This window comes from Clarias gariepinus, chromosome 18 (genome assembly GCF_024256425.1).
Source record: "Clarias gariepinus isolate MV-2021 ecotype Netherlands chromosome 18, CGAR_prim_01v2, whole genome shotgun sequence".
In the NCBI taxonomy this organism is placed as follows: domain Eukaryota; kingdom Metazoa; phylum Chordata; class Actinopteri; order Siluriformes; family Clariidae; genus Clarias; species Clarias gariepinus.
In genome coordinates this window covers 2,346,950-2,419,038 of record NC_071117.1, presented here as the reverse complement: position 1 = coordinate 2,419,038, position 72,089 = coordinate 2,346,950, and the positions used below count along the sequence as shown (strand labels likewise).

The window sequence follows — 72,089 nt, the reverse complement described above, 5'->3', positions numbered from 1 at the left end:
GGGAGGGGTGTCAGCCAGTCCCCATCCATTAGAACATGACAAGCCAAAATAGTGGCTACGTACATTCCGAGGGTGCTAGGGCATAAGCCTGAGTAACTTCTTGCAGAACTCCAGCACTAAAACAATTCGGCAGTGGACTGAGTCTACATGTTCCGCCATGCACCACTTTCAAATACCCTTTCCTTGAGGGCATAAATTTTTCTAGTGCATTGAAGGTACCAGGGCTCCCAACTCCATATGCCCTGAAGTGTAAATCGCCTTGAGGAACACAAAATCGTCCTGCAATCATGGGCCAAAATGTACATCACCCTGAGGGACAGGGACTCGCCCTGTGCTCAAAGCAGAACTCATGCGCTAGCTCATTCAAGCGCCGCAAGCACAGTCTGCCCTGGTGATTATGTACAAGACTACCGTAGTGTTGTCCACCCACACTAGGACATGGTAGCCTCAACTGCTGGAGGCAAAATAAAACCATCATTCGAGTTAATTGATGTGCCACGCGAGAAGATGGCCCCTCCAGCTCCCTTCAGGCTGGAAGGTCATTCAAGACCGCAACCCAGCCCGTGAGGGAAAACGTCTGTCGTTAGCATCTGCGACGACAAAAAGATGCACATAGAGTGGAACCAAAGTCAAAAACTGGGGTCTGAACCACATAGAAAGGGTACGAAGCCCTTGGCGGGTAGCCCTTATTTGCCTCTGGGGATTGGCCCTGAGTATAATCTCCTTGCTTTTAGCCACAACTGAAACAATCTTATGTGCAAAAGCCCAAAAGTTTCACCGTGGACACAGCTGCCACGAGACATAAAAATACCTGAAAGTGATGAACAGTCAACTTTCTGGCCTAGCTTGGTTTCCTTCAGGGTGTTGGAATTGGGGTTGGTATTAGCTGTTCAGCATCCTTAACATGCCAAGGAAAAAACGAAAAACTAACATTTCTTGGAGACCGGTGTTGTCCGAAACACAAGTGGTGGCGGAGCAGGAACACCGACCTCCTGGAAGTGCCAGGTAGAAAACTTCATCCCTGAGAGGAATTCTACGTGCCCCTCCCCAGGGGGAGCCACCCCCACGGTCCTGGACGACCTCAGGACTTCTTTTTTGTGAAGGAGACAGTACGTAGGTCCGACTTCTTTAAGGCTGATTGCAAAGCGTGGCGCGCCGCACCCCAGTCTTACGAGGGGGTGCCCAGCTCATAACGCTCTATTCCTGCGCTTAGCGCCTTGCGCGAGTCAGGCTCGGTCGAAGCTAGTTGACCGACAGTCCCGACCCTAGAGCATGGCGGGGAAGGACTTTCCCCAGAGGCTTGTTCATGTGATTTCGCCTCCCGAACCTAGTGGCGACGCTGTTAACAGCCTGCAAAACCACCATGGTGTGCAGTAGAGCACCAGCCGGATCAGCTGCCTGAAGCTCTTCCCCACCAGGGAAGATGTCAGTCTACACGGCTTGGTGGGGAGTGTATGCTTCTTTTCAGGGAGGATGATGTCCCAGGAGAAATAGCCCAAGCATCTCTTCTAACTGGAACATTATCATATAACCACGCCTTCGCATCAACAACATTCGAATAATTCGAAGATAATGGCACGAAAACACGGGATGAATAAGGCTATTCCATGAAAGAGTTAACTCGTCATGAAGGTTGCCAAAAAAGAAGGGAGAGAGAGAGAGTGCCGTTTATCCGAGGCTCCTCCCCCCGGCCACCCGACAGCATTCTGTCGTTTTTTTTTGTTTGTTTTTTTCGAGCGCTTGGGGAAATCCCGCTTCCATGGCCAAATACGAAACGCGATCGCTCAATCGCATGCGTTACTTACCTGCGGAAGCGAGAGTAAGTCTTTCCTATCCATTCACAAGAAGCTCCGGAGCGCGCTTGAGAAGTGGACAGAAAACTTCCTGATCGGGCAAGGACGCGAGAGAAAGGGGGATTCCCGTCTCATGCACGTCTGCCAGATTGCACTGTTTAACCCAGGAATGCACCAAAACAACGGTGTGGAAGTCGCGCTCCGAAAGAGCGGAAGCATGGATCTCCTAACAAACTTCACCATATCGGTGAGTTAATATTTTAAAATTCGCTTGCACACATCACACGCAACCACAATATTCCGTCCTTTGAAGACAAAAAGATCTGAGGAATGTTTCTGGGTTCACTCCTATTTATAACCTGCAGGTGCGCTTCATCAGATGATGTCACCTGACCGAGGTTATATATGCCAAAATTTGACGTGTTTGACACACATGCTTCACAACCGGCAACACAAAAAGATGTTCCCATAGCGTTTTCACGCAGCATCGAGAGTAGCCTTTGAAAGCGAACTCTTGATTCAGTCATGCAATTTTAATTGAAGACATACAGTCACTACTTCATATTATTTACATACAGTATCACCTCGGCAAATAAATTAAATGGCGCTATTTCGTATTGCAAAACACATTCTCCTATAGGAAATAATGTAAATGCATATAATCTGTTCCAGCCACCCAAACATGTTACTAATATCCAACACTATCATATTTTTGCATATAAAGATTTTGATTGTTTTCATATGCAAAAATAAAATTAAAATGCTTCTTCCAGTCACCAAACGCATCCCAAACAGATTACTCTGGGCCTCCAGCTGCCATGAATATGCAATACATTCACTCACGCACCCATCTTCTATACTGTTTTATCCTGTATTCAGGGTCGCGGGGACCTGGAGCCTATTCCAGGAGGCTTAGGGCATGGAGCAGAGTACACCCTGGACAGGTTATATGCAATTCAATTCAATTTTATTTCTATAGTGCTTTTAACAATTGACTTTGTCACAAAGAAGCTTTAAACAATCAAAATAATTATTTAAGTTTGTATAAAATGTGAATATGTATGAATCAAAATGATAAGATTGTCCCTGAGGAGCAAGTCAAGGACGATGGTGACAATGGCAAGGAAAACTCCCTGAGATGGCAGTAGAAAGAAACCTTGAGAGAAACCAGACTCAACAGGGAACCCATCCTCAACAGGGGTCACTAGATAGTTTAGGACTGGAATTTCCGAACAGTCAACCTAAGCCTCCAAAAAATTCCAGTCCTGCACTATCTGGTGACTCCAGACACAAGTTCTCAGAGAACAGCTGTCAGCATAAGCCAAGGCCAGGCCCTTCATTGTGGAAAAGTCCCCAGTCACCAAACGCATCCCAAACATACCACTCAGGGCCTGCATGTAATGAGCTCTCCAACCAGAAGAGGGACACTAAGACAAGTCAGACAGGTCCAGAGGGCAGAGGGGGTCTGGATCACTGGCAGCTCAGGAGTGACATATATAGCTCGACAGAGAGACAGGGAAAGGGAAAGAAAGAGAGGGGGAGATATGTACAAAGAGGAGAAGAGAGAGAAGAGAAGAAAGCAGAAGAGTAGGAGAGATAATAATTAGGTATTGTCACTGTCACACAATGTATAAGGTGAACGTATAATTAGTGTAGAGTGCAAGCAGTGACTCCGGCAGAATTAATTATGACAGCATAACTAAAAGGGAGAGCCAAAAGAAAACACAGACATGATGGCTCCCTGAGGTAAAGCGACCAATCACTTCACCATCAACAAACCTAAGTGATCAATGAGAGTGGGGAAGACAGCATCTAAACATACCAGTTCACCATACTACTCCATGTCCATGATTCCCCCAGATCTGCTCCTTTACCTTTTTGTTCTTTAAGTTAGTTTTTAGCGTTTTAAAACCAGTCAAATTACCACCATGGAGTACATTAGTTATGATAGAGACACTCTTGTTTCTATTGGTATACAATGTACTCACAATTCGACGTTTTTAACCCCGGATCCGAGCTGGCCGAGTGAGATCCTGAGGGAAAACAAAGGACGCGACGCAAAGTGGCGGCCCCGAGGGAAACGAGCCGGCGTCAGGAACAGGCTGAGAGCCCGTGCACACCGCACACCTCTGCCTAGCATCCTGCTCGCCAACGTCCAGTCACTGGAAAACAAGCTCGATGACCTCAGGGCCAAGATAAATGAGCATGTAATGAGCTCTGGACAGGAAGTCACTGCCAGCACCGGAAGCGCGTTCATCATCACCGAGCATGACGTGAGGAGAGCCTTCAAGAGAGTGAACACCAGGAAAGCAGCAGGACCAGACGGCATCTCAGGTTGTATTCTCAGAGCCTGCGCAGACCAGCTAACACCTGTGTTCACTGAGATATTCAACATCTCTTTATCTCAGTCGGTGATCCCCACATGCTTCAAAGAGTCCATTATTGTTCTTGTCCCAAAGAAACCACATCCTGCTTCTCTTAATGACTATCGCCCTGTAGCTCTTACCTCAGTAGTGATGAAGTGCTTTGAACGCCTGGTCAGAGACTTCATCATTTCTTCACTACCAGACATACTGGACCCACTACAGTTTGCATACCGTCCAAACCGTTCCACGGACGATGCAATCTCACATCTCCTCCATACATCTCTTACTCACCTGGACACTCGGAGGGGGAATTATGTAAAAATGCTCTTCATCGACTACAGCTCTGCATTTAATACCATAATTCCCTCCACACTCACCACCAAGCTGGAGCACCTGGGACTCAGCTCATCCATGTGTCAGTGGATCTCCAATTTTCTGACTGGCAGACCACAGGCAGTAAGGATGGGCGGACATGTCTCAGCCTCCATCACTCTCAGTACTGGAGCCCCCCAGGGTTGTGTTCTGAGCCCCCTGCTGTACTCTCTGTACACCTATGACTGCGTGGCCACTACCAACTCCACCACCGTCATCAAGTTTGCTGACGACACTGTCGTGGTGGGCCTGATCACCAACAACGATGAGACGGCCTACCTGGAGGAGGTTGGAAATCTGGAGAACTGGTGCCAGAGAAACAATCTCCTCCTGAACGTCAGCAAGACAAAGGAGCTGATAGTGGACTTCAGTACAAAGCAGGTGAGGAACTACCATACCCCCATCATCAACAGGAGCCCAGTGGAGAGAGTGGACAGCTTCAGATACCTCGGTGTTCACATCACGCAGGACCTGGCATGGTCCTGTCACATCAACACCATGGTAAAAAAGGCCCGGCAGCGTCTGTACCACCTCAGACGCTTGAGAGACTTTAGACTGCCCTCCAAGGTGCTCAGGAATTTCTACTCCTGCACCATAGAGAGCTTCCTGACGGGAAACATCACGACCTGGTTCGGTAACAGCACCATGCAGGACAGACGAGCTCTACAGAGGGTGGTGCGATCAGCTGAGCGCATCATCCGCACCGAGATCCCTGACCTGCACTCAATCTACACCAAGCGGTGCTGGACCAAGGCCAGGAAGGTCGTGAAGGACCTCAGCCACCCCAACAATAGACTGTTCACTCTGTTGCCGTCTGGGAAGCGATTCCGCTCCCTGAGGGCCAACACAGAGAGACTGAGGAGGAGCTTCTTCCCGCAGGCGATAAGCTCTCTCAACCACACCACTATGCAGAATTAACACAATATTTTCACAATTTTCACAATCAATCAATCAATCTTTATACATCCATGGACACTATGGACAACTCCACACACATCTACACTACATGTTTACGTTTACATTCTGGACCATTGCACAAAGACACTTTAATAATCTTAGCACAACGTCACTTTTTCTATGCATATTTGCACACCATTATATTTCTATTTGTACAGTACATTTCTATTTTCAGTTTCTATTTTTAGTTCTATTTTTCCTAGTTACATTTTATTTTATTTATTTTATTTTTTTATTTAAATTTTCTATCATATTTCTTTTATTCATATTTATTACTATTATAAGCTTTAATTCTCTTTTTGAGGTCACTGGCAGTCGTGTAAGCATTTCACTACATTTCGTACTGTGTATGACTGTGTATGTGACAAATAAAATTTGAATTTGAATTTGAATGTTGCCCAGGGGAAAGAAATAAAAGCAGTGGGCCTAAAACTGAACCCAGTGGAACACCAAACTCCACCATTATTTTCAACTTCACTTATTTTTTGTTCATATAACTGAATAATTAATCGTAGAAACTACTCAACATACTTGCATGGAACCATTTGACACTGCTTTTTATGTAAGTCCAACAAATAATTTTGAGTGTGCTTGTCAGCTATTTGTTTTGTGAACAGGTAATGCATAATTTTTGTCAAACCCCTGAAGTAAAGCTAAAAGTCTTGATTTTGCTTTAATCTTGAGTGTTTCATTTTAGATACAATGTGGTAATGTACAGAGGCTGAATGGCATTTAAAAAAAAATATATATATATATATCAACCTCACTGTATTGTAAAATAGATTAGGACCTATAGGCTACCGTTACCAGGCATTAAAGTGATTGAAGATTCCACAATGTTCATATAAGAAAACAATATTTTCTCTATTTAAAGAAAAATCATATTGTTACATATTTATTAACAAATCATGTACTGTAGTCTCATTATTTATCAATGTATCTAAGCAACAATACTGATATTATTAAGGTAAACTCTTACCTTAATAATATTAATAATATTATTAATAATAATAGTACCATTGTACTACAGACACAGGTCTGATCTTTATGAGGATGTATTTGAGACTGTAATCATAGCCTTTATAATGTTGCCACACGTCTCTAATGGCAAAATGAGTGTTCCCACAGGTATATCCCATTAGGATTAGAAGAATGGCAATCACTGTACCAGAAAGCCCCAAGGTAGATTTTAGCACAAGTGCTGCTGTTCATGTGCATTCTGGTCTTTATCTAAGGTGGAGAATTTCTGTCCGTTGTTATTCCCCATAGAATCACCTGCAGATGACAGAAGTTGTTAATAAAGATTACAAATAATTTGCCTTGTCATTGCACTTCAGTGGTTATCCTCTCTGGTGTCTGCAGTTATCTCCATATGTCACAATATCCCTTACCTGCACCTCCATTGATGAAGCCACTAACATGAAGTTTTTAGCCCCTGGCTTCTGATTCAACAGAGAAAGAAGAATACCGAGCGGAAACCGACACTCCATTAAAGTCCTGCAGGTCTACTTTCAGCTCATATTTCTTCTTACATGTGAAGAGGTAGAGGTTTTCGAATCCTGGAGTTAAAGCAATTTATGAAAATCCAGGTTCAAGAAAATAAAAAAAAAAGTTGAAAGTACCTTTTACTTAAACACGATAAAAAGTGACAATTTATAGCATTTGATATCTTTTTTGTTAGTAACTTAAAAGTGTTTTAGTACTGCCATCTGTTTTGTTTCTAAAAAAAATGTCTCGGGTTACTTTACTGTAACCCTGTTCCCTAAAAAAGCGGGAATGAGATGCTGCATGGAAACGCTATTGAAACCGTCTTTTGTTGGACCGGTTGTGGAGCACGTGTGTATCAAACATGCCAAACTTTTGGCTTATATAACCTCGGTCAGGTGATGTCATCTGATGAAGTGCATCTGAAGGTTATAAATATGTTTGAACCGGAAACATCCTTGGGTCAATATTTGTCTGAAAGGACGTCCAGTCAAGCTTGCAGTGCGGCATTGGAGCGCAGCATCTCGTTCCTGCTTTTTCAGGGAACAGGGTTACAGCAAAGTAACCCGAGATGTTCCCTTTTAAAAGCTACACTCGATGCTGCGTGAAAATGCTATTGGGAACGAGAATACCATCACCGCTGCACTGAAAGTGTCTGGACCACGAGGGTTGTGTAGTGTGTGCCACAATTATCAAAGAGGTCTCAGACATGACTCTGGGATCCTGACTTGAGGACCCGCGAGCTTTGAGTAGCATGGATCCAGAATATAAAATCTGACAAATGTGTGCAGAGAGGACCAACCTGCCGCATCACTCACTTGCTACAAGATGAAACCAATCACCTGCAGATGACAGAAGTTGTTTGCCAAAGCAATTGATGAGGCAAGCCCCCTGGTCGAACGGGCCTTGATTCCTAAAGGCGAAGTCTGACCACGCGCCTTGTAGGCTAGGGCAATAGCACCTCTGACCTAATGTGACAGCGTTTGTCTAGTGCACCCGGTTGCGAGCCCTATAGCATATAAAATGCTGCTCTGAATTACGCCACTGGCTAGTGCAGTGGACGTAAATCTAAAGAGCACGTACTGGGCACAGTAAGTGAAGTCTTTTCTGCTTCAGAGCTGTAAATGGTGGAGGACAGAAGGTTCGAGAACAACTGGATGAATGGTCGGAATGGAACTTTTGGAAGATGATTCAGGTGACGATGCAGAATAGCTTTGACTAGCCCAGGGGCAAAGTCTAGGCAGGAAGGCGAAACCGACAGAGCCTGCAAATCCCCAATTTTCTTTAGAGAAGTAACGGCAATTAGAAAAACCACCTTAAGGGTCAGAAGCCTAACAGGCGCTGACTCTAGCGGTTTAAAAGTGGTTTCAACCAGACCTTCAAGCACAATAACTAAGTCCCAAGAAAGGACTGTTGCTCTAGTAGGCGGGACTCAACCGTTTAGCTCCATGAATACAGCGGGCAACTAAAGGGTGCTTTCCCACAGAAACCCCATCAGTCAGAACATGACAAGCCGAAATAGCAGCTACGTATATTTTAAAAGTACTAAGGCATAAGCCAGAGGACAACTTTTCTTGCAGAAACTCCAGCACTGAAACAATTTGGCAGTGAACTGGGTCCACATGTTTTGCCATGCACCAACTTTCAAATACACTCTATTTGAGGGCATACAGTAGGTAGACAACCAGAATGCCTATTACCGTTGCGCTCACCACCAAGGGAAAATGGCAGCAGCCAAATTAAATCAGTTGCATTTTAAAGTCATTAGTGAAATGACCGCCAGGTGTCACAAAGTGACATTTTTCACTCGCCGCAGTTTAAAATACTGTATAATTAGGTAATAAAAAAGTCTTAACAATATGTTGTAGCAAAGAAATACTACATTTATTGTAATTTCCACATCTGAGAACTTTATACAACAAAAATAAAAAATCTGAAACAGAGCTATTGATATTTATTGTATAATAATGAGTAAAAAAAAAAAACATTGGTTAAATGTTGTTTGGACAGACGATCAAGTTCACCAGCTGATAATTTTATTTGTATGAAGAATGAACTGTTATATAGCTTATCTCTGTTTGTATCTGTTTATTGTTATTTTAAAAATACATAAAAAAAATACATCAAATTCAAATATAGAAATAACTGGTAAAATAGATTTTCAGAATAAAACATTACAATAACTCAAAAAAGATGCACTAAAAATGCTGTTTTGTTTCTGTAAACACATCGTTGGGTGGTTTATGCTGGGTCAAAATTCTGTTTTATTCCGGGTACTTTAAATACATTGTTGTATTGCTTATGTTAAGTCAAATGGGATGTTGTGAGTCATTTACTAAGGGTCTCAAAATAATGGGTTATTTTGACCCAACAACTGGTTTATTTTTTATTCTCTGGTTTTCCAAATGGCAGCCTGCTAAATATTTTAAATAGTACTGTTATTGTGTCACAAGTGTAGTTTTCAGGGATTTGAGCTTCAGTACACCTCCCGGCACTCACCGGCCCAACGCACCGGCCCAACGCAACCTCGAAAAGAATTTCTAAACGTTTCTAAATGTGGGCTATTGTTGTTTACTTACAATATTTGTTAATTTAATTTAAATGAGGTTTGGGCTTGGGATTTTGGGAACAGCAAGGAGATTGACTCTGACCAATTTAATAATTCTTTGATAAATCAATGATTTCTTTGCTTTCGGCTGTAGTGATGAAGGTAATCCTTTAATCTCATAATTCACTTTTTCATACTAATTACATAATCTTAAATTTGTTTTCTACACGTTTAAAAGCAGACATTTCGCTTTCTAAGTATATATATTTTCACGTCTGTGAGGCAAATACACACAGAGTTTCAGTTCATTTTCTGACATGTTCACCGAAAACAATAAAGAATAGCGCACCCTTTTTACTTTCATTATTTTACAAAATCATAAAGCTTTTTTATCATTGTGATGGAGATGCGCTCAACCGCACACAAAGTTTTCCAGAACGCAGAGGAATTTTGTTTTGTACTAAATAATATTTATGCAGTATAATCAGGGCCCCTTGTTCCTATTTATCTTGGGATGTTGTTCTTTTAGTGTTACTGTGTGTGCTTTACAATGGCAGACGGGGGTGGTGCTAAGAAACACGCATCTCGGTTTATTCATTTTACCTCCTTTTATTTGGGGTAAAGTGACTGATGTGTCTAACTTTTTTTGGAAGAGCTTCTGTTTTACTGAATAATCCACTCCCTATTAACACCTCTCAACACACACACACACACACACACACACACACACACACCAAAATACAAAGAAAGTAGACCAAACGCCAGCACGTCTCTCCCCCAAACAGTGCAGCAGTTTACTTACGATGTAAGCAACATCTACTTACATCTAAACTGAGTCGTTTACATAAAGCACTGATCAATAGCTTATGATACATACATTTAAACTATTTATTTATACAGATGTACCTGTTTAACATTGGAAAGTTACAGGCTTGTTACTGAATGATTTACTCCGATAAAGAGCCGTATAAGATCTGTGGGAGCGGGCACACCTAAAAATAAATGCAGGATTATGTTTTATAATATAAAAAAAAATGCTTTTATAAATGTGGGCTATTGTTATCTACTTTAAATATTTGTTAATTTAATTTAAATTGGGTTTTGGCTCAGGGCGTTGAGCATCGTGATCCTGCTCTTTAATTTCCTACGTAGTCTAATCAGCGCTCAACCACACACATAAAGTTTTCTAGAACGCAGCGGCAGAAGTAGAGTAATAATTATGAATGCGTCAGGAAAACTGACCATTTTAGTATTTAATTGATAAATTAGTGATTCTTTTGGTTTTGGCTGTGCTGAAGGCGATCATGATCATGTTGCCTACAATTAACTTTTCATATGAATTACATAATCTAAAATTAGTTTTTCATTAGTTTATATAAAAGCAGACATTTTGCTTTCTATAAGTATATATATTTCACATCTGTGAGTCGAACATACACTTTTTTAAATACACAGAGTTTCGGTTCATTTTCTGACGCACACCCTGTTTACTTTCTTTATTTAACAAAATCATAAAGTTTTTTGCCATTGTAAGAGCGCTTAAATAAAAGTAGTCTCTATATAAGGCTGTGTAGCTTATATAGTTTAACTATATAAATTAAATCTAAACAGCACAAAATACTGTATAAGATGACACAAACCCTACACGCATAGTTTTTCTAATTACACATAATAAAATCTAAAGGCTCTGTGTGTTAATGTTTATGTTGCTTAAATTCGATCCTAAAAATATTTAATTTAATTTAAATAATAAATTTGTACTGTGATGTTAGTACTGCAATTATGAATTTGTTTAATTACGATGTTTTACTAGATTTTATCTGCAACTATGTGCAGCCCTAGACAACCTGCTGCTCATTATTTCTGGAGAGAACGAACTAAGGCCTGAGGTCTCAGTCTATAGTTATATAGCGCCACTCAGTGGTAAAAGCCAGCAAACGCACAAACCCAGAAGCTGTCACCATGCACCGCAACTGTAAGGCCTTGTTCACATGGGCGTTACATTTTTGGATAAACGAACGCACTCTGAACGTCCTAGACATTTATTTTGCGTTTTGATTGACTTCTACACTGGCGTTCGTTTGCCTTTGTCTAACGCCAGTCTGCAGCCCAAATTGTAGGTTGTGTGTTAACCTGTGGAGGCAGTGTTGGGAACTGGATATGAAAGCCCATGTCATTTTATTTGAGGTGCCTCCTTTTAATATGGACCATTTGCCATATTAAACATTAATCTTCTTGTTTTAAAAATTCTCGTAATACGGCGATGTAGGGAGAGAAAAAATTGCCGCCGCCACTGGGTTCACACTCTGACTGCACAACGTCGGATTAAAGTAAGTTTTTTGTGGTTTATAAAGAAATGAGAAAATTTCCATGCAAGTTTTTTAATTATTGTCGGATGTCAGTTTCCACTTTTGATTGTCTGCTGCAGCTGGTGCTATTTTATTTAGCTTTTTTCCGCATTTCCCTATGTATAGCATATAGAATTATGGGATATATATGGTCCCCCGAACGTAAAATGAACGCGAAGAAAACACACTAGAAGCCTTTTCCTTGCGTTCGTTGGGATTTAAACGTTAAGAAAAAGCTGCATGCAACCTTTTTTTGACGCCGTATAAACGCGCAGCCGGACAAACGCACGACACCAAAGCCCGTGTAAACACTCTCATTGACTCCTATGTTTAGAATACGCTTCGCGCTTGATCCGCGCTCACCGGACGCAATGAACGCCAGAAAAATGCCCGATTTTAACGCCCGTCTGAACAAGGCCTAAAAGTAGAATACCGCTTGTCTACCTACTGTAAGTTCTGTAAGTATGAGGCGCAAGCCTTGTTGACGGACTTTCGCCAGGACTCCTGGGAGCAGCGCTACCAAAGGAAATGACGCAGTCTGGGCCATGTATGGGCTATGGCATCCAGACCAAGGGGAGCTGGAGGACTCTTAGAGTAATAAAGGGGACATTGTGCCTTCTCCTGTGTGGCAAAGAGGTCCACCTCTGCAACAAAAAAATTCTCCCAGATTTGACTGACTACTTCGGGGTGGAGTTTCCAATCCCTATGTGTCACAGCTTGTCTGGACAGCAAGTCTGCTCCCATATTCATATGCCCCGGAATGTAAATCACCCTGGGGGACAGAAACTTGTCCTGTGCCCAACGCAGAACCTGGTGCGCTAGCCTTTTCCAGCGGCATGAGCGCAGATCGCGCTGACGATTTATGTATGAAACTACCGTAGTGTTGTCCACATGCTCTAGGATATGGTAGCCTCTCAACTGCTGGAGGGAGTATTTCAGGGCCAGAAATAGAGCCATCATTGCGAAGCAATTGATGTGCCATGGTAGAAGATCCCTTGGGCTTTTGATGGCCATTTAAGACCGAGCGTCTGTCATTAGCAACTTGCGACAACAACACAGACCTAGAGTGAGTGCCAGAGACAAAAACCAGGGTCTGAACCACATAGAAAGGGTAGGAAGCCCCTAGCGCGTAACCCTTATTTGCCTCTGGGGATTGGCCCTTGGATGAAATCCCCTGGCGCTTAGCCACAACTTAAAAATTTTATTGTGCAGAAGGCGCAAGGGTATCATGGTGGATGCAGCTGCCATAAGACATAAAACACTCAAAGTAATGAACAATCACTTTCTGGCCTAGCCTGGTTTCCTTTAGGTGACAGGGATAGGCCAAATGTAAGGACCAGATACTGGTGGGCTTCGCCCCTGAATGAACCTCAGGAACTTCCTGTGTTGTAGCAATATTTCTATTTGAACATATGCATCCTTCAGGTCGATTGTCACAAACCAATCCTCTGGTTGGATTTAAGAAACAATCATTTTGACTGTCAGCATTTTGATGCTCAGCCCACGAAGATATAAAATTGGATGCCACCCCCGTCCAATTGAGAACGAATTTATAACCAAAAGATATTGACTGTCATTGCCTTACTCTCTGTCTGGCAAGGGAACATGTTCCTTGGCCCCTTTTTTCCAGCAAAGTCTGTAATAATTGCTAAGTCAGCAAATGCGCTCGTTTCGATTTCATGGAAGTGGAGACCATGCCATAAAAACGCGGAGGACGATGTACAAAATGAATCCTGTAGCCTCTCTCTACCGTGCTTTGTACCTAAAGAGACATACCTGGCAGTAGGTTCCCCACTGCCAGCTTCTCTGAAAGGGGCACAAGTTTTGACACTGATGGCTAGATGGGGGTGTTAGATGTTCGGCATCCTAAAACATAGCAGGAGGGAACCAAACACCTAACATTTTGCTGGAGACCGCTGCTCCCTGAAACACAAGTGGTGGCAGAGAATAAACAACGAACTCCTGAGGGTGCCAGGAAGAAGTCTTTATTCCTTATTGGAATTTTTATGTTGTTTTTATAGCTGAATTATTATTTTTTTTTAACGTTAAATTTTAAATACTATTTATAATTATTTTTCCTTTATTTTTGTTAGTAAAAGAATTTGTTAGTAAAAATAAAGAAATTTGTTAGTAAATGTTACTAAAGTTTAAGGAAAACTAGAATTAAAAAGTATGGAGTAGGTGATCTATTGGTTATTTTATAAGGTGCAGATTATAAACTTGTGTCCAGAGTCATGTCCTGTATATTGGGACACCACAAAGTCTACTTCATGGCATTTAATTTCCATTCTATCAGTGTGCAACAGACAATCCAGTTTGTTTCAAAGAAAATGTAAAGTGAAAAAAGTGTGTGTGTGTGTGTGTGTGTGTGTGTGTGGTTTGCAGAGATTTGTTTTGGTCCAGGACTTTAGTCCAGTAGTTTGGTTACAGTACTTGTTGCATTTAACCTTCTCCTGGAATGGTGTTTCAGACTGCATGCCTGTAGCAAGCTTTGTGCGAGCTTGTAATGTTGTAGATGAATAGCAGTTTACAACCTGCAGCAGGTTTCCCCTTTTAGCAAACAATAAGGGATAGGCAGTGAGACCCTTTGACCTCCCCTAATAAACACTAACAGAGAATTTCTCATGGCTCCACTGTGGTTAAGTGGCCTCACAGGACAGAGTTCCTGCTGGCCATTTCAAAAGAGTAGATGAGAATTGCATGCCTTATCAGTCCATCCTAATTGCCGGTTTTAGGATTCTTGTGGGGGATTCTGGCGTGCTCGTCTGCCCCGTTCCTTAATTTCTCTCTAAGGTCCCACCTCGCCCAATCCATTGTAGGCACTTTCCTTCACAGCAACTGTTTAAAAAAAGGTGTTTTGTGGCCCCAGTCCATGCCAGACACCAAGGCCAGCTCCTGCCTGAATCTGGTGTGTCTTGGTGGATCCTTAATGTCATTCCATGAGCAGTCAAATGGGCCCACCACTTCAGGTATTTGTGCCAACTACGTCTGTGGTGTAGCAACAGGCACTTTCCTGCCAAGCTATTGCTTAAGGAGGTGCACAGCCAACGTTTGCAATTTAAAATAGTTTCTTTGATTTACTTAGCTTGGGTTGCACTGTCTCCTTATAGGGTGTCTTAAAGAGTTGCCCATACAGATGTGGCCATTAAGACTGCGCGTGTTTTCCCGCGGGATGCCTCAATTTAGCGCGCGGCGCGCCGCGATTTGCCGTAAGCAACATTTGGGAATTTAAATAAATGTGTTGTGCTTTACTGAGTATCCGCCAGATGGCGCATGGAAGGACTTTATTTAAACGCGGGACCAAGTACTGTACAACGAAGAATTGTGTATAATTACTTAGTCTAAAACAATATTGTTCCCAATGCTGAAGCAAACATGAATTTTATTTTGCTTTACAACAGATCTTTCATGATAAATGTGTGTATATGTGCTTCATATTTTTTTCATAATGATGAAATGAGATGCCCAAATTCGTGCTTTAAAATTCTTAATAAGTTTCTTATATATTTTTTGTAATGTTTTAACAGGGACAAAACAGTGAAAGACATGGCAATGTCTCGGTTTACATGGTGTTGAAATTAATTTAATTTCCTGATAGTAGGCTATCTGATAGTCTTAACTATACGAATGTCCTGATTCGTGAATATGCCAACATATCTTATTTAAAACGTAAAAAAATGTGTCGACATCATCAGAAGACATGAATGAACTATATATATTATATTATTAAGTAAATATTATTTTATGACCACGAGCTTCTTCGGGCATTTTATAATAGTCATCATATTTGCTGTTTGTGTCCAGCATTTAATAATTATTTCATACATTATTTAACCACGGCTGGAAATAATAGCTGGAATGTGATGTGATTGTGAATTTATGCCTGAAATAAAGCTGTTCGTCTTTTGTAAAGTACTTTCACTTTACAAAAGGCAGCGTTTTTATGTAGGTTGATAAACGTGTGTTGTACAGTATATACACCGCGACAGCGCGCGCAGTTACTCACTTCTCACCTTTCATGTAGGTCTGCTCGGACTAATTCGTTTTAAACCCCTCAAAAATGTGTGTGTATACAGCCCCAAACCTCCATCAGTTATTAACAATAGCATCTATTTAGAAAAAATGCCCCAGTGATTTCGGAGCTTCAGGAAATCTCCCGGCGCTCTGCGCATAACACTGGGCCAACTCATGTCGAAAAGAATTTATAAACGGTTTCTAAACGTGGGCTATTGTTTTTTTTTTACTTATAGTATTTGTTAATTTAATTTAAATGAGGTTTGGGCTCAGGACTTCGATTCGGCATCGTGATTCTCCTCTTTAATTTACTCCATAGTTTTAATCAGCGCTCAGCCGCATGCATGAAGTTTTCCAGAGCGCACTGGCAGAAGTAGACTAATGATTATGAACGCGTCGGGAAAACAGCAAGCAGACTGACTCTGACCATTTAAAAAAACGTTTGCGTTCATTTTCTGACGCGCTCAAGTTCACCAAAAACAATACAGAACAGCGCAGCTTATTTGCTTTCAAACATTTATAAAATCACGTTTTTTCGTTATTGTAAGTGCGCTTAAATAAAAGTTGAGTCTTATAAAGGCATGTAGTCTTATATAGTTTTATTATATAGTTTTTGCACATTAATCAGAGTCCTCATCTGTTACATTTTTGAGGACAATAGTTTTTTTTTCCAGCCTGTCACGGCGTGCGCCCAAATCAATATCGCTCCTCGCTCACTAGTTAGGCCGCCTCCCCTTCGGGGTTTGTTGGTTTACAGTGGATTTTACTACGCGGCCCAGAGACTTCAAAGAAGAGCCAGCGCGAGCGGACGGAGGCAGGAGCTGCTGTCCGCAGATGGCCGTCGTACTCGTATTTTATAGCGCAGGGTGCAAACCCGGGATCATTGGCATGGATGAGCTATGTCCAGCTCTGTACCAGCATGTCATGTGGGCATTATAAGACTAAAAAGTGGCAGCTGGCACGCCTAAAAATAGACGCAGACTAAATTAAAATCCTCCTCTTTAGTGCCTCCTATTCCTATTAATCCTATTATTCCTTTAGTGTCACTGCGTGTGCTTACAATGCCAGACAACATTCAAATGCAAATTATTCACTCTCCCCAAGTGTGAATCAGCTGTTCTCACCTATACATATTAACCTATACGTTCTCACCTAAAGTGTTTAGGTGAAATTCCACCTATACAAGTGTGACAAATATGCAAACAAAAAAAATAGGAAGGGGCAAATACTTTTTCATGGCACTTCACATGTAGTCAGATTGTTCCACTGGGCCGAAACTGTGGCAGGTGGAGTTATAGCACTTTTCAAATCACACTTACTATACACTGATATGAATAACTTTGAATGATGAATGCTACGTTAATATGATCTCGGGCTTGCTCCACATTATAAAAGCAAAGCGCGGAGTTTAGTCCGAGATCAGGAAAGTACGTGATGTGGTGGAAAATAGGCAGTGGCGGTTCTACACTGAATTGCTCCGCGGGCGAGACTCCCTCCCGCCCCCCCGTCAGCGCCACTTCTAACCAATCAAACCCCCTGTCTAAAGTCTGCTCGGTCTTCTTAATTTGTTTTAAAACCCCCAATTCTGTGAATTCCCCCAGCAGCGAAACCGGTTTGATGACTTCACACCTGTAGTAAAGGTGAGATGGGGATTACAGTAACTGTGGGTGCGCTTCACCTCGGAGGGCGCTGTCGTGTTGTATTCAATGAATAGACTAAAACTAAATCATGTTTGCTTCAGCATTGGAAACAATATTGTATTAGATTAACTTTAATAAAGATTATACACTTTTGTATTCTTTGTCCACACACGTGGGCATTTTTAAATTTTTAGATATTGATCCTTTCTCGATGCAGCGAATTTTCTGAGCAAATTAATAATAATTTCCATGAATGAAAAGCAGGAAGAAGAAAAGGTTACGCGAAAATAAGAAAAAGCTTTAGAGGTAAATGCTGTGAAATGCTTCAAATGAACAGATTCTGTCTATAACAGGTCAGGGACAGTGAGGCTGGATTCAGCAGCGCACCACATCCCACATCATAATACATGCTGATGATGACCAACACGTCTCCCCTCATCTACCAGAGCCAAGTAAAAAGAATGGCAATCAAACAGAATAAAATTAGTAGCAGCACTAACTTGTGCTAGTTATTATAATGGTGGTCAATATTAATTGAAATAATGTTTCTCATCATTATTTCGTGTTAATATTGACTACCATAATAATTAAAATAAGTAACTAGTTTACTAGCGTGAGCTACTGCTGCTACTGATTTTATTTCAGCTTACCTGTTCAGTTTTATTGCCATTTCTTTTAAAATATTGTCTTTATAGATTTATATGTTGTTTGTCTTGATGTTCTTTTTTTTCGTTTCTTTGACCCAATATATGTTTAGTGATACTTCAAATAACAAATTCAAATTCAAATTCAAATTTTATTTGTCACATACACAAACATACACAGTACGAAATGTAGTGAAATGCATTTTACGGCTGCCATTGACCCTAGAAGAGAATTAAGTTTACAAATAAGAAATAAATATGAATAAAAGAAATACGATAGAAATTAAATAAAAATTAAATTAAACTAGGAAAAATAGAACTAAAAATAAAAATAGAAATGTGCTAGGAAAAAAAAATAGAACTAAAAATAAAAATAGAAATATGATGTGCAAAAATAGAAATCTACTGTACAAATTGAAATATACTGTGCTGTGTGTGCAAATATGCATAGGATAAAGTGACTTTGTGCAGAGGTTATTAAAGTGTCTTTGTGCACTGGTCCAGGATGTAAACGTAAAACTGTAAAATGTAGTGTAGTTGTGAAGGTAGGTGTGCAAAGTTATTAAAGTGTCTTTGTGCAATGGTCCAGGATGTAAGCGTACGACATGTAGTGTATATATGAAGGAAGGTGAGCATGTAATTGTCCATAGTGTTCATGGATGTAAGAAGATTGATGGATTTGATCAATTATGAAAAAGATGAAAAGATTGTTAGTTCTGCATAGTGGTGTGGTTGTGGTTGAGAGACCTTATCGCCTGCGGGAAGAAGCTCCTCCTCAGTCTCTCTGTGTTGGCCTTCAAGGAGCGGAATCGCTTCCCAGACCGCAACAGAGTAAACAGTCCGTTATTGGGGTGACTGAGGTCCTTCACGATCTTCCTGGCCTTGGTCAAGCACCGCTTGCTGTAGATTGAGTGCAGGTCAGGGAGCTCGATGCGGATGATGCGCTCAGCTGATCGCACCACCCTCTGTAGAGCTCGTCTGTCCTGCATGGTGCTGTTCCCGAACCAGGTCGTGATATTTCCCATCAGGATGCTCTCTATGGTGCAGGAGTAGAAATTCCTGAGCACCTTGGAGGGCAGTCTAAAGTCTCTCAAGCGTCTGAGGTGGTAGAGACGCTGCCGGGCCTTTTTTACCACGGTGTTGATGTGACAGGACCACGCCAGGTCCTGCGTGATGTGAACACCGAGGTATCTGAAGCTGTCCACTCTCTCCACTGGGCTCCTGTTGATGACGGGGGTCTGGTAGTTCCTCACCTGCTTTGTACTAAAGTCCACTATCAGCTCCTTTGTCTTACTGACGTTCAGGAGGAGATTGTTTCTCTGGCACCAGTTCTCCAGATTTCCAACCTCCTCCAGGTAGGCCGTCTCATCGTTGTTCGTGATCAGGCCCACCACAACAGTGTCGTCAGCGAACTTGATGATGGTGGTGGAGCTGGTAGTGGCCACGCAGTCGTGGGTGTACAGAGAGTACAGCAGTGGGCTCAGAACACAACCCTGGGGGGCTCCAGTGCTGAGAGTGAGGGAGGCTGAGAGATGTCCGCCCATCCTTACTGCCTGTGGTCTGCCAGTCAGAAAATTGGAGATCCACTGACACATTGATGAGCTGAGTCCCAGGTGCTCCAGCTTGGTGGTAAGTGTGGAGGGAATTATGGTATTAAATGCGGAACAGTAGTCCATGAAGAGCATTTTCACATAATTCCCCCTCTGAGTGTCCAGGTGAGTGAGAGATGTATGAAGGAGATGAGAGATTGCATCATCCATGGAACGGTTTGTACGATAAGCGAACTGTAGTGGGTCTAGTGTGTCTGGTAGTGAAGAGATGATGAAGTCTCTGACCAGGCGTTCAAAGCACTTCATCACTACTGAAGTGAGGGCTACAGGGCGATAATCATTGAGGGAAGCAGGATGAGGTTTCTTTGGGACAGGAACAATGATGGACTCTTTGAAGCATGTGGGGATCACCGACTGAGATAAAGAGATGTTGAATATCTCAGTGAACACAGGTGCTAGCTGGTCTGCGCAGGCTCTGAGAATACGGCCTTAGATGCCGTCTGGTCCTGCTGCTTTCCTGGTGTTCACTCTCTTGAAGGCTCTCCTCACGTCATGCTCAGTGATGATGAACGCGCGTCCGGTGCTGGCAGTGACTTCCTGTCTGCAGCCGTTAGCGCCGCTAGCATTAGCATCGCTAGCGTCTTTAGCTGCAGCCTCGAAGCGAGCATAGAAAGTGTTCAGCTCGTCTGCCAGAGACACGTCTGCGTTTATCATACCGGATGTTGGTGCTTTATAATCCGTTATTGTTCTTAATCCCTGCCACAGGCTCCTAGAGTCACTCTGTTGGAGTTGTGACTCTAGTTTCCTCCCGTAGCGCTGCTTCGCCTCTTTCACCGCCTTCCGGACGCTGTATGACGCAGCCTTGTACGGTTCCATGTCCCCCGACGCGAGTCCCGTGTTGTAGGCAGCGGTGCGAGATCTCACAGCGTCGCGGATGGTTTTATCCACCCACGGCTTCTGGTTGGGAAACGTTTTAATAGTCTTTTTTTCTACGGTATCGTCCGCTAGTTTCCCGATGAATCCCACAACCGCTTCCGTAAACACGCTGACGTCACCATCGGAGCTGTTTCTGAACATGTCCCAGTCTGCGTCATCGAGTGCGTCCTGTAACGCGGCCACCGATTGGTCTGTCCAGCACGCGACCTCCCTCTGAACCGGAACTTCCTGTTTCAGCCTTTGTTTGTATTTTGGCATGAGGAAGATGGCGGCGTGGTTGGATTTACCAAACGGTGGACAAGATTGTGCCTTGTAGCCGTCCTTGACCGTTGTATAGCAGTGATCCAGTGTCCTTTCGCCCCTGGTGGGGCAGGTGATGTGCTGATAAAAGTTCGGCGCTGCGCGTTTGAGGTTGGCACTATTAAAGTCCCCCGCCACAATAAGCGCAGCGTCCCGGTGTTGTGTCTGGTGCTGTGTGAGTGCCTCATGCAGCTCGCATAAGGCAGTGTCCGTGTCCGCTTGTGGTGGAATATAAACGGCGCTGATTATGACCGATGTAAACTCCCGAGGAAGGTAAAAAGGATGACACATGATGGACAGTAGTTCCAGGTTGGGTGTGCAGGAGCGTGTGAGAGGAACAACGCTCGCGCTGTTGCACCAGCTGCTGTTCACCATTAAACACACGCCGCCTCCCCTTGACTTCCCCGAGTCCCGCGTCCTGTCCATGCGGTGAACCGAGAAGAACTCGGCCGGCTGAATGGCGTGGTCCGGCACCGCTGGGTTCAGCCATGTCTCGGTGAAACAGAGGAGATTGCAGTCCCGAATGTCTCTCTGGAACTTTATCCTGGCCCTGAGGTCATCGAGCTTGTTTTCCAGTGACTGGACGTTGGCGAGCAGGATGCTAGGCAGAGGAGTGCGGTGTGCACGGGCTCTCAGCCTGTTCCTGACGCCGGCTCGTTTCCCTCGAGGCTGCCGCTTCGCGTCGCGTCCTTTGTTGTCCCTCAGGATCTCACTCGGCCAGCTCGGATCCGGAGTTAAAAACGTCGAATTGTGAGTACATTGTATACCAATAGAAACAAGAGTGTCTCTATCATAACTAATGTACCCCATGGTGGTAATTTTGCCGGTTTTAAAACGCTGTAAACTAACTTAAAGAACAAAAACTGAGAAAAGGTGGTCGGAGCAGTCGTGACGGCAGCCGACCTCACTGGCGCCATCTTGGAATGTTTAAAATGTTTAACATGTTTAAATAGCATTGATTTCTGTATTGTGTTATATTTTTATACTAGTAACTGGTGTTAAAAATGTATTTCTACATTAATGAGCCAATGTATTATGGTGTGGGCTGCTGTGGGCCAGGAAGTCCAGGGACACTTTTTGGTCCTAGTCCGCCCCTGTAATAACGAATGGAGAAAGCGCAGTCAAAGCCCGGGGATTCTGCGTTCCGCGAGGGCCAGTCATGAATAGCGGACACTTAGTGACAGCCAATGAAATTGAAGCATTTTTGTTGCTTTCCACGTGGTGTGGCGTTGCTTAAATAATATCCGTATAATATCCGTATATCCTATAAAATCGTCCAGACCCTGGTTCGAATCCCGCTCTGGGTGAAAATGTAATAAATGTGAATCCTTTGTTTTACACTTTTTGCTTATGATAATCATTAAATTACAACAACTGTGAGGTGAGTGCTAATGTGTTTCATAGCTTAAGAAAAAAATTCTCAATTGCAAACATGCATTTAGTACTGAAGCATAACTTGATAATGTAATGTCTATATCGTGGTATTTTAGCGAATAACACCGGAATTTTGAGCACTGGCTGGGAATCGAACCCGGGTCTCCCGCCAGTACCCGTCTGCGTTTAAAGCGCATAAATATAGGCTAACGTCATACATCTTTGTAGTCCTTTTGCACACGCGCGGGTGCGTTACAATAATAATAATAATAAATTTGGAGAACTACTACTACTACTAATAATAATTCTGAATAAAAATGAAGAATAAATACATATCAGTTTGAGCTTGACACGTTTATGAGCTCTGTCGCTTGCCGTCAATGGGCGCCTAAGAGACATAACATTTTTCGGCTTCAGTAGACACACAATACTTTAGACTGAAACACGACTGCCCCCTACAGGTATTGAAGGGCATTTTCACAGCTTGCCGCGCGCACTCGCGGAAAGTCGTGGGATCCCTTTTCCGAAAACGTGCGTTTTTAAAGGCCAGATCTGTACATATGGATTATGCAACACAGCGGAGAGATCTCAGTGATTGAAAATACCAGTGTAACCCCAGTTCCCTGAGTAAACAGATTATCTCTTGACTGCTCAGAGATTTACATTTACATTAAGACAAATTGCAACTCTCAGTTATCACGTTCCACATCAGCAAACAAACCTGCACCCCAATACCCAGGTGCTTTAATAGGACAATAGAGGGACTTTATAAATGCTCCCATGAATTTTCTGAAAGTTAATAAGCCATGTTCGTTTATGACTGCTTTACCGTGTGTGACATTGTTTTAGTTTTCAATTTTCTGCTTGCCCTAGTGTATCACGATTTGCTGATCGATAACCCTTGCCTGTTTTTTCTACTATTTACCCATGTATGGTTTTGTTATTCATTCAAGCTCAATAAACCCTATCTTTCTCACCTGCACTTGAATTCACATCTACGTTGTTCCACAAATTATCTTAGTTTTAAATATAGATAAGGTTATTCAAAATTATGTTTTATCATAATTTGATGTCTTATTATGATTATCATTAAATAAACTACATATTATTAGATAGACTACACCTAAGCCCTGTAGGATACTGATATCAAACATTAAGGTGACTAAAGACTCCACGTTTAAAAAAAAATGCTTATTAAAATAGAATTTATTGGTTTAAAATATCACTTTATATTATCAAGTATTTACCAACAAACAGTGTAGTTTCTATATTCCTCAATGTATTTGATGAACAACTGTGTAAAAACACAGGTCTGATTTGTACTAAAGACCATTACCATAGACATTCCAGGGGTGCCACACATTACTAATGTTGTAATGGGTACCATCACATCCCCACAGTTATATTCCATTAGGGTTACTATTATGGTACTGACTGTAACAAATGCCCCAAGGTAGGATTTAGCACAGTTCCCCTCTGCATATAACTTCTGGTCTTTACCAAAGGTAGGGAACTTCTGTCCATTGTGGGTTGCCATACAATCACCTGCAAATAATTGAAGATTACCACAAATTTCAGATAATTTGCCTTGTAATTGCACTTCAGTGTTCAACCTCTTTGCTGTCTACATTTACCTTGCATTCTCCCTTACATGCATGTCCATTGATGAAGCAACTAATATGAAGTCTGTAGCCCTCAGCTTTGGATTCGACATAAATAGAAGAATAAAGAGCGTAAACTGACACTCCCTCTGCATCCTGCAGGGCCCCATTCAGCTCATATTTCCTCTTATGTGAGCTGGTAGATGTTTTTTAATCTTGGAGGCAAAGGAAATATCAAATGAAGTAAGAGACTTATAAAAAGGTAAGTTCAATAAAGAAAGGCAGACAAAGAAAATTTTGAAATGAAGTGCCAGAGAATTGCAAGAAAGTGTAAAAGTGTGAAATCCAACATGCAAAAAAACAGAAAGAAAGAAAGAAAGAAACTCTGGGTGTATTGTACAACCCATTTTACAAAGTAAAAAACTCACAAAAGTATGTTAGTCAGTCTGGCCACATAGGGAGGCATTAAGCTAAAGCATTTGGTATTTTCATTCCATCATTCCCTATAGCACTTATCCTATTCACGGTCACGGGAGACCTGGAGCCTTTGCCAGGGGTCTTGGGGCACAATGTGGGTTAACCCTAGACAGGGTTTCAGTCCATTGCAGGGCACACAAGCACACACTCACTAACACACTACAAGACTGTGGGAGTAAACCAGAGTACCTGGAGGAAACCCACCAAGCACGGGAGAACATACAAACTCCATGCCCACAGACAGCAGCAGTAATCAACCCCCTGCCTTACACTTGTCAATTTTCTGTCCATATGTTTCACATCTGTACATAAGTTTCCACAAATTCATATCAATGGCCTGATCACAAAACAACTGCTCTGGACTATGTTTTATATAAATGAAAAAACTGGTTGAACACATCAACATTGTTCCTCAAATTATCTTAATTTTAAATATAGATAAGGTTAATCAGAATTATGTTTTATCATAATTTGATGTCTTATTATGATTATGATTAGTTAGACTACATATCATCATTAGATAGACTACACCTATGCCCTGTAGGACACTGATATCAAACATTAAGGTAACTAAAGACCCCAGATTTTTTAAAATTGTTTATTAAAATAGAATTTATTGGTTTAAAATATCACTTCATATTATCAAGTATTTACCAACAAACAGTGTAGTTTCTATATTCCTCAATGTATGTGATTAAGGGAAACTTATCACTGTGTAAAAACACAGGTCTGATTTGTACTTGAGACCATTATCATAGACATTCCAGGGGTGCCACACATTTCTAATGGTGTAATGGATACCATCAGACTGTGGGAGTAAACCAAAGTACCCGGAGGAAACCCACCAAGCACAAACTCCATGCCCATGTACATAACTTTCCACAAATTCATGTCAATAGCCTGATCACACAAAACAACTGCTCTGGACTATGTTTTATATAAATGAAAAACTGGTTGAACACATCAAATTGAAACAGTAAAAATGTTATGGAGAAGCCACTCTAAACATACTGTCCAAATCCCTTCTGTTAGACTTTCCCGACATCCCATGTCACAGTACACCTGGAGGTACACTCCACTGAGTGTTAGACATTAGAGCCATCCCAACAGTTCCTGGGATCCAGGAGTATTTTCAACCAGCAGGGGCAGCAGAAGAGTTCAGTAACACTAAACACACACACACAAAAAAAATAATAAATAAAAAAGACAAATAAAAACAGCAAATTATTTTAAAGGTTTTTACACACATACATAAGTCATTACAATTATAACAGCAATTATCAGATTAAATCAAAATACAGTATAGTAGTTACAGAATGACTTACAATTCTTTTATACATTTAATTACAGAATGTACTGTACATGCTTTGTGTTTAAAGCAGAGGCTATTCCTAGACACCTGAAAATTAAACAACAATTTTAAATGATTTAATCACACATTATCCATTATATATATCTGTCCACAGTTAAATTAAAGATAACCACAGGACATACTAAAGATTCTTCTCTCATTTCCTTTTCAGATGTTTATTCTTCCATGCTTTTAAACCCTGCTGACCTCCTAGACTCCTCCTACTGGTCATATATGTTTGTTTGTTTGTTTTTTACAAAATGGAAATTCCTAATTGAAATCGATCCATTGAAACAATAAGTTGATGAATAAAGTCGTGAATTTGTTTAAACTTTATTTGTAATAAATGTATGCATTCAATTATTTCCATGACCTATTATAGTATAATATAGTATAGTATAGTTATATAATATAATGCTATAACTGTTCTTAAAACACAAACTAATAAATATGAACAATACATAAGTTTACTCATGAAGCCAACCGTTTGCTTTTGGGATAACAACAGACTGAAAAGTAAAGTAAAAGTAAAAGTAAATCCAGTAAATCCTCTTTATCTCTATCCACAGATCCCAGCTTTTCCTAGAAGCTGGCTTTGAGATATAATCTCTTTAAAATGTCCTGGATTTTCCCTGGGTACAGGACAATTGCTGCTGACCCAATCCATTTGTGATTCACACACTCTTCTTCCATCAAATATAACACACTTTAATGGATTTAAATTCAACACTAAGAATGTAGAGGCAGCTCTCCCTCTTCACAAACAGAGACAAGTGTTGTCCCTGATACCCTGTGCTCCTGCAGGACCTTGCGTAACAAATGTCCAAACTCCACCAAATCCACAACACACAGTGATTATTGACTGTGGACTCAGGGTTCACTGGTACAATGTGAGAGTGTGTTTCTTTTGTATGTTGACAATCAGTGGCTTTTCCAGGTCATGCCCATTCAGGACTCCTTATCATTCTTACAATTCCCACATTAAACTGTAAATGTAAAATCATTATATATAGTACTAATACTGTGTACATACTAATACAGTGTTTGACCCCCTTTCACCTTCAGAACTGCCTTAATTCTACATGGCATTGATTTAGCAAGGTCCTGAAAGCATTCTTTAGAAATGTTGGCCCATATTGATAGGATAGCATCTTACAGTTTATGGAGATTTGTGGGATGCACATCCAGGGCACGAAGCTCCCGTTCCACCACATCCCAAAGATGCTCTATTGGGTTGAGATCTGGTGACTGTGGGGGGCATTTTAGTACAGTGAACTCATTGTCATGTTCAAGAAACCAATTTGAAATCATTTGAGCTTTGTGACATGGTGCATTATCCTGCTGGAAGTAGTCATCAGAGGATGGGCACATGGTGGTCAAAGGGATGGACATGGTCAGAAAAAATGCTCAGGTAGCCCGTGGCATTTAAACGATGCCCAATTGGCACTAAGGGGCCTAAAGTGTGCCAAGAAAACATCCCCCACACAATTACACCACCACCACCAGCCTGCACAGTGGTGACAAGGCATGATGGATCCATGTTCTGTTTACGCCAAATTCTGACTCTACCATTTAAATGTCTTAACAGAAATCAAGACTCATCAGACCAGGCAACAATTTTGGTGAGCTTGTGCAAATTGTAGCCTCTTTTTCCTATTTGTAGTAGAGATAAGTGGTACCCGATGGGGTCTCCTGCTGTTGTAGCCCAGCCGCCTCAAGGTTGTGCGTGTTGTGGCGTCACGAATGCTTTGCTGCATACCTCGGTTATAACGAGTGGTTATTTCAGTCAAAGTTGCTCTTCTATCAGCTTGAATCAGTCGTCCAATTCTCCTCTGACCTCTAGCATCAACAAGGCATTTTCGACCCACAGGACTGCCGCATACTGGATGTTTTTCCCTTTTTTCACACCATCCTTTTTAAACCCTAGAAATGGTTGTGCGTGAAAATCCCAGTAACTGAGCAGGATGTGAAATACTCAGACCGGCCCGTCTGGCACCAACAACCATGCCACGCTCAAAAATGCACATAACCATCTGATCATGATGTTTAAACAAAATACTTGAAATATTTTGCATACTTTACATATGAGTCTAAAAATTATTAAAATTATAGAAAAAAATCATGATCTTTTAATTAATTTAGATCAAATATAAGTGTTTCCAAATTACCCCGTAGTGTGTGTGTGTGTGTTTGTGCCCTGCCATTGGCACCCTATGCTGGGTCTACCTCGCTTTCTCCCCAAAGTTTACCGAGAATCAAGCTTTTTGATGACACAAAAACTCTGGATGGCCTTCCAGTTCCATCAAGTGCAACAGTAAAAGACTTTGATTATAGAGTCCTATCTGTCATTTGTAGCTCATGTAAATAATAATACCAGGACAGGATTCTTTTATCTCAGAAATATTGTCACTAAACAAGGCAGAAAAAAAAAAACTGGTTCATGCTTTTATCACCTTTAAGTTGGACTTTTGTAAGATCTTACAGTTTAGTTGTTCAGACTGCTAATGTCTTACAATCCACCACACCCACTTTGATCAAAGGATGCAGGCTTCTCGTCAGTACCATGTATTATGAAAACTACTGGGGATGGAGGTTTTCCTTACAATGCCCCTAAGTCATGGAATAGGCTTTCAATTAATATTTGGGACTCAGACAAAGTCAAATAAGTTTAAAATAGGTTTTCATCCTATTTATTTAGTCAAGCATTTTTGTAAATAGATTTACCTCAGCAAGCAGTTCCGGAGGACTCATGAACATAAAGTATTATAGTGTTTCTCACAGCTACTAATGAGCGTGGAGAGACGAGTGAGCTTCCTTGCTGCCCAATGCAAATGGCTGGGAGTACTTTATTTTCCATCGCACTAAAGTCACACAAACAATCAACAAGACACACTTTCTGATTCACACACACACCCTGGCCGAAGCCACTACCCCAGACACATTTCCCCAACACGGTGAACACATAACAGTCCCTCCCGCAAAGCATGATGGTTATTACTCAAACCCCACCCACGCCACAGTATTATAGTGAAGTGGTATGTTTAGATCAACTCTCATTGATCACACAGGTTTGTTAAAGGTGAAGTTTGCTTTACATCGCAGATCCCCCTCGTGTCTGTGTTTCCTTCTTGTAAGAGCCATATTTCATTTTGTGATTTGTTGTTGTGTTTATTTTTATTTCTATTTCATTAGTTAAGCATTAAGTCTGTTAGTTAGGCATTCATTTATGACAATCGTTAGTTGGTCTGTGACGTCATTCCACTGTTGCACGTAGTTACATGCCTATTGCATGGTAAAGAGTCAGTTAGGATACAGAAGTTTTGGAGAACACAAGCTTTTGACCGTAAGCTAAGAATGTAACCTACAGGATACAGCAAATATGTTGTTGTAAACTTTAGAAAACCGCAATGAGATACAGTGAATAGGTAGTTGTAACCACAGTGGATTTACTCAAGACAACTGTATGAAGTGTTGAATCTTTGATGCTGGAAATAAAACAAGAGACATAGAGATCATGGACTTCGGTGTCGTGAGTAACAATGCAACAAGAAACATACACGTCAGAACTTGTGGAATAACATGCCCGTACACTTCTGGCCCTCCCATTTAATTATGAAGTCATAGTTAGTCCTGCCAGAGTCCCTGCTTGCACTTTACACTAAATATACTTTATACATTGTGTGACTCAATAGTTCAGGACCAGTGTTGGGAGTACTTGAATTACCTTTTTGATGTAATGAAAAATCTAACGCATTAGGGCCACCATTTGAGTACTCAGTTATTTAGTTATTTTTTCAAAAATGTCATTCATAATTCAGACAATTTATGAAATCCGTGAGCCAGACAGCAGTCATTCCCAATCTGTTAGTGTGTGTGTGTGTGTGTGTGTGTGTGTGTGTGTGTGCTAACCAGCCCATTCGGTTATTCCTGCTGTTATACCCCTATCTCACCTATGCAGTTTAACTATGCGAGGATTGATGCACAGAAAGATGGAACCCTAATCACAGCGCCAAAACTGGTGGTGAACCGTACTTACGGCCACCGCGCGAAACTGTGTAGGTGAGATAGGGGGATTAGTAGTTAACAGATTATGGGCCAAACTTGGCTGAGTGATGATAGTTCTGTGGTACTAATTAGTTCTAGTGGTACTAATTCTTGGCTCTTGACGAAGGCGGTCGCATCTGCTCTCCCTCCCTTATCTCTCCCCGCTTGCTTCTCTTGTCTGTCTTGTGATACTATTCAGAGACTCTCCTCGCCTTGCTCTTGAAAATAAAAAGGAATATGGATTTGATCAAGTGGTCTCTGAATAAAATTGACACGATCTTCTCGACGAGAAGTGTGGGTTCTGGGGAACCTACTTGTCCTGCTGGGACGTTTGCTGCTGGATACACGATGGACGGTTGGGAGAAGTGGCGCATTGTGTGCCTGGCCGCACTGTCTCTGGAGGATGTTGAAGATATCTACCTACGGAATAACAGGGATTCTGCTGATTGGATTAGGTGGAATACTTGGATATCGAAAAATCTTAAAAGCAGTCAGTCTCAACCCCAAGAGACTGGCTGGCTGGGAAATAGTGGTGACGAGAGCTGTCGGTAATCAGACTGTGGTTCTGGACCGCAAATTGGATAACATCTTGGTGAGACTAGCAGCTATGCAATGTGATTTGGACAGACCTGGAGACCAGTGATGGACATTAAATATCTGTGAAATTGGCAGATATTGACCGAAACCTGGAAAATATGATTTTCTTTTCGGCTGCCCCTTTTCTTTCCAGCTACTGCATTTCAAGGCCGTGGCTGGAGACATAACAAACTCCCCAAAGACCAAGATAACGAGACGCTCTGGAATCCTACTTCCCTTCCCCCCTTCAAGGACACCTGGAGCAGACTATTACGGGATGTTACAGGCTTACAAACTGATACGCACGCACTCACGCACACACATAACAGCTACAGATAGACACTCTACCTTCCCCATATCCAACGCCTTCGTGTGCTTATTCCCTTCAGTGTGGGTAAGCGGAATCGGGACCAGCGCTCTCTAGCTGCAGGGACTGGAGCTGTTTGCCTACATTGGACATTTCCTATCCCCTGTACCCTAATCGTTGCAATGTTTATGTCTTGTGTTTACATGTTTTTATGTGCTCGTTGCTGAGGTATTTTTTGTACCCCTGATCGCACACTGCCCTTTTCGAAGGACAGTCTGGGAGGGGCTTTTTTACCCTCGTTATCCTAATGTATCTATTCCTTATCTTCTATGATGGCGCCGGTTAGGTGGCTGCCGTCGCGACTCTGTGGTCGCACAAAATCATTTCACTGCATATTGTACTTTGTATGATTGTGTATGTGACAAATAAAATTTGAATTTGATTTGAATTTGAATTTGAATTTGAATAATTATAAAGGTCGTGACTAAAACAACATGCATGAGGAATCATAAAGGAGTTTTCATTTTCTGCAATGGAAAAGTAAAGGAACTAGTTACTTTTACCAGAAAGTAACGCTGTAATGTAACTGATTACTTTTTAAAGACAGTAATTTTGTAATGTAATTAGTTACTTTAAAAAAAAAACATCCTTCAACACTTTTCAGGACTGGAATTTTCCATAGTCTACCTGAGCCTCCAATAATTAACGGCACTCCATATTAATGTAACGGAGTTTAAATATGTTGATTAAATTCATGCATAAATTGCGGAAACACACCATCGGTTGGTGCTGTATCCGCATTCATCACAGATAGGGGGCGCTGCTACACAAACGGCAGCAGGTTTCATACTGACTTCCTGCTGGTAAGACGCATTGATGATTGCTCTGTCTTATTAACTAGGTTTGGAAAAATTTTCAAGCATAAAACTAAAATTTTAAACTAAACATGAGATATTACTTCAGTTTGTGACCTTCTAGTACATGTTATTTGTGAAAACAGATTTGGAGGAATGTGTATTAGGCTGCTTGTAAACTCTGAACCTCTGTTTATTTCATTTAAGACTGTCACATAATTAATGATCTGCAATATAACCAACTTATGGTGCTCTTTATCCCAGGCCAATAAAGGAAGCAATGAGTGACCAGCCACCTAACTCGCAGTGTGGATTAACCTACCATCACCCACACAGTCACATTAACTTAAACACATCTCCTGTCATACTGAACTTCCAGCCTCCGAACACCCAGTATGAGTGCAGATCAATCCCTGCTATCTGTTATCACCCAGATGAGGATGGGTTCCCTGTTGAGTCTGGTTTCTCTCAAGGTTTCTTCCTATTACCATCTCAGGGAGTTTTTCCCTCAGCACGTCATCGTCGACTTGTTCTTTAGGGACAATCTGATCACTCTGATTCATACACATTCACATTTCACACAAACTTCCATAATTTCTTTTGATTGTGTAAAGCAGTTGGTGTTGAGGCAGAATGCAACTGCGGGTTCTTCTTTAATAACTTCCAAACATGAACACTATGACAATAGTCATAGGAACTAGAAGTTAATTCTTACAAACCCAAAACTGAGAAACAACAGGATATCATCAGTAAACCAAACAGCGACAGCATTATTGCAGTCAAAAACCACAGTAAACCAAAGGTACACAAAACATAGTATTTCTCTCTGGAGTAGTTCAGTGGTTAAGGCGTTGGACTATGGTTCGGAAGGTCCCAGGGTCCCAAGTCACTCTGGATAAGATTGTCTGCTAAATGCCCAAATGTAAATAAAACCCAGACATTAAATAGACAGACTAATCAAATTTTATAATGTGCAAGTAAAAACAATTGAGAAGTGGAGTGCAATGAACATCTGGACACAAATCTGCTGAGCTCCTTTGTAAAATCCACAGTACACTTGGAAGAAAAAGAGAGTCAAAGTTACAAATGCAGTCTGTATTTATTCAAAGTGGTTTTAACTTTATACACAAAGATAAAGGGAAAATCTGAAAAACATGCTAATAAGACAGATAATTTAAAATACAAAAATAAAAAAGCAGAATAAAATGGGAGTGTGATTTCTTTTATTTGAATTGAAGTGTGTTTATGAACAGACAGGGGCGATTAGAATGACAGTACGTACATGACCCGGTACTATACTGTATACAGATTAAAACATATTGATCAGGATAAGGTGTTTATCCTTATGCTTTAGGATAAGTTGGAAGTGCTCCTATTTCTAGGGAACTGTTCCCAACAGATTGCTCTGATGTCTACGCTAACAGACAAACACTAAGTGGAGTGTACACAATTTACCCTACAGCAGAGACACCTGTCCAGGTGTACTGTGACATGGGATGTGGAGAAAGTCAAGCTGAAGATGGGAAATGGACCGTATGTTAGAATGTGTTTCTTTTAAATTAAATGTATTCCAGAGCATTTAGTTTGTGTCATAATAAATAACCCAAATAATTGGACAAGTAGGAGTGTTTTATTTAAGAAATTAATAAATCTTACCTTTACGCCAGGTGTTTCAGAGGAGAATGGATGGCAGTGTAAATTTCTACAGACCATGGGAGCACTACAAGGAAGGGTTTGGGAACAAATATGGAGAATACTGGCTGGGTGAGAAACTACAGCACAGATTCACTCATGGGTTATTAGTTACTGATATGACAGGCAGACTAACAATATTAATTAATTTAAATCAGGGCACAATATAAGGATGATATACTGTACAACACTTACTGTAAATGTCAATGATTAATTCTTATAACATATAGAATTAGAATTACACATGTGTATAAAAAATTAGGTCAGTATAATGGAATCATCTGGAAGCAATGCAAAGCAGAAGAACTGTAATCATCCTAAAACTTAGTATTCTCCTAGACATTCTTAACCTGAAGTGTCTCATTCTTCTTAAACCCCTACCAATTATTAGTTTTTAAAGGAAGGTTATTTAAAGAAAGATACGTCAAACCTTTTCTTCAGATTATAGTTACCATTCTTTTTATCTCTAGGAGAACAAGGAAAAACACAAAGAAACCACACAATGAATCTTGAGTTTCTTTTAATCATAACAGGAGTTAAAACACCAATGAGTTTAATTTCATACTGAAAGTGATAACTATGCAGTGCAGTTCTGCCACCATGTGGTCATATTAACTATGATTTGATTTATATTATGACACAATTTACATTGTGTCTATTTTGTACTCCTCTTTCATTCTTTGTTATTCATTTTCTAAAAGCTCAGAAGTTATCCAGTGTAAATGCCTATTATCATCTACCTCATGATTGGGATGCTTACATTTTTTTTTTTTTAAATACCCTTTTTTTTTTTAACTGAAGGACTGGAGAATCTCTACCAGCTCACAAACAAGAGACAATATGAGCTGAAAGTGGACCTGAAGGACTTTGACGGAGGGTCTGTTCATGCTCAATACTCTTATTTCTCTGTGGGATCTGAAGCTGATGGCTACAAACTTCATGTTAGTGGTTTCATCAATGGAGGTGGAGGTGAGAGAGAATAAGAATATAAGAATATAAATATATATTGATAATAATTAAATAATATAATATAATAATATAATAGTAATGAAAAATCAAAAAATACTGGACATTCAGTTGTGCGTGATGACACTGGCAATGCGCTGTATTCCGCGGGATGGTGAACACGCAAATGGTCATGTAAATTTGTCGTCTGCGCATCTTTTTCACGGACAACTTTACCGCTAATCCTACTGTGCACACCACTTCAGACATATCTCGTGGCTGTCCTCTTTTATTCGGTCTAAAGCCAAAGTATTGCCAGATAGGTGAATTTGCACCTTTTTTACCAACCAAGTTTGTCGACGCCATTATAACGACACAGATTACTGTGCCTATTCATGCCAGAGTCCTGCTGAAAAAGTGATTGACAGGTGGTAATTTGTGTGTAACTTATCTTTATTTATTTATGATTTGGTTAGCTCTTTGGTAGCTCAGTGGTTAAGACATTGGACTATGGTTCGAAAGATCCCAGGTTTAAACCCCACAACAACCAAGTTGCCACTGTTATAAAAAGTGGCAACTGAGATATAAATGAAAGGCTCTCTGGATAAGAGCAACTGCCTAAATGTAAAAAATTGTATTGCTAGGTTTTTTGAAAGTGTTAGCTTAATGAAACTGATGTACTTTACCATGTTTCAGAAACAGGATACAGTACATTAAAGAGTCTGCTTGTAGAATGACAGCTTCTGTTATCTGCAGGTGATTCCATGGAGACACAACAGACAGAAATTCTCCACCTTTAACAAAGACCAGGATTCGTATCCTGATTCGGACTGTGCTAAACGCTTTCTTGGGGGATTTTGGTACAACAAGTGCCACACTACTAACCCTAATGGGATATACCTGTGGGGACGTGACACAACTCATTACGCCATCGGAAACGTATGGAGCACTTGGAAAGACAGCGGTTATGGTCTCAAGTACATTGTTATGAGGATCAGACCTGTGCCTGTAGCTCAGTGAGCTACTGATAATACTGATAGTTTTTCATAATAATCTTGTTGGTGATGTAGGAAATGGGGGAGGTGGTGGTGGGCATAGGGGTAGTCATAGGGAAAGTGGTAGATGTAGCTTTTAAAAAAACAATTATGTTATGGTAATATTTTTGCAGATGCTTGTTAAAGAAAAGTGTATTGTTTTTCCAAATAAAACGATTTAGCCCTCCTCTCCCCACTCAGGAAACACTTCTGACAAGACTTGCATGAACAATTTTGCACCGATTTTGGTCATCAACTTTGCATCGTAGATAGTCTACCATTTCTTCTGTAAACAATGGACACAGTGTGAATTCAATTAAATCTTTTAGCTTTATTATGTCTTATATTAGCTTTATTTATAGCTTTATTTATGTAGCACTTTTAACAATGGTCATTGGCTTAAAGCAGCTTCACAAAAATGAAAGAAATTAATTAAAAAAAATTGTGTATGTGTGAAAAAAATGTGTCTAAATAATAATGAGATGAATGCATGATGAATGAAATGTCTCCGATGAGCAAGCCAAAGGTGACGGCGACAGTGGCAAGGAAAAACTCCCTGAGATGGCAATAGGAAGAAACCTTAAGAGGAACCAGACTCATTTGGGTGATAACATTTAGAGATGATATAACATCATGTGTGTTATGCAGCTGAAAGTTTAATATAACAGAAATTCTTTAAATTAACATGAAGTCCAGTTCAGCACAGGGACTGAGCAGCAGGTGCAAAGGGCAGATGGGGTCTGGATCACTGGAAGCAGAGGAGCAGGATGTGTAGCTCCAACCATCATGAAGCAGAATCTAGCTGCAGCTGGTCCTTCTCTGGATGTCTCAGGATGGGTAGAAAAATACAGAACAGGTGGAGAGAATTAGCGTAGTTGCCATTCAGGATAGGTGTACTGGAGTATGAGGTTATGGGATGAGTTACGTGTATGCCAGATTGAAGAGATGCGTCTTGAGTCTACTTTTAAACTGGGAAACTGTCTCCTGTCTCTGTCTCTGACTCCTGAACATTGTCTGGAAGGCTATTCCAAAGCTTTGGAACTAAATATAATAATTCCTTCCCCATTTTGTAGATTTTGAAATTCTGGGAATTACCAGAAGTCCGGAGTTTTGTGATCTTAAGGAGCTTGGTGGATTGTAGCGTATCAGAAGACTGGTTAGGTATGTGGGAGCTAAACCATTTAAAGCCTTGTATGTAAGTAATACTATTTTGTAATTAATTCTAAACTGAACAGGTAGCCAGTGCAGGAATGATAATATTGGGGTTATATGGTCAGATTTTCTGAATCTAGTGAGAACCCTGGCAGCTGCATTTTGGACTAACTGTAGCTTGTTTATTGAGGATGCAGGACAACCACCTACAGTAGTAATGCATTACAATAGTTCAGTCTGGAGGTCATGAATGCATGAACTAGCTTTTCTGCATCAGATACGGATAAGATGCTCCTAATCTTGGCAATATTTCTAAGATGTAAAAAGACTGTTTTTGTAATATTGGAAAGGACAAGTTACTGTCTAATATTATGCCCAAGTCTTTTACTGTTGAGCTAGTAGTAACAGTACATCCTTCTAAACGCAGGCTGAATTGTGAAAGCTGTTGTGTGCTGGTTTTTGGGCTGATGAATAATATCTCTGTCTTATCTGAGTTTAGTAAAAAAAAGTTATTCGTCATCCAATCTTTTATATCCTGGACACACTCAGTTAATCTAGACAACTTAGGTATTTCGTCTGGTTTTGTTGAGATATATAATTGGGTATCATCAGCATAACAATGGAAACTAATCCCATGTCTTCTAATGATGTCACCCAAGGGAAGCATGTATATATAGAGAACAGCAAAGGTCCTAAAACTGACCCTTGTGGGACCCCATATTTCACTGGCATTACATCAGACGGTACTCCATTTAGATCTACAAAATGACAGGTATGATCTAAACCATTTTAGTGCCTGTCCCTGAATACCTATGTGATTTTGTAAGTGATATATGAAAATATTATGATCTATAGTGTAGAATGCAGATCGAGTAAGACTAGTATTGAGAGATGCAGCCTTGGCCAGAAGCTAAAAACAAGTCGTTTGCAATCTTAACTAGTACAGTTTCTGTACTATGATTTGGCTTGAAACCTGACAAAAATTATTCAAAGATGTTGTTTTCCTGCAAAAATGTGCATATTTGAGCTGATACTACTTTTTCTAATATTTTTGATATGAACGGAAGGTTTGAAATTGGTCTGTAATTTGTTATTTCATTCGCGTCCAAATTAGATTTTTTAAGAAGCGGCTTAATAATTGCCAACTTGAAAGGTTTAGGGACGTGACCTAGATATACTGTAATGAGGAATTAATAATGTTTAGAAGTGGCTCTTCAACTGTAAGCATCACTTCTTTTAAAAGAAGATCCCATTCGAACTCTGCAACGCACCCTCGGCCTTTCAACAATTCATCAATGACATCTTAAGGGATGACATTGATGAATCGCCAGGTGACAATAGGCGGGATGGATGGCGTTGATGTCGACATCGGGGGCCTCGGACTCCGTGGAACACGTCCCAGCCAGAGCCCATAAGCAAAGTTCAGAGCAGGTTGGCCCCCACTGGATGATTCGATTCCGGGTCCATTAAATAAGGGGATCATGCTGCAACAGCCAGGGGTAGCCGAGGATGATAGGCAGTGATGAGATGGATGTGAGATGGAGTTGAATCTGTTCCTGGTGCTGGTCTATGGCGAGCGTGATGGGTTGGGTCTGGTGGGTGATAGGGCTGGATGAGAGGGGCCGACTGTCAACCGAAGTGATTTTAACTGGCGGGGATAACGCTTTGATCTTCACCTCCAATTTTTTGGCATCGGTAGAGTCAATAAAGTTACCAGAGGCACCGATGGACGTGGTACTTCAAACCCGTTTGTGGCCAATTTGGAGGATTACCTGGACCGTGAAACGTGAGATGGTGGCGTCGGTCGTGGTGGAGAGGTGGAGGGGGCCTGGTGAGTCCCTCCTCGCACTCACTGGGGCTGCGCTTTTCCCGGGCGAATTGGGCAGATCGCCTGGTGGTGTGCCGCCGACCCACAGTAGGCACACAAACCCCCTCGATACCGTTGTTTGCATTCCGCCACGGTCAGGGAGGTGCGTCCTAGTTGCATGGGTTCCCCGCCTCTGGTGTCAACCACGGCAGGAGGTGGAGACCCGACAGGTCCGGTAGTGGTGGTGGGGAAGGCTGTAGGTGGTCGTGGTGTGGCGTAGGAGAAAGTGGGTGCAGGCGGCAGGGTCCTCGGGGCTGGCTTTGGGCGAGAGAGAAGGCGCTGATCAACACGGAGGGCAAGCTGGATTAGTCCCTTCAGTGTAGCGGGAAGCTCTCGCCCGGCGAGCTCTGGTCTGGTGTTTGAGTTCAACGCCACCAGGTACTCCACTGATCGGCTATGCATGCTCTCCTGGTTTCGTTGCTATCCGGGCAGGCAGGAAGTAGCCAATATTAGTAAAAGTTAGGTGAGAAGGGCGTTAAAGAGGATGAAGAGTGGAAAGGCTGTTGGTCCTGGTGACATACCTGTGGAGGTATGGAAGTGCTTGGGAGGGGTGGCAGTAGAGTTTCTGACTAGTCTGTTTAACAAGATCTTGGAGAGTGAGAGAATTCCAGAGGAATGGAGGAGAAGTGTATTGGTGCCGAACAATTTTTAAGAACAAGGGAGATGTGCAAAGCTGTGGCAATTACAGAGGCATAAAGCTAATGAGCCAGACAATGAAGCTGTGGGAAAGAGTAGTGGAAGCTAGATTCAGGGCAGAGGTGAGCATTTGTGAGCAGCAATATTGTTTCATGCCTAGAAAGAGTACAACAGATGCAGTATTTGCTTTGAGGATGCTGATGAAGAAGTACAGAAAAGGTAATAAAGAGTTGCATTGTGTAGATCTAGAGAAAGCATACAACAGGGTGCCGAGAGAGAAGCTGTGGTGTTGTATGAGGAAGTCTGGTGTGGCAGAGAAGTATGTTAGAGTGGTGCAGGACATGTATGAGAGCTGTAAGACCATGGTAAGATGTGCTGTAGGTGTGACAGAAGAGTTCAAGGTGGAGGTGGGTCTGCATCAAGGATCGGCTCTGAGCGCCTTTTTGTTGGCTTTGGTGATGGACAGGTTGACAGATTAGGTTAGACAGGAGTCTCCATGGACTATAATGTTTGCAGATGGCATTGTGCTTTGTAGCGAGAGCAGGGAACAGGTCGAGGAAAAATTGGAGAGGTGGAGGTACGCTCTGGAAAGCAGAGGAATGAAGGTTAGCCGCAGCAAGACGGAATACATGTGTGTGAATGAGAGAAACCCAAGAGGAACGGTGAGGCTTTAGGGAGCAAAGGTAAAGAAGGTGCAGGACATTAAGTACTTAGTGTCAATGGTCCAGAGCAATGGAAAGTGTGGAAAGGAGGTGAAGAGGCGGGTACAGGCAGGTTGAAATGGGAGGAGAAAAGTGTTAGGTGTACAGGACAGTGGTGAGACCAGCGATGCTTCACGGCTTAGAGACAGTGGCCCTAAAGAAAAGACAGGATGCAGAGTTGGAGATAGCAGAGCTGAAGATGTTGAGGTTCTCCTTGGGAGTGACAAGGATGGATAGGATCAAGAATGAGTTTATCAGAGAGACAACCCATGTTGCATGTTTTGGAGATAAAGTCAGAGAGGCCAGATTGAGGTGGTTTGGACATGTTCAGAGGAGAGATTGTGAATATATCGGTAGAAGGATGCTGAGGTTGGAATTGCCTAGCAGGAGATCTAGAGGAAGACCAAAAAGGCGATTTATGGATGCAGTAAGAGAGGACATAAAGTTAGTTGGTGTGGGAGAAGAGGATGCAGAGGACAGGGTTAGGCGACCCCTGAAAAGGAACAACCGAAAGACAAAGAAGAAGATGCTTATGTACATTCTCCAATGATTATTTCAAGCATATTTCTGAAAAGTTTTTAAAAATAGTTTTAAAATAGAAATATGGCATATAAAACTAACTAAACACACACAAAAAAAAGATTTCACAATGTTTTTTAAATGGTTTATTTAAAATATAATTTCATATTATTAATCATTTACCAGCAAACAGGGAAATCCTAATATTTATCAATATATCTGATCAACATCAGTGATATAAAGAAAAACACATCATTGTGCTACAGGTACAGGTCTGATCTTCATAGCAATGTATCTGAGACCGTAATGATAGCCTTTCCAATGTTGCCACACATTTCCGATGGCATAACGAGAGTCGTCACGTCCCCACAGGTATATCCCATTAGGGTTAGTATTATGGCACCGACTGTACCAAAAAGCCCCGAAGTAAGATTTAGCACAGTTTCCCTCTGCATATGAGTCCTGGTCTTTATCAAAGGTGGAGAATTTCTGTCCGTTGTTTGTAGCCATAGAATCACCTGCAGATAACAGAAGGTGTTATTACAGATTACAGATTATTTAGTTATCTCCACATCTCTCACTCTCCCTTACCTGCACCTCCATTGATGAAACCACTGAGATGGAGTTTGTAGCCCTCGGCTTCTGATTCGACAGAAAAAGAAGAATACCGAGCATAAACCGACACTCCATCAAAGTCCTGCAGGTCCACCTTCAGCTCATATTTCCTTTTATGTGTGAGCTGATAAAGATTCTCCAATCCTGGAGGTAACAGAAAAATCACATGGAGAAAGAAAGTAAGTAAATAAGTAAGTAAGTAAGTAGGCCTGGGTAGACTGAACCCAACATTTCGCAAACTAAAAACTCAACGAAGTGCGTTGCTTAGTGTAGCTCCAGCATTTGTTATCCTTATTAATTTTTTATAGATGAGTTACACCCTGGAATCTTTCACACTACAGGCCAGTTTAGAAATGCAAATTAACCTACCCTGCATGTCTTTGGACTGTGGGAGTTAACCTCACCCACCAAAGGGAGAACATGCAAATTCCACATACACAGACCAGAGGAAGTAATCGAACCTTGATCCCAGGGCCCGTATTCACAAAGCTTTTTAAAATTCTCTCAGAGAGCTCCTATCTTAGCTTAAGACGTCCTAGCTGGGAGTCGTAGACTAAAAGTGATTTAGAAAACTTTTGAGAGCAACTGTAAGTAAGGAAATTACAAAACCCTTTATCTTAGTGAGGAGGTGTGGTCGACCCTGTTGCTAGGAATGATGCAACAATTTAAGGACCAAGGATTGGTTGCTAAAAAATATCTTCTGACATCTGTAAAGGTCTTAAAATGTGCTCTTTGTGAAAGTAGAATACGTGATAATAGAACAGACAGTGAAACCATAGTGTTTGTATATAAAGAAGTTGTATAATCATGACTACAGGCTACTTTATGCAAAGTTTCTGTTATAGACTAAATATATTAAAGTTAATTAAAACAGCCAAATGTTGAAAATGTGTCTACTTTTGAAGCAAAAACTTCCACATAGTAGTTACTGTATTTAAGTTCTTACATTTATTTATCATAACTGATTTTATTACGTGTAATCCATTTAAAAGTGTCAGGTGTGTTGTGCGATAAAAGAGTATCAGCGAGAATGAAAGGAAAGGTGTACAGGACAGTGGTGAGACCAGCGATGCTCTACAGCTTAGAGACAGTGGCGCTGAAGAAAAGACAGGAGGCAGAGTTGGAGGTAGCAGAGCTGAAGATCTTAAGGTTCTCCTTGGGAGTGACAAGGATGGATAGGATCAAGAATGAGTTTATCACAGGGACAACCCATGTTAGATGTTTCGAGATAAAGTCAGAGAGGCCAGATTGAGGTGGTTTGGACATGTTCAGAGGAGAGATGGTGAATATATCGGTAGAAGGAGGTCTAGAGGAAGACCAAAGAGGAGATTTATGGATGCAGTGAGAGAGGACATGAAGTTAGTTGGTGTGAGAGAAGAGGATGCAGAGGATAGGGTTAGATGGAGGCAGATGATTCGCTGTTGCGACCCCTGAAAGGGAGCAGCTGAAAGACAAAGAAGAAGAAGAAGAAGAAGGAGTAAACATTTCAGATTGATGGGAGGAAAATGGCTCAGATTTTACTGTTCAGTCTTTGTAAGTTGCACTTTTGGATGGTATGTAATCAACAATCCAAGCTAGACAAAGAGCCGTGTTTACTTTTAGTTTTGCGTTGAGTGTTTGGTGAAAATTTCTTCTTTCCATGATTTTGTCCTCTGCTATAAAAACTCTTAAACCTCCTAAAAGTCCTCCTCTCTGCTCTTAACAATTTTTACCTTAGGAGTTGTTTTGGGGTCTAAGATGTTTCATGAATTATTTTTATCTTAACTATAATTTAATCTTAAATTAAAGGGAAAAGTTCTAGGAAAATTACATATTTCTAAGAATTTTCTCAGAATTTCCTCACTAGAAGCAACATTTAGGAGCAACTTAAGACGCTTTGTGAATATGAGCCCAGGAAAAGAATTGTGTATTATCCTTAGGTGCAATTTCCAAATGCCTGAAGGTCACATGTTCATCCGTTCAGATAATAATATGCAAGCATAAAAAACATGGGAATGTAAAACCATCATTTAATTAAAGTAAACTTTTTTTCTGTTTTAGTAAAACGTAACATTATTTTGCATTTGTTAAATGTCAGAATTGAGCAAGGGAGAATTTTTTCCATATATTTTTTATCACTTTTATCTAAGTCGGAGGTATGCATACACTAAGTTTAAAGAAAGAAGTTTTTGTGTTTTTCTCTAAAGTGTATGTAAATATCTGGTTTCAACTGTATATATATATATAACAACTGTATATCTGTAAGACTGTATTGTATGTTATTTATAATATAATAATTATAGTTATTATAGGTGGAAGTCATAGGAAACTTTGAGTCTTTAATGTATTTATTATAAGTGGTTTTCCTTTTTATAATTTAACTTTATCTACTTCAATCTCTTAAATTTGTTTATGTCTTTTCATTATATCAGTAGCTAATAACCCATGAGTAATCTGTGATGTAGTTCCTTACCCAGCCAGTATTCTCCGTACTTGTTCCCAAACCCTTTCTTGTAGTGCTCCCATGGTCTGTAGAAATTCACACTGCCGTCCATTCTTCTTTGAAACACCTGGTGTAAAGGTATTAACCTAGGTGTTATCACAGATCAACCGAGATAACCAACATAGCTGAATCACAGACATTATTATCTATTTCGTGGAAATTGTGGGCTCACACAGAACCACTGTTCTGCATTAGTTACTTTCAATTAAAACATTGGTTGAAAGATTTTATAAGAAAAAGCTTATTGTTAGGAAAGTTGTTATAGATGCGTCACGTCTAAACATACCGTCCAATTTCCATCTTCTGTAAGACTTCCCCAACATCCCATGTCACAGTACACCTGGACAGGTGTTTCCCCTGTAGGGTAGATTGTGTACACTCCACTGAGTGTGTGCCCATTAATGAAGACATCAGAGCAATCTGTTGGGAACAGTTCCTGAGAACCAGGAGTACTTTCAACCAGCAGGGGGAGCAGGAGAGTCCAGAACACAAAAAAGACTGAAAACACCATGTTCTAGGAAAAATGACAAATAAAAAAAATTATAATATATATATATATATATATATATATATATATATATATATATATATATTTTTTTTTTTTTTTTTTATTTGTCATTTTATATGGGAAAAGAAGTGTTTAAACCCCTACATATTTTCTTTTCAAAAGAAATGAGTCTATAATTTTTATCATATGGTAAAGGATTAAGACAAAATATCAACTTAAAATCCAGAAAAAGCACATGATATGTTTCATAACAAATGTTATGAATTAAGTTGCATTTTAATGAGAAAAATAAGTATTTGCTCCCCAACCAACCAACAATAATTCTGCCTCTCACAGACTGGTTATGTGCTCTTGTGGTACATATTAATTTAAGAAGGAGCTCCTATCAACAATGTGGTGTGTGTATAAAAACCACCTTCTATTCAAACCTCACCACCATCGGCAAGACCAAAGAGCTGTCAAAGCAAGTCAGGAACAAGATTTTAGACCTGCACAAGGCTGGAATGGGCTACAAGACTATCAGCTAGAAGCTTGGTGAGAAGGAGACAACTGCTGGAGCAATTATTTACGAATGGAAGAAATACAAAGTAACCATTAATGGCCCTACATGCAAGATTTCACCTCATGGAGTAAGAATAATCATGAGAAAAATGAGGGACCAGCCCAGGACTACACGGGAGGAGCTTGTGGATGATCTCAAGGCAGTTGGAAGCTCAGTCACCAAACAAACCATTGGTAACACAATACGCCTGCATGGATGGAAATCTGTGCTTTCCAGAAAGGGTTTCTCTACCAAGTACTAAGTCATGTTTTGCTTGGGGATCAAATACATATTTCCCTCACTGAAATGCAACTTAATTCATAACATTTGTATCATTTGCTTTTTCGGACTTTTTGGTTGATATTCTGTCTCAATTCTTTACCATAAACCTATGATAAAATCAGGTGATATATATATATATATACTGCACAAAAAAATAAAGGTAACACTTCGTCCCAGTTTTACTTGAACGCCTCTCATACTGTGTGTATGCATGGTTCAAGTCAAACTTGAACTAAGTCTTCCCGTTATTTTTTGAGCTGTATACTGTATACTGTATATAATTAAAATGCAATATGGCACAACTTACAATAATTTAATCTTCTCTACTGTCTTCTTTCCTTTTTTATAAAATTGTGGATTTGACCCTGGGCACCTGTAAATTGAACAGCTAATTTAATAAAATATTAAAATATTTATTTAGACATTGAATTAATATTTTATTTAAGAAAACAACAGAACTTACCCAAGATGGTTTTCTTCAGATGTTCGTTCTCCCATCCTTTTAAACTCTGCTGACATCCTAAACCCCTCCCACAGGTCATATGTGTGCTCCAGTTATTCAGATCCTGAATTTATGAATGAGGAAATTATCTAAATTGTAATGAATTTTCACATCCAATTATTCTGTATTGCATAGTACAGTATAGTACAGTATAGTACAGTATAGTACAGTATAGTACAGTATAGTATAGTATAGTATAGTAATCTGATATAATGCTGTTATTATACATTAAACACAAGTAAAATATGAACATTACATCAGTTTGCCTAAAAAGTTATTGAAAAATGTGTACTAGGTGAATCTGTAAACATATTACTGAATACACTTTTTTTTTTACTTATTTACTTTGCAACAGCTTTCACAAGATTGTGAAAGAGAATTACAGATAAGTGCAGAATTACAGGATGTACTCTGGAAACTGACTGTACACGAACTGACCACTAAAACGTTGTTAAAGTGTTATAATAGGCACCAAGTCCCTTTACTGTATTACACACATTTTATTACAGTTGGAGTATACACTAACATATGTTTTACTGATTTATTTTTTCATTTCCCATTTGCTTTTGGGATAACAGCAGGCTGAAAATAGTATTAAATATTAGTAAATCTTCCATATTGCTATCTAAGACCTCAGGTTTCCTGGAAGCTGACTGTAAAATATACTCTCCATGTCCTGGATTTTCCCTGGGTACAGGTCAACTGCTGCTTACCCAATCCATTTGTCATTCACACACTCTTCTTCAATCCAATATGACACACTTTGATGGATGCAGGGAGGAGCTTAGAGGCAGTTCTCACTCTTCACAAACAGAGAGTAGATAACAAAGTGTTGTCCCTGATACCCTGTGCTACTGCAGGACCTTGCCTAACAATTGTCCAAACTCCACCAAATCCAAAACACACACTAATTATTGATTGATGACCCAGGTTTACTGGTACATTGTGCAAGAGTGTGTTTACTGTATGATTACAATCTGTGGCTTTTTCCCATTTATGCACATTGAGGAATTCCCATCATTCTTACAATTCTCACATTAACCTGTAAAAGAAATCGTTGTAACTAACAGTAAAGGATTTCCAGCAATATATTATGCATTTATAATAAAAGCTTGTAAATATTAATACTTACAATATTAATGCTTGTAAATATTAATACTGTAATTGCTGCTGTGGTTCCTGTACAGTACTCTACTGTAAATTAATGTGTTATTTACTTTAATTATTATAAAATACCTCACTGTAGCACATGCTTGGTGATTATATATACACTCACCTAAAGGATTATTAGGAACACCATACTAATACGGTGTTTGACCCACTTTCTGCCTTAATTCTACGTGGCATTGATTCAACAAGGTGCTGAAAGCGTTCTTTAGAAATGTCGGCCCATATTGATAGGATAGCATCTTGCAGTTGATGGAGATTTGTGGGATGCACATCCAGGGCACGAAACTCCCGTTCCACCACACCCCAAAGATGCTCTATTGGGTTGAGATCTGGTGACTGTGGGGGCCATTTTAGTACAGTGAACTCATTGTCATGTTCAAGAAACCAATTTGAAATGATTGGAGCTTTGTGACATGGTGCATTATCCTGCTGGAAGTAGCCATCAGAGGATGGGTACATGGTGGTCATAAAGGGATGGACATGGTCAGAAACAATGCTCAGGTAGCCTGTGGCATTTAAACAATGCCCAATTGGCACTAAGGGGCCTAAAGTGTGCCAAGAAAACATCCCCCACACCATTACACCACCACCACCAGCCTGCACAGTGGTAACAAGGCATGATGGATCCATGTTCTCATTCTGTTTACGCTAAATTCTGACTCTACCATTTGAATGTCTCAACAGAAATCGAGACTCATCAGACCAGGCAACATTTTTCCAGTCTTCAACTGTCCAATTTTGGTGAGTTCGTGCAAATTGTAGCCTCTTTTTCCAATTTTTAGTGGAGATGAGTGGTACCCGGTGGGGTCTCCTGCTGTTGTAGCCCATCCGCCTCAAGGTTGTGCATGTTGTGGCTTCACAAATGCTTTGCTGCATACCTCGGTTGTAACAAGGGGTTATTTCAGTCAAAGTTGCTCTTCTATCAGCTTGAATCAGTCGGCCCATTCTCCTCTGACCTCTAGCATCAACAAGGCATTTTCGCCCACAGGACTGCCACATACTGGATGTTTTTCCCTTTTCACACCATCCTTTTTAAACCCTAGAAATAGTTGTACGGGAAATCCCAGTAACTGAGCAGATTGTTAAATACTCAACCATGCCACGCTCATAATTGCTTCAATCACCTTTCTTTCCCATTCTGACATTCAGTTTGGAGTTCAGGAGTTTGTCTTGACCAGGACCACACCCCTAAATGCATTGAAGCAACTGCCATGTGATTGGTTGATTAAATAATTGCATTCATGAGAAATTGAACAGGTGTTCCTAATAATCCTTTAGATGAGTGTATAATATATATATATATATATATACACACACACACTACCGTTCAAAAGTTTTAGATCACTTGCAAATATCTTTTTATCTTTTTTTCTTTGTTTAGTGATTTATTTTCTACATTCTACAACAATACTGAGGATTTCAAAACTTAGTTAGTTGTTATTTTAAGACACAGAGGTCAGCCTTTCTGTAATAGTTCTTGCAAGAACAGTATTTTGTCAAGTGCATTTGCAAAATCCGTCAAGCACCATAATGAAACTGGCTCTCATAAAGGCCGTCCCTGGAGGGCGAGACCAAAACCTACCTCTGCCGCAGACGAGAAGTTCATTTAGAGTTATCAGCCTGAAAAATGACCAATTAACAGCACCTCAGATTATGAAGTCTTTACAGAGCATAAGTAGCAGAAACATCTCACCATTAACTGTTCAAAGGAGATTAATGCATTTTTTGGACGCCTTCAGCATTCCTTTACAATGTAGAAATAAATAAAAATCAGGAACCATCATGGAGTTAGAAAGTCATCTTAAACTTTTGAACGGTAGTGTATATATATGTGTGTGTATGGATGTATGTGTATATATACAGTATATATATATTAATATACACTCAACAAAAATATAAACGCAACACCTTTGTTTCTGCTCTGATTTTTCATGAGATGGACTTAAAGATCTAAAATTCATTCCAGATAGATAATGCACGGCTCCATGTTGCAAGGATCTGTACACAGTTCTTGGAAGCTGAAAATGTCCCAGTTCTTGCATGGCCAGCATACTGACCGGACATGTCACCCGTTGAGCATGTTTGGGATGTGCTTGAGCGGCGTATACGACAGCGTGTACCAGTTCCCACTAATATCCAACAACTTCGCACAGCCATTGAAGAGGAGTGGACCAACATTCCACAGGCCACAATTGACAATCTGATAAACTCTATGCGAAGAAGATGTGTTGCACTGCATGAGGCAAATGGTGGTCACACCAGATACTGACCGGTTCTGAGTCCCCAGACCCCCAATAAAGCAAAAAACTGCACATTCCAGGGTGGCCTTTTATTGTGGGCAGTATAAGGTACACCTGTGCACTACTCATGATGTCAGATCAGCATCTTGATGTGGCACACCTGTGAGGTGGGATGGATTATCTCAGCAAAGCAGAAGTGCTCACTATCACACATTTAGACTGATTTGTGAACAATGTTTGAGAGAAATGGTAATATTGTGTATCTGGAATGAATTTTAGATCTTTAAGTCCATCTCATGAAAAATCGGAGAAGAAACAAAGGTGTTGCGTTTATATTTTTGTTGAGTGTGTATATATACATACATTACCAAGACCCAGCAGGGGAGACGATGTGTAAGTTTGCCAAAATCATACAGTCAACTGAACAGGCATCCATCAACTGAACATGAACACAGCGTGGTCACCATTAACAGCTGAATAATCAGTGTCAATTCATCATACATTTATTTCTCTGTGTGAGCTAGTTTTAAGTGTTGCTTGGAAAATATTTTCATCTCACGAGCAGAAGACGAGATTTGAGCATGTTCTCTTAACTGTCATGTCTTCCATAGGGAGGAGACGAACGCAGGTGCAGGTTTTAAGGAAAACTGAGATTTATTCGGATGAAGTAACACAAAGCAGAAAATAAAACGGAAACAAAACACAATAAACACGGAACGGCTCTGTAGCCACTTTCCCAGGCTGGGTCTGCAGGGGGCTATCTAAAGTGCAACTGAGAATGCGTGCGTTCACTTCTTTCACTGGAGAACGCTAAGAGTCTTTCCACAACGCTGAGTGACTTTCCGAAAATAAGTGTGACCTTAACGAAGGCCCCTTTTTCTACTGCCTCCTCCTGCAGACGCCACTCAGTCCTGGGAGAGAGAGAGAAAACACATAGAGGGCTGAGAGACAAGACAACGTGCATAGCAGTGACCAGACGAGGTGGTATGGGTTCGGCTGGGTTAAATAGTGTGACACAGGATGTAGACACAGGTGACTTCAGTTTAGTGTTTGATTAACTTAATGGGGAACAATACCGACATAGACACAGTAGGGGGAGACAAAGCCACAGCTCAGTAACCCGGTGAGCCCGATCTTACTCCCCAGGACTGAGGTGGCCCAGATGTGACATTAACTGACATGTTTTTCCTATGACCACATGGAGGTGCTAACATGTCAGGCAACTTCTCATATATACTTATATGATATGTATAACTAAAAGTAGATTATGCTTTTTTATTGTGTTGTAAAAAATATACCCACTGAGATGTACCTCTTGGGTGCCATTTAAATGTGAAACGCATAAAGTGTGTTCACGTCTATTTTTTGTATATATATTAAAAAAGCATAGTTTTAAGTAGTAGTAGCAAGCAGGTGAAATTTTAATATTCAATATAACATGCCTGTTATACAACCGGACGTGGGTGTCAGAGACAAACTGCTGTTACCCAAACACTTAATGGACATGTAATTTCCTCTATTTTCTTTTGTTATATCCTTTAATTCTTTAGACAGATAATCTGCAGTCGATATGGACTTGACCAATGCAAATGGTTAAAGGACTGAGAAGTAGCCCTTTTGTGCCATCCATGATCTCTTACTTCTGAAGAGGGTTGGGATCAATGTGCTGCTCTGTTCCCTCCCACACTGTTGTTGTTGTTGTTGTTGTTGTTGTTGTTTAACGTTATAGACATTCCATTTAATAAGTTTCAGTACAGCACTTTTAACAAGCCTTCTTTGAACATCAAGTTTCTTTGGCTCCATAACTATTTGCTATTGACTATTTATCTATTGACAATGTGATGCTGTTCCTCATCCGCACTGACTGAGGCCTTCCAGTAAGAATGTCCAGGATGCAGTTACAGAGGTAGGTGTCCAGGCCCAGCAGACTCAGCTTCCCGATCAGGTGTTGGTGGGTTTTTAGGTTTTAAATGCTGTGATGCAGTCTACAGTATGAACAGCATTAAAACGTAGATGTCCTTTTTGTCTAGGTGTGTAAGGGCCAAACGGAGTGTGGTGGAGATCTCCATGGAACACTGGATAATACACAAACTGCAGTAGGTCCAGTAAGAAGGAGAGCAGGGTCTTGATGTGTCTCATGACGAACTGCTCAAAGCACTGCATGATGATAAGTGCAAGGACAACAGAATGGTAGTCACTGAGACAGGACATAGAAGCACATTCTCTGAGCACTCTGCCAGGGATATCGTCTGGTCCAGCGCCTACTGTATATGTGGGTCGACTCTGCGTAAAGTTTTCCTCACATCAGCCATGGTCAGACATAGCACTTAATTGTTGGGAAGTGGTGTGGTCTTCCTTGCTGTCACATTGTTCTGCACATCAAACAAAGAGAAGTTGCACAGCACATCTGGAGGGGAGCTGTTACTGTCATAGGCAGTTGATGTCCTGTAGTTGGTAAGGGTTTTGTATGCCCTGTCACATGCCCCATGCGTCACTGCTGTCTTTAAATTATTTGTGGATTTTCTGGATGTGTGCACTTTGTCCCTCTGATGGCCCAGGAAAGTTTGGTCCTTGCTGTTTTAGGGTCACCTTGTCCCCTGCTATTAAAATTTTATAGTATGCTCCGAACTTCTCCATCCCTCTATGCCCATAAGACAAGCCCATATTGCTCGTTCTGGTTGTGGAAGAGCTACCGATAACTAACAACTTGACTGGAAATGACCTAGCAGTATTCTTTGGGGTTGGAAGTAGATCCCACACTATTGTAGTGGATTGTTATGTTCTCAATTCTCAATTATATACCAGTAAACTGGTAACAGGATCATAGGCACCCAAGGCACATTTACTGTATGCTTGTGTGGACCAAAGACCACCGAGTTCAATCACACTGAAAAGTTTAGGAAGTACAAATTGCTGAAAAATGTTATGCTGGTGGAAGTAAAAAAAGGTATCAGAACACCTTGTGTATGACAGTCCACTGCATATGGGGCTTAGTATACAATGGACAAGTTCAAGACTGCTGACCCAAATTTTCCAGATCTCAATCTGACTGAGCATTCATGAAATGCCCTCTTTAAATACATCAGATCTAAGGAGGCCACACTCTTTCCACATCCCACAGCACCCAAAGATTTCACCGCCAATGGCACAGTGCTAGACACCAGAGCACACCCCAGAGGTCCTGCAGAGCCAGAGTACACCCCAGAGGTCCTGCAGAGCCATATATCTATCTATATATCTATCTCAAAATATTCCCTCTTAGATGACTTCCAAATAGTGTTAATATACAATAGGTTTTCATCATCTTTATGCAGAACAACAAGCTATTTCTCAGTTTCCAAGAAAATAATTGGTGTTTCTTGGTCATTTCATTTGCCAGCATCAAAGTGTTTCCTTGACTGATTTTTTTGCTTAGTAACTTTCTAACTTAATAGTGATAACCATGACAAACTCAAACATCCACTTTCCTTGAAATTCATGGCTTCCATGGTTAGGAGCATGTCATGTTGAGCGGGAGTCATGTTGAGGATGCTTGTCTAGGTTCTCCACTATGACAAAGTAATAGCACAAAGGATGGCTTAAATAAGTGGATGTGCTTTTATTTTATAATGATGTAGATTTTGTGTAACAATTTGCGTTTGGAAATTGAGGAATTGGCAAAAAACGTGTTACCCACAGTTTTAACATGCTCCTATCTGATCATAGCTGACAATTGCCAATGTCTTTGTTCCCACACCTTCTTTTTAATAAGAAATACAAAAATGTCACTTGTCTGCATTCCATAATTTTGTTAGTTGCTTTTCAGAACACAGACAACATTGTTACAAATGAAAGCACATTTCTGAAAGCTGACATTAGATAAAAAAAAGTGCTTTTGTCTGTACATTTGTGTTTTTATATTTGACCAGATTTATGTTACATGCTTTATGTACCATGCGAAAGTCTTGCAAAAAAGCCACATGCAAATAACTGCTAAGGGTGTCTTTAAAATAGTTTCTCTATTTAAAAAAAAATAATAATATATATATATATATATAAGACACATTTAGTAATGAATAAAACAAAGTCAATAATTTTTGTAATGATTCTTTCCTTAGTATCAGATACCATGTGCACAGTTTTAGAAAAAACATAGCTGAGCTGAATTTTTTTTCTGAGCATCCTGTATAACCAGTCATAGTATTTCTTATGTATAGTATGTCGCATTTGTTTCTTTTATCATGGAGCAAAATCCAGAAGCTTTTTTTTTTTATGTTTTTTGTTTTTGTCTGAAAATTAATCTTTTACATAATAAGCATCTTTTTTTTCTGGTCTATAAATATTTTCCTGTAATATTTTAGATATTTAAACATCATTTGTTGTTCTCTAAATGGGTGCTAAATCACTTTGTTACTTGCAATAACTTATGTGCAATTGTCCTCATGTGCAATATTATTACTACTTGGTTAATATTACTTTTCATTACTAAATATAACTTAATAGTACTTATTTACCACTGATTTTCTAAAGTGCAACAACTCATTCCAAACTTCCACTTATGTCAGTAGTTTTTCACTCAGCTGTGTGACTTACAGATAGATAGATGGTGTGTAGCATAGTCTGTTTATTGTATTGTGGTTGTTTTCTTTTTTCAGATATTATTTAGATTTTATTTAGACTTATTCTATTTTATTAAATTTTATTTATTATTGTTTTGTGTCTCTGTGTCTTTGTGTGTTATGGCCGTCATCACATAAGCAATTTCCTGTGGGATCAATAAAGTTTTCTGATTCTGATCAGTATTCCAGGAAAAAAAGGTTCCAACTCCCATGCTTTCGTCTCCTGAAACTGGGAATGCAAAGTGAATAATTTCACTGTACAGTAATGTCTATTTGACTTTAAGGCTTAACAGTGTATTCTAAATATAATGTGTAAATGACGATAAAAGCTACTTTGCTATATGCCATAGTGAAAGAGAAAGTCTGCAGCGGCTGCAGAATTCTTGGCCATTCCTGTAGAACTAGTTGGACCTAAAATGGAAGTAACACAATGTTCACAAGCTATCTAAATAGTTTTGTAAATCCTATCTACTGTAAAGTGCATAATCAACCAGAGTTCATGGGGAACTTTTTTTTCTAGCTTTCATTTTAGCAAGTCTTCGTGTCTCAGACCAGTTCCTGTACCTGAGCAGTTTCAGAGGAATGTTTTTGTTTGTTAATCCACACAGTGAGCTGTATGTATAGAAGTGTGTGTGTGTGTGTGTGTGTGTGTGTGTGTGTGTGTGTGTGTGTGTGTGTGTGTGTGTGTGTTTGATTTTCTCACTTTAAAACTTGTTTGGAAATGGTTTTAGAACTTTCTATATTGTTTTGCAGCAACAATTGCTTCTCTAAAAACATTGTCCTTCCCTCTTGGCATTGTGTTAATACACACCTGAATACTTTAGACCAGCAAAGGTTTGGCAAGATACTAAAAATAATTTGTCATTTTTTGCAGTGAAATTGCTTCATAACTATTTTAGTTTGATGTCCTTTATTCTTCAAAAGCTGTTGGATCCGGCTGGGCATAGAGTCAGACAGATGTCTGCATGTGTCACTGTTTCTGTCCATGCCTGCTTGAAGATTATGGATACTTCTGTTGGTTCAATGTTGGTCGAACATGGTGGCCTGTGTTGGTCCTTTACTCCCTGATGGGCGGCAGCACTTCTCTGCATTTGCGCTACTGGCTGACCAATGATGTTAGTGTGTGTGTGTGTGTGTGTGTGTGTGTGTGTGTGTGTGTGTGTGTGTGTGTGTGTGTGTCAGGAAGCATCACCACTTTCCACATTTGAAGAATGTGTACAAAGACAGACATTGCTTTTTTTTTTTTAGAATTGCTAGCCATTTGTGTATTATTCAGTTCCCTAAATATTGCTTAGAGAGCTATAAATATTTAGTGACCCACTACAGTATGACTACATAATTTATTTTAAAAAATAGTATGCATTGAGAGAACAAGACTTCTTATCAATCATGCACGCTAGCATGTGTTAAACACAAACACTTTATCTAAATGAATTCACTATGATGTCACTATGATTGTCTAAACAGTGGTGATAATGTGCTGTTATTCATTTCTGTTTTTTTCTCTTTTTATTTATGGTTAAATGACAGATGCAGGTGTAAAAAGTTAAAAATGAATGTAAAATTAAATAATTAGTTAAAACAATAGTTTTAAAGTTCATTGTGGTACAGTTCATTAGGTGTAACTGTTAAAATAAGCCACCCCATTTTTTTATGTTTTCTAAAATGATAAATATTAAATTCCTTGTGCTTTGTGCTCAACTATGAACCGTGTTAAACAGGTCACTAGATGGCGCTAATTGCTGGGAGGAACCTAAAAGCCCACAGAGGCCAGGTGCTGCTGATTAAATCCTGAAGCCAAACTAAACACAAGCTAAAGTTTTGTGCCTCTTCTTTCTGATTTGCTTTACGGCTACATTTTTGTATGTTTATGCGGTTGTTAAATATATGTGAAACATATCATTTGACAATTTTGCTCTGGTTATTTATGGTTTGAATTGCTGTGTTTACTTTGTTTTATCTGAAGAAAATTGTGTGTGCTGTAATACTGGAACTGTTGTTGAACTGAGTTGAGTCAAATGCATTTATTTTCATGCACATTGCTGAAAGAAAAAGTGTTTGTACTTTTGTAGTTTATCGTCATAATGGTTACATATATTTTCTTAGTTTTCAATAATTTTATCACAAATAAAATTATTAAATACATTTCTGGAGATATAAATGTTTTCTCATCATTGGTGATGTTAAAGAGTTTAATTTAACTTCCAATTTCCAAACTTGCCATTATCCACTGAAGCATTGCTGGGCCATCCTATCTGTAGCCCCACCAGTGAGCCAACATTGGGCCAATAGACAAAAGATGTTGAGCCAACCACTGATGCCAACATTAGCCAAATGTTCTGTATGCACTGTTGTTGGCCCAACGCTGGCCCTTGTGTGCTATCTGAGTTTGACCAGATGTGGGCACAAGGGGACGTTTTATGCTCCATAGACGGGGAGGTTTTAACTTTCAACTTTTAAAATAAGTGTGAGATTCCTTTTATCTTGTGTTTTACCTGCATTTTATCTCTTTGTGTGATAGTTTTTATATACCATATGTATTGCTATCCCTTTTCGTCCATGTTTAACATTGCTTTAATACACCAATTCAATACACCAGTTTAAGTCCTGTACATACTCGACCATTTTTAGACCCAACCTTCTCATTGATCTGTTTTATTTTAAATTTTAACCTCAAAGTTTCCACTGCTAAGCTTTTTCTTTTCCCATAATTTGCTACTTGAATGTTTTTTTACTAAACCACTTGACCTATTTATTTATTTATTTATTTATTTATTCTTTATTATATTTTATAAAATATTTTTGTCATTTGGAAAAATTAACCTTTTGTAAAATAAAGGAACGTTAAAAGTCAAAGTCTCTTTCTTCCTCCCTCTCTCCCTCTCTCTCTCTCTCTCTCTCTCCTACACGCCTCCTCGTTCCCGCGCCTCTCTTCGGTTTATGAACGGTCCACTGATTGATGACGTCACTCAGGGCAGTAGTGCACGTGTGGAAGGTCAGGCTGCAGGCGGTGTAGTGACAGTGAGAAAACCAGCAGTGGAGTCGGGAGCGGCGCACGACCTGGACAACATATACAGTACACACACACTACAAATCTCAGCAACACAGACGCATGAAAGACACACACACAGCGACCAACATGTTGCGGGTCGTAACAGATCAGCTCTTCATCTGATCACACCATATATCATCATGGGGAGGATGATGATGATTATGTTAATGATGTGGATGGTGAGAAAGATGATGATGATGATGATGATGATGATGATGTTGATGAAAAATAGCTGAGCTACAGTGACCAAGCTCATGGTGAAAGACAGTCTGAGGCAGTTGGTACTTTGTTTGTGTCCACCAAATGTGGTTGCACTAGTTGTTTATTTTGTAATTTTTTTATCACATTTGCCAATAAATTTCACATGTTTTCTTATTATTGGCGATAATTAAAAGATTTTAATTTTGCCTTAATCTACTGAACCAATGTTGTGCCGACATTGGGCCAACCTTTGAGATTATCTACTGAACCACCAATGGGCCAATGCTGGGCCAATGGACAAAATGACGTTGGGCCAACCACTGCTGCCAACGATGGCCCAAAGAATGCACTGCCTTTGGCCCAACATTGGCCCTTCTGCTTCTGTTGGGTGCTAGCTGGGAGATTACATGACAAAAGTTGTCTTAAAATTTTGGCCACCACTGTATGACCATCTAAATAGTAACTAATTGGTAGTTATATTAATTGTTGGAACAGTTTTATGAAGGTAAACCTCATAACACATTTAGCAAACATAGTTCAATCTAGCTGGTAATGGTTTTAAAAATAATGAAAAGCTAAATGCTAGAAAAGTAAAAAAAAAAAAAAGCAACATTAATAGACATAATGACAAACCAGTTCAGTGACGAATTCTGGTTCTCTCGCTGAGTGACAGTGCTGTAATCCGACGTAACGAAGCCATCGTGTCACCGTATCACACCATCACCGTGTGCAAGGCTTTGGCCTTCTGTGTGCATTTGAGCATTTATTACATTTATATTTTTACTTTTGTTCTGTGTATTGAACTTAAAAAGTAATGGTTAGATATACCATTTAACCACTTATATATTTAAATAAAGGTTACCATTTACAATTTAAAGAAGAAGTAAATGTATTAGGCATTATGTGTATTAATAGTAAGAGCTGTACTGTTTCTAAAGATCAAATCAGTTTAGAGAGACAGTTTTGAAAAATTTATAAAATCTGTATACAAGTTTTAAGTGATGAGATCACAGTATCTGAGTGATATCCAGTGACAGTAGACTAGAAGAAGGCTTTGAGTAATCTCCCAGATCACATTAACTCTGCTCTTATTATCAATTATTTAAAGCTAAAGGCCCATTCGTCATCAGTTGCTTGTAGTTCAGTCTAAGGTTGGCCAAGGCTTTCTGTCAAGTCCACTTCTTTCTCATTAATTATCATTATAATTACTATTATTATTTAATTAGTAACATCTTATTCCATTTTTTTGTGATTCCATGGTTATCTACAAGTCTATATTTATCTACCTTTATTTATTTGACTAACTTTTCCTGACTTACTGCTTATTAACTTTTATAGTACTCCTAAATTTATGTTTTGTTTTCCATCGTATCTGGTGTAATCCTATGCATTTTACTATTCTTAAAAACATAAAGTGTGTGTGTGTGTAAGTGTTTATATGTTGATTTGTCTTGAAAGCATGATGGCTGCTGCTTCTGCTTCTGTTATTTTAAACATGCGAGACAAATAAAATTATTTGATTTGACATAACGAACACCCACAGCAACATGTTCACATTAAACATGTGGACAAAGCATGTTTTTTAATCTAATTTAATGAACAAAAGGATGCACTTTACTTTATTTTCAGGGTTACGAGAAGCAATAAAATAATTGTGGAATGTAGACAAGCGACATGCTTGTCTTGTAAATAAAAAGTTACTTCCTTATACAATAATAGCACGTGCGCATATTTCACCACAACAAAATGTACTTGGTTGTAGTCCAACGTTCCTCATACCTGCTCAATTCGCACATTAACCCACCCAGAATACATAGCGACACTGAGCTTACTATAAAAGAAACACACATCCGTAGTAGGAAGCATTTGCTCCTCAACCACTCGAATTGTGCTGTTCTTCACACACAGGCAAGTCCTTTTACATCTGCTTCATTTGCTTAGAAGGTTTTCAGTATCGTTGCACAGTTCTGATTAATTCTGCATGCTAATTGGACAGAATTCATTTATTTGTTCATAAGTTCCTATTGATGCACTCATTCTGAGAGATTATTGTTTCTATATCAACAGCCCATTCACAACACCATGCACATACTACATTTTATTTAAACATTGATATGGTGAAGTTCTCCGTAAGGGGAAACGGTTAGTGGAAGGATCAGTGTTTTGTACCAGACAGAAGTTAATCTTCAGCATTACAGAGGCGCTGATGCTTCTTTGTGGTTTTTCTGTGACACGATCAACTTTCATTTATTTTTATCTCATTAACTTCAAGAGAAAGAGAGAGAGAGAGAGAGAGAGAGAGAGAGAGAGAGAGAGAATAAACAGAATCTGATGTTTGGATAAGTGTTTATAGCTGTTATCATGTGAATTACATATAATTTAAGTTATTTTATTAATAAAAATTGTAACTGTTCATAATTAGCTTATGGTGTAAGAAAAATAAAAGTCTTTTGGCATGATGTTATGGAAAAATAATCTACTTCACTGTATAACAATAACTTTGCTTCAACACACACACACACACACACGATTTAACAAGTTACAATACATTATTGTAATGATTGCTGCATTATTGTATTTTACAGAGGAGAGCAATGAGGGGCTTCATTATGCTGGTAAGCAGGTTTTCTCCTCCATTAGCTCCTAATATATATATAGTTATCTCAAGACAAGACACTAATATGTTCTTATCTCTCACTCTCTCAGAGCTGGTGCATGCTCGCGTTGCTTCTCCCCTCACTCGGTGCTGCAGGTCCTGTGCTCATCCTGCCTCAGGACTGTCAGGAACTCTACAGGAGCGGGGTTACTTCAAATGGAGTGTACACCATCTACCCCTCACCCTCCACCCCTGTTGATGTGTACTGTGAGATAAGCTGCACTGATGATTGTGATGCAGTTGCAGGATGGACAGTAAGATATATATTATATATATTAAATATAAAATAAATAAAAATAAAGTGATTTAGATAAAATTATATATACTTTTATATTACTTTTAAATGCATTCCAAGGCTTTATAATTGTATTGTCTTATGAGTGAGAAATGGAAAGAATGCAGACTGAATACAGTGGTTTGAAAAAGTGTACTGTAAATATGCATAAAAAAGAAATTTGATGCATATATTAAAAAAGTCTCTCTGTATCTCTCTCTCTCTCTCTCTCTCTCTCTCTCTCTCTCTCTCAGGTTATTCAGAGACGAATGGATGGCAGTGTTGGTTTTTACAGGAACTGGGAGACGTACAAGAATGGCTTTGGGAACAAGAGTGGAGAATACTGGCTGGGTGAGAGGAGGTTTATCAATACTTACACTGTATGTAATTTACTGCTGTACTGTATGTTGCATGTCAGCCCTTTAGTCAGTTCACACCAGATTTATCTCAGCTGTGTAACTGAACTGAAGGAGAAAAGCCTAATCCTGTGAATGTCTGCAGGTTTGGACAACCTGCACCTGATGACCAACAACAAGCTGTATGAGCTGCGAATTGACCTGGAGGACTTCGATGGACTGAAATCATCTGCTGTCTACACAACTTTCATTGTGGGCCCAGAATCCAACAGCTATACCCTTCAAATTGGTGGCTTTATAAACCATGGAGCAGGTGAGAGATCTAATAATAAGTGTAAATGTGAGTTTGTTCCAAATCTGATCACAATGTGTGTAGTAACCTGTGGTTCTCTCTGCAGGTGATTCTCTCTCCTATCATAATGGACAGAAATTCTCTACCTACGACAATGAAAATAATAATTATGGCTATTACTGTGGTACAAATTACTTCTCAGGATTTTGGTTTAATGGCTGCTTCTATGGAAACCCCAATGGCTTATATCTAGGGAGACCATACAGTTATTCCCCTTACTATTACTATTATTATTATTACTACTATTACCCTGGCATCGTGTGGGGCTCTTGGAGAGGCTGGAACTACTCCCTTAAGGGAGTCACTATGAAAATCAGGCCTTTCCCTCATCCTCCGAGAGTAAACTCATGGCAATATTCATCTCCCTATTATTATTAAAACAACACTGTCAGCTGTTATTTCTTGTTCATCAAAGTGATTCTGTTTGAACATGTATTTCTTTAATCAAGAGCATTACGAACAAAATAAATGATAAATTTCTGTTTTTCTCTGTTCAAGTTTGGAAAAAAATATCTATCTGGTGGATGTTATAAAACTTTTTTAAACATGCAATTAAATGTATTAAGCAGAGTACTGTGATGAGACTCTTTATGTTGCAATAAAACATTTGAATGATGCAAACATTTTAAAGAAAGCTGTTGATCTCAGCCAAGGAGGCTCAGAGCCCACTGCAGTCATTTTGTAACCAGTCAACTTCTGATCTTTGAAAACACACACACACACACACACACACACACACTAAAAACTGAAAGTATTGCATATGTAATTACACCTTTACAATATATATATATATATATATATATATATATATATATATATATATATATATATATATATATATTCTTATGAAGTAGTCATATTTTAGTTATTGCCACATCTCCCATACAGTCCAGGGTGGGTATTTACTAAGCAAAATCACACCTACACTAACTTGCTAAAATTCTCAGAGTGGAACAATTTTGTTCTTACTTTTAGGAGTAGCAGTTGAAAAAACTAGCACTGATCTCACACACACCTTAAAACAGACTACTTAAGAATGAAAATGTAAATTGCATCAAACTAAATTTTTGTAGCATTTCAAACACAGAAGAGCATCCTGAACCGTAAAATGATTCAAGTTGTTCCAATTATTGATTATTGCCTTTTTTAAGCTCATGTATCTCTATTACCAAGATAGCATTCTTTCATCTAAGAAATATTGCCAAGATATGAAAAATAGTGTCAGTACATGATGCAGAAATTTATTAATTTGCTTTTTTACACATAAATCGACTTCATGTTAATCTACACAACTTCTGTTATATTGAACTTTCACCTGCACAACACACATGATGTTATTTCTATCTGTTATCACCCAGATGAGGATGGGTTCCCTGTTGAGTCTGGTTCCTCTCAAGGTTTCTTCCTATTACCATCTCAGGGAGTTTTTCCTTGCCACTGTCGCCGTCGTCCTAGGCTTGCTCATCAGAGACAATCATATAATTTTGATTCATGCACATTCACATTTCATACAAACTTAATTCTTTTGATTGTGTAAAGCTGCTTTGTGATGATGTAAATCGTTAAAAGCGCTATACAAATAAAATTGAATTGAATTGAATTGAAAAGCGCTATATAAATAAAATTGAATTGAATTAAATTAAATTGAATTTTTTGGACTACTATACTGCCTTACTGTCTGGATGATCAAGGTGCATAAACAAGCTCCTGTTAGTCCAGACTGCAGCTGCAGGAGTCCTCAGAAGAACCAGAAGATACTGTGAGCGCATATCACCCCTATCTTATCCACACGGCATTGGCTCATTACACAGTAAGATTTGAAGGGGATCATCTGTTTAAAAGCACTTGTTTCTCATCACTTCGTAATCGTAATGTCTACTTGTCACATTGTTATGTGTCTTAAACTGATCCTGTCCCAACTCCTTTGTAAGCCACTGGAATTAAAATGAGTGCATATACAGTATGTAGCACACAGTACCTAATCAAATAATAAGTTGTTATGGTGTTTTCAATGGTTACAAGTTTAAGAGGCTTTACAAAACCTGTTTGCTGAAGACTGATGTTTGATGTAATTATGACTGGTTATGATGATTAAAATGGAAGCTTTGTCATTTCAAAAGGCATAAAGTCATGCATGCTATGCTGAACCCTACAATGTCATTTTACTTGATGTCGCTGCCTACGCCCCATACAGCTTACTGTATTAAACATATGCTTTAGAAACAAAATACTTTATTTAGCCATAATGCAGCACAAAACTATTGTGATATTTTAGGTATTTTGACAGATGACCTTATCTAGACTGACTTACATTTTCTTCTTACATATAATCTCATTATACATCTGAGCAGTTGTTAAGCAACTTGGTGGTTGTGGGATTTAAACCTACGACCTTCCAAATCATATTCCAATGCTTTAGCCACTTAGCTGCATTGTATTTGTGGAATTCTGGTTCTCTATACACACCAAGATGGAAAACAAACCAGGATACTTTTCATACACCCTCCATACATATGCTTACAGACCCACAGCCACACACACACACACACACACAGCCACACACACACACACACACACACACACACACACTAAAGACTGAAAGTATTGCATATGTAATTACACCTTTACAAATTAAAAATATATAAAATTCTTATGAAGTAGTCATATTTTAGTTTTTATTTATTTATTTAAATAATCCTCATTTAAATATCCACATTCATAAAATGTCTCAAAATATTATAACCATTTAGAAGTGAAGTGATTAATACTGACAACAGCACCTGGAAGTGGGTGGGGAAGTGGGGTGATGGACCTGTGACCATCACCAAAACACCTACAATGGGCACATGGGATCACAGAGCAATGAAAGAAGGTGGCCTGGTCTGACAGAGCACATTTTTTTTTACATTATGTCAATTACTTATCTGGCCATCCAACACCACTATGGGCCTAACAGATGCACCATGGGAAAAAGTTGAGTGAGTGAAGGCAGTATGATGCTCTAAACAATGTCCTGCTGGAAAACCTTGGATCCTGCCATTCATGTGAATGTCACTCTGACACATATTACAGGTACCTACCTAAACACTATTACAGAACAAGTTACAGTGGAACCTTGGATTGCAAGTAACTTGGTCTGTGAGCGTTTTGCAAGATAAGCTAATTTTTAAAATAATTTTTTCACTTGTCAAACAATCGAGATCTTGATATACATGTACTATAGTACGTACTGTAAGCACTTTGTCTGCTGGGCATCACATGATCACCACTGAGCCAATGGTTTTTCTGTCTCTCTCTTGCTGTGGGATTGTGGGTAATCGTCTCTGATGCTCAGTCTCAGTGTGCGTGTCATTCGTATATTCAACATCAGTGTGAACGTGCACTGTTTAATATAACATTGTGATGACAGGTGTGTGCACGCACATCTGTAAAGTCTTTACTTTTGTAACTGTACTGCAACAACGTCCCACAAGAAGGAAAAAAAGGTTTAACGGTTTTCAAAGGTAAAGTGCAGGTTCATTTGTTTTATTTAATATTTTGTATTAATTATTTTTACATAAGATAATCATCCACCCAACCCACCCACCTAAAAAAATCTTCTTCTTTGTTTTTTGGCTGTTCCCTTTCAGGGATCACCACAGCGAAGTCATTTGCCTCCATCTAACCCTTTTCTTTGCATTCTCTTATCTCACAGCAACTAACTTCATGTCCTATCTTACTACATCCGTAAATACACAACATTGGTGCTTTTTTTTTTTACTTCCACTACTTTGTCCTCCGCTCTGCCTTTGTCCTCTTCATCTTCCTCATTTTACACACGACCATTCTGGGTTGTCTGGCTACACACTCCCCTACCAATACTTTGCAGTCACTGATCATTTTCAGATTTCAATGTCGACACAAGATGTCGTCCACCTGTGTGCTTTTGCCCCGGCTCTTATAGCCCCGCTATGTTCTTGCCTTTTCTGGAAGACACTTTTCCAGTTTTTTTTTTTTTTTCAAAGTCCACCACCTTCTGTACTTCTGCATTCCTGAAGAACAAACCTGCCCATTATTATTGACCGTGCTCCCTTCCCCAAACTGTCCAAATCTGCACCAATTACCACCACTCTCTCACCTCTAGGGATGCTCTGCATCACTTCATCTAACTCACTCCGGAATATGTTTTCTCTTCTACAGTATCTCACATCCTACATGTGGGGCATAACCACTACCAACATTGAGCATCACACCTTCAATTTCCAGCTTCAGTCTTATCACCTTATCTCATACTCTTTTTACCCTCAGAATATTCCTTGGAAACTCATTTTAGAAGAACACCAACAACATTTTCTTTCTATTCACACCATGGTAAAACCTGTTCCTACGTTTCTAGCCTTGCTACATTTCTGGCATGTTTAACATCGAATGCCCTTCCTGTCACAACCCTCTGCATTTATTCAGATTAGGGACTGTTAGGGGCATAGACATAATGGTCAGACTAGGACACTTAAGGTAGCAGATGACAGATCTTCTTCTTTGTCTTTCGGCTGTTCCCTTTCAGGGGTCGCCACAGTGAATGATTAGCCTCCATCTAACCCTATCCTCTGCATCCTTTTCTCTTACACCAACTAACTTCATGTCCTCTCTCACTGAATCCATAAATCTCCTCTTTGGTCTTCCTCTAGACCTCCTGCCTGGCAGTTCCAACCTCAGTATCCTTCTACCGATATACTCACAATCTCTCCTCTGAACATGTCCAAACCACCTCAATCTGGCCTCTCTGACTTTATCTCCAAAACATCTAACGTCAGTTGTCCCTCTGAAGAACTCATTCTTAATCCTATCCACCCTTGTCACTCCCAAGGAGAACCTCAACATCTTCAGCTCTGCTACCTCCAACTCTGCCTCCTGTCTTTTCTTCAGCGCCACTGTCTCTAAGCCGTAGAGCATTGCTGGTCTCACCACTGTCCTGTACACCTTTCCTTTTATTCTCGCTGATACTCTTTTATTGCACAACACACCTGACACTTTTCTCCACCTATTCCAACCTGCCTGTTCACCTCATTTAAACACTCTCCATTGCTCTGGACCGTTGACCCTAAGTACTTAAAATCCTGCACCTTCTTTACCTCTGCTCCCTGTAGCCTCACCGATCCTCCTGGGTCCCTCTCATTCACACACATGTATTCTGTCTTGCTGCAGCTAACCTTCATTCCTCTGCATTCCAGAGTGTACCTCCACCTCTGCAAATTTTCCTCCACCTGTTCCCTGCTCTCGCTACAAAGCACAATGTCATCTGCAAACATCATAGTCCATGGAGACTCCTGTCTAACCTCATCTGTCATCCTGTCCATGACCAGAGCAAACAAAAAGGGGCTTAGAGTCGATCCTTGATGCAGACCCAACTTCACCTTGAACTTTTCTGTCACCCCTACAGCACATCTTACCACTGTCTTACAGCTCTCATACATGTCCTGCACCACTCTAACATACTTCTCTGCCACTCCAGACCTTCTCATACAATACCACAGCTCCTCTCTTGGCACCCTGTCATACGCTTTCTCTAAATCTAAAAAGACACAATGCCACTCCCTGTTACCTTCTCTGTACTTTTCCGCCAGCATCCTCAAAGCAAATACTGCATCTGATGTACTCCTTAGCAAATGACAGATACACCATGCTTATTTTGCTTTGACATCTGGCAGGAGAGGGGTTGGAGAATGTCACAATTATGAATGTCTGCAAGCAACAGTGCATATGGGAGGTTCATGCAGATAGTCATCGTCTCTAATGTCACTAAGAAATATCCTCAATGTAAAGAAGAACAAGAAGTACTGGAAGTGATGGTTTAACCCCCACAGAGCCCTGATTTCAATATAACCAAGTTGGTCCACCATTACACAAACAGACAGAAGATCTATGGTTCTCCAAGATGGTTGGGAAAAAACGCAGTGTATGTTTATCTAAAAGAAAAACAAACCCAATACTCAAAAGTGTGGACACCTTCTAATTCTATTGTCTTTTCTGATTAATCAATTCTACATTTTAAAACAATGCTGAAGGCTTCCAAAATACACCGTATTCTCCTTTGAACAGTTGCTATTGATATGGATCTGCTACTCATGCTCTGAAAAGCCTTCATAACTGCTCTAATCTGAGGTGCTGTTTGTTAATTTGTCATTTCTGAGGCTGGTAACTCTAAATGAACGTCGTCTCTGCAGCAGCGGAAAGTTTTTGTGAAGGTTTTCATGAGATCCAGTTTCATCATAGTGCTTGATGGGTTTTACAAATGCACTTGACAATACTGTTCTTGCAAAAACTGACCAACAGCTGACCTTTATGTCACAACTTAGTTACATTCTCACAACTTGACAACTTACTGTGGGCTTTGGTTTTGTTGTTACATAATTTCATACAGTATGCGGTACTTCGCCAAGTCTCCAGGCTTGTTTTAGAATTTAGACAGTAAATCACAAAGCAAAAAACATTTAAAGGTGTGTCCAAACTTTTGACTGATACTGTATAAAGTGTGTTGGTTATACACTTGCAATCTATTTAAAGACCGCATGAACACAATGTTAATTCCCCATCCAGTTCCACCGGCTGTACTAGAATGGGCACAAAAAGCAGCATCAATCCACATATTAGCCATTTCTTTTAAACTACTTTCGTGTATTTATCACACCATCGCTCTTTGCAACTTTTTCTGTGGCCTTTCTGTGTGTGTTCAATAGTTTTATTGTCAAATTATTTCTTTTTTGTCACATACCCAACCACAGACAGTATGATATGCAGTAAAATGCTTACATGATTGTTTGTGACCCTAAAAAGAAAAAAGGAAGTAAGGAGGCAAAATGCTAATAGGGAAAGAATAAAAATAAAATATATAAAATCTACAATTTGGTACAATAAAATAAAATGGAATAAAATAAAGTATAAGGTAGAAATATGTAAAGTATACAAAAACATAAGAATGTAAAAAAGAAAGTAAGAACTGTATAGATAAACTGTATAAAGTATGTGGACTGTGCAATATGCAGACAGCAGCAGTATGGTGTGGTCATGGAGCATGAAATAGAATAGTGAGTAGCAGTGATATTGTCCATCGTTAATGTGCAGTAGTGCAATAGTAGTCCTCCTTTGTATGTAAACATACACCAAGATGTGTAAACATATATGTTTTGTCTACTCCAGTCCTTCAGTCCTGTGCAAATGTGCAAATGCTCAGTGTGGTTGGTTTAGGTGTGTTCCAACGCATGTGTGAAGGAATAGCCTATGTTAATACTACAAAGCGTGAATAAGAATTTTTCATGTTTAAATTATATTCATCACATTAAATATTTTTATCCTTTGAAGTATTTAATACATTTGCATGTTTGCTGTTGTCTTTTTGTGTATTAAACTTAGTAAAACATTTCTAACATCTGTATAAAACACTGATTTTCTGTAGAAAAACATGGTTTTAAGTGATGAGATTACAGTATCCAACTGATATCCAGTTGCAGTAACCATACTGGTACATCCATATCTGTATATGATTTCTGACTCAGTTTTAAAAACTTTGCATGTTAATCCTTAACTGGATGTGGATGCCACACTGGAAAGTGTGTCATCCCTTTATAACGTTCTTAGACTCATATGGGACTCAGTGATGAGTTTCGTTTATCAGCGGGAGAATTTTATCAGACTTAAATAATACTTAGTGGCCATATTAATGAAGGGGATATACGGATCTGCTTTGTGTGTTGACCTTTTAATTCATATACAAGTCATGTAACATGCATGCATCCACAGCAAGGTGTCCACATTAAGTGTACAGGCAAAGCTTATAATTTTTTATCCCTCTAATATCAGCTTTAAGAAATGTCCTGCCATTTAAAAAGAAACAAAAGAATGCACTTGGCATCGCCATGTTCCGAGAAGCAACCAAGAACAATTGTGGAATGTAGACTAGCGACACACTCGTCTTGTAAACAAAATGTTACTTCCTTATAGGATAAAAACACGTGAACATATTTCATTACAAAAAAAAATGTACTTGGTACCTGGTTTCACATACCTGTTTAATTTGTGCACCAACCCCCCCATGATAGAGCCTACAGCGCTACACTTGGCTTAGTATAAAAGAGACACGCATCTAGGTGGAAGCATTTGCTCCTCAATCACTGGAATTGTTCTGTTCTACACACACAGGCAAGTCCTTTTACATCTGCTTCATTTTCAGTATAGTTACACTTCAGTTCAGATTAATTGGTCAGAAGGTGTTGATGGATTCTCTCCAACAGCAGCTCTGACAGTAGTGCAGGTTTATGTTAATGCACTCATTCTGTAAGGAGAAATTCTGTATGTTAGTGTAACATTGGTTTAAATTGTCTCCAGTCTCAGTGTTTTGTACCAGTCAGAGGTAAAGCTTTAACATATCTTCAGCAGCACAGAGGAGTTTTTGGAGGTTTCTCTGTGACATAATCAGCTTTAATTGTTTAATCTCATTAACTTCAAAAGAGAGAAAATAAAGACAGTCTGACGTTTAAAAAAATGTTTGTAGCTGCTATAATGTGTGACCACAAGATAAATCTGATCATGTTTCCCCTGCAGATAAAGCTTCTATATGAGCTAATGTTATTTAATTTCATAATTCGTTATGGTGAAAGAGGAATAAAACACTTTTGGCATGCTGTTATGGAAAAATAATCAACTTTACTGTATAACAATAACTGTATAACACATCTTTCTCTCTCTCTCTCTCTCTCTCTCTCTCACACACACACACACACTTAGCAATTGCTATTGCTGTATGTTGTCAGTCAATAATGTAACAAGTTTTATCAAATTCAAATCTATTTCAAAGTTAATTTGTCACATACACAGTCATACACAGTGTGATATGCAGTGAAATACTTTAACAACCGCCCATGACCTCAAAATAAAAAAAAATACAAATATTCAAATTATACTGTATGTAAAATATGAAATAAGAATTATATAATAAGAATTACACAAATATAGAACACTTTTTGCTGTAAAAATTGCACTATGTACAAGTAATCAAACAGAACTGAAAGCAAAGTCTAGTCATAAGAAGAACAAAGTGCAAAATTCCAGGTGTGCAAAATGTAGACCATGTGCAAATGAGTGTTAAATGTGAGGATTAAATTAAATGTTTTAATGATCACTGCATTCTATTTTACAGAGAAGAGCAATGAGGGCCTTCACTATGCTGGTGAGCAGGTTTACTTCTCCCTTAGTTCTTAATAATGGCATATATTATTTTTACCTTTGTGATTTAATTAATAAATTAGTTAATTAATTAATTATATCATAATAAATGCGATTGTAAGTCAGAGTGGTACTGTAGCAGTGCTGGATCCGGTGCCTCTGGGAATTATTCTGATCTTCTGTCCCTTAAATCAAAATAAACATTTCAAAGTGTTTTGTATCACTTTAACATGACAGATCTATCATATTACAAACCAAGAAACAGTTTTGGAGTTATTCTTGCTTTAAAATAAGGAACTCACACTCAAAAGTGTCACATATCTGCCGGTGATGATTCTGTGTTTGCAGAAATCAAATCTCAAATCTCTCTCTCCCTCTCTCTCTCTCTCTCTCTCTCTCTCTCTCTCTCTCACTCTCTCAGAGCTGGTGCTTGCTCGCGCTGCTTCTCCCCTCACTCAGTGCTGCAGGTCCTGTGCTTCTCCTGCCTCAGGACTGTCAGGAAGTCTACAGGAGTGGGGTTAATGTTAGCGGAGTGTACACCATCTACCCCTCACTGTCCAAGCCTGTAGATGTGTACTGTGAGATAAGCTGTGCTAGTGATGATGAGAAATTCCATGGATGGACAGTAAGAGACTTGTTTGTTTGGTCAGCTAGTAATTTGGTTTATGATTTACACTTTTAGACCTGTTAACCCAGAATAGGAATCATATGTAGAAACAACAAAGTGAACAGTTAATTAATAAATCAATTAATACTAATTAATTAATTAATTAATGTAATAATCTGTAATAGAGGTGGTCTCGGTGTACAATGTGGACTTGTTCTGATAGACTAACAAACTGTGGTCGACAAAGTGCTGAAATTTTGGTCTAACACAGATATGTACAGAATGTTTAAACAAGCTGATGAATCAAATGCAAAATGAAAAGTCAAATTCTCTCTCTATCTTTCAGGTGATTCAGAGGAGAATGGATGGAAGTGTTGGTTTCAACAGGGATTTCGAGACATACAAAGGGGGCTTTGGGGACAAGAATGGAGAATACTGGCTGGGTGAGATGAATATATATTGGCCTAGTTCCAGAGGTTCCTGTTCAGATTATCACATTTTATTGGAACTCTCACTCACAACAACATACCTTCTCAGGTAGACCTGTATCAGCCACACCTGCTAAACCATGCCCCATCTTAGCCAAGCCAATTAATCTCCCCTCCCCTACATGCATTTTATTTATGATTTTAAAAGAGGGCGTTTTGAGATTTCAGTGGAATAATTTGCATAACTGTATCTTGTGTAAAGCATGTAATTTTATTGTACATGCCACATAAATCATGAGCGGTGTGGGTGACAAATAAGATGGAATTTATTGCTTTATTGATGAAATCCCTGTGGCCTGTGAATTGGCCTTAAATAAAGTTTGAAACATGATGCATGACCCAACTCCAGTGTAAACTTTACTGTACACCTGTATATCCTGTGCGCTCACATTGCATATCTGCAGGTTTGGACAACCTTCACCTGATGACCAACAACAAGCTGTATGAGCTACAAGTTGACCTGGAGGACTTTGATGGACAGAAAGCATCTGCTGTCTACAAAGTTTTCATCGTGGGCCCTGAAACTAACGGCTATGTGCTTCAAGTTGGAAACTTTGTAAACTATGGAGCAGGTGAGAGATCTGATGAATGTGGATGTGAGTTTGTTTCAAATATGAGCGCATGTGTATAATAACCGGTAATTTTGTCTACAGGTGATTCTCTCTATTATCAAAATGGACAGAAATTCTCCACCTATGACAACGAAAATGCTAATTATGGCTATTACTGTGCTGCACTTTACCAAGGAGGATTTTGGTACAATGGCTGCTTCTATGCAAACCCCAATGGCTTATATATGGGGAGCCCATACAGCTATTCTGCTCCTAACTATTATTATTATTATTATTACTCTTATTACTATTCCCCTGGTGTTGTGTGGGGCTCTTGGAGAGGCTGGAATTACTCCCTTAGGGGAATCACTATGAAAATCAGGCCTTTGTCTTAAAGTCATGTAACAGCTGAGAATTTTCACCCTGGAAATAAAACACAACTGTAAGCTTCTAGTTTATCAAAGTGATTCTGTGTGAACATGCATGTCTCTAATCAAGTGCATTATAAAAAAAAAAATAAACAATAAATTTCCGCTTATATGCTTTTCTCTTTCCAAGTACAAGATAATAAAATGTGTGGTGGATATTGTATGTATTTCTTAACCATGTAATTAAATGTATTCTAGCAGTACCAGTACATTTTGTTTATCTGCTATTTAGAGTTGAATTAGTCACATTTCACATGTACACCCTCTCAATCTAGCAGGGCATTGATCTTCTGCTAGTTGAGTTTAGCAAATTCCCTGATGCTTATATATATATATACACACACAATGTAATAAGAACTTGCAGGATTGGGACTAAACAGATGTGTGTCCATGAGAAGATCATATGTTAGTGAGACTCAGCAGAAAAAAAAAAGGCTTTAGTTTGTTAGGAAGCATAAAGATTGGTCATATTGAATAACTCATATGTTTAAGATTTTCTTTACTGATGACATGGCTATACTGTAGTATTCAGATTGAATGGAATAATTTTAACTCATTTACAAAACAGTAGGTCTGGACTCTGTTAAACAATTCCTACAACCACTTTGTTTAACCACTCCCTCTTGGGATATCATGATAATGAGATTGGGACAGACAATCCACAGGACACATGGACAACCCACAATTATAATACCATTACAATCATCAAAATAACATACAGACAAAAACGTCTTTCTATAAATGTGTCTTGCAGTGTGTACATACTGTAAAACATAGAACAACTCAAACCATAAAAGTCCTGAGGGTGGCCGTGGAAATTTAACATGAAAAACTTGAAAGTCATTTAGCTTGAGAGTGTATTTTTATAATCATACTCCTATTCTAACAGAGAAAAAGATCAAAGT

The 72,089-nt window shown here is 39.6% G+C and overlaps 4 protein-coding genes across 4 annotated transcripts; 3 read left to right on the top strand and 1 right to left on the bottom strand.

The window, feature by feature from the left end:
- Window positions 1–29,270: 29,270 nt before the first annotated feature.
- On the top strand, window positions 29,271–34,212 carry LOC128506958 (microfibril-associated glycoprotein 4-like). Its single transcript, XM_053477573.1, has 4 exons — window positions 29,271–29,289; window positions 32,898–33,070; window positions 33,205–33,301; window positions 34,031–34,212. The coding sequence occupies exons 1-4, from the start codon at window positions 29,271–29,273 to the stop codon at window positions 34,210–34,212; spliced, it is 471 nt and encodes a 156-aa protein (XP_053333548.1).
- Window positions 34,213–40,272: 6,060 nt separating this feature from the next.
- On the bottom strand, window positions 40,273–44,881 carry LOC128506437 (microfibril-associated glycoprotein 4-like). Its single transcript, XM_053476867.1, has 5 exons — window positions 44,819–44,881; window positions 43,467–43,694; window positions 43,151–43,247; window positions 40,675–40,842; window positions 40,273–40,601 (listed from the first exon to the last, which is right to left on the bottom strand). Exons 2-5 carry the CDS (start codon window positions 43,689–43,691, stop codon window positions 40,336–40,338), a joined length of 756 nt encoding a protein of 251 aa, XP_053332842.1. The 5' UTR covers window positions 43,692–43,694; window positions 44,819–44,881; the 3' UTR covers window positions 40,273–40,335.
- Window positions 44,882–58,093: 13,212 nt separating this feature from the next.
- On the top strand, window positions 58,094–60,482 carry LOC128506433 (microfibril-associated glycoprotein 4-like). The gene is made up of 6 exons (XM_053476862.1): window positions 58,094–58,182; window positions 58,860–58,889; window positions 58,981–59,184; window positions 59,459–59,555; window positions 59,706–59,873; window positions 59,959–60,482. The coding sequence occupies exons 2-6, from the start codon at window positions 58,869–58,871 to the stop codon at window positions 60,288–60,290; spliced, it is 822 nt and encodes a 273-aa protein (XP_053332837.1). The 5' UTR covers window positions 58,094–58,182; window positions 58,860–58,868; the 3' UTR covers window positions 60,291–60,482.
- A 7,525-nt stretch (window positions 60,483–68,007) lies between these two features.
- LOC128506434 (microfibril-associated glycoprotein 4-like) lies at window positions 68,008–71,393 on the top strand. The gene is made up of 6 exons (XM_053476863.1): window positions 68,008–68,087; window positions 69,085–69,114; window positions 69,532–69,735; window positions 70,064–70,160; window positions 70,610–70,777; window positions 70,859–71,393. Exons 2-6 carry the CDS (start codon window positions 69,094–69,096, stop codon window positions 71,149–71,151), a joined length of 783 nt encoding a protein of 260 aa, XP_053332838.1. The 5' UTR covers window positions 68,008–68,087; window positions 69,085–69,093; the 3' UTR covers window positions 71,152–71,393.
- The last annotated feature ends 696 nt before the right edge of the window (window positions 71,394–72,089 follow it).

Excerpts from the sequence above, each read along its gene's own strand:
- LOC128506433 (XM_053476862.1), top strand. The coding sequence starts at position 58,869 with ATGAGGGGCTTCATTATGCTG. Across the intron at positions 58,890-58,980 it reads TGAGGGGCTTCATTATGCTG|AGCTGGTGCATGCTCGCGTT; the intron begins GTAAGCAGGTTT and ends TCACTCTCTCAG. Across the intron at positions 59,874-59,958 it reads CTTTATAAACCATGGAGCAG|GTGATTCTCTCTCCTATCAT; the intron begins GTGAGAGATCTA and ends TTCTCTCTGCAG.
- LOC128506437 (XM_053476867.1), bottom strand. The coding sequence starts at position 43,691 with ATGGTGTTTTCAGTCTTTTTTGTGTTCTGGACTCTCCTGCTCCCCCTG. Across the intron at positions 43,248-43,466 it reads CAGAAGATGGAAATTGGACG|GTGTTTCAAAGAAGAATGGA; the intron begins GTATGTTTAGAC and ends CCTTTACACCAG. Across the intron at positions 40,843-43,150 it reads GTACGGAGAATACTGGCTGG|GATTGGAGAATCTTTATCAG; the intron begins GTAAGGAACTAC and ends TGTTACCTCCAG.
- LOC128506434 (XM_053476863.1), top strand. The coding sequence starts at position 69,094 with ATGAGGGCCTTCACTATGCTG. Across the intron at positions 69,115-69,531 it reads TGAGGGCCTTCACTATGCTG|AGCTGGTGCTTGCTCGCGCT; the intron begins GTGAGCAGGTTT and ends TCACTCTCTCAG. Across the intron at positions 69,736-70,063 it reads AGAAATTCCATGGATGGACA|GTGATTCAGAGGAGAATGGA; the intron begins GTAAGAGACTTG and ends TCTATCTTTCAG.
- LOC128506958 (XM_053477573.1), top strand. Across the intron at positions 33,071-33,204 it reads CTGAAGATGGGAAATGGACC|GTGTTTCAGAGGAGAATGGA; the intron begins GTATGTTAGAAT and ends CCTTTACGCCAG. Across the intron at positions 33,302-34,030 it reads ATATGGAGAATACTGGCTGG|GACTGGAGAATCTCTACCAG; the intron begins GTGAGAAACTAC and ends TTTTAACTGAAG.